Source organism: Aplidium turbinatum, chromosome 9, assembly GCF_918807975.1.
Source record: "Aplidium turbinatum chromosome 9, kaAplTurb1.1, whole genome shotgun sequence".
NCBI classification, from domain to species: domain Eukaryota; kingdom Metazoa; phylum Chordata; class Ascidiacea; order Aplousobranchia; family Polyclinidae; genus Aplidium; species Aplidium turbinatum.
The window spans coordinates 22,384,420-22,455,955 of NC_137480.1; the positions used below are offsets into that span (position 1 = coordinate 22,384,420).

The window sequence follows — 71,536 nt, forward strand, 5'->3', positions numbered from 1 at the left end:
TATCTTGCTATATTGACTCGGTCAATGCAGCACTTTTACTGATTTCCATCTCCAGGCCAAGTCAAGATGCACTATCCATAATTTTAGTTACTTATTTAGATAAAGTAGACAGTATCACACTAAATCGGCAAACTTAAGTGTTTCTTATGTTTTAAGTAATTTTAATTCTTGCGTATTGTATACTCAGCACTGCATTATCGACTATACAGGATCCAGAGCAGGAATTTTGGTGTTTTTGAAAAGCATGAACTATTGTTTGAAACACAAACCTAAGTCGGAAAGACTGTACAATGCGACCACATATCTGGCCCTACTTGTTCTCACTCTTTCACATATGAAAAGACATAATTGGTAATATTTCATAAACTATTTAGTTTTTGGCATGCTTTGATCCAGAATTGGACTAGACCAGTTAGCAGGCTACTAAAGTGGTGTTTCTCAAACCAACTTAACCCTACATACATAAGCTTTCCATTAAAAGAAGCCTCAATGTACAGTACTGTATGCATGTAAAAAATTGCTAGTTGTTTGTTTTCATTACCAGTTTGTGTGACAATGATCTAAAAAAACATAATAAACAATGCTCTTATTTGGCTCTGACACTGACGTGACAAGCTATGAATGAATGATAAGTCCCAGATAGTAACTGATAGGGATCAATGCGCAAAAATGATTGATGATAGGATACCGAAAGGTATGTTGACCGCAACACGTAAAAAGCATGACAATTCATGATGTCACACATGGCCTACCCAAAATAATCAAAGGCGTGAACAAAGCATATTGTTGCCTTGCTTTGTTTTTGAATTGTCTTTTCCTTAAACCAGATTGCTCAGTATCTTTCTTTATGCGTTTTCCATACGATTTAAATTCAAAGTGAAGGAAAAACGAAATTTAATGACGTCTAATGTGTCTTGTCTCTGTTTGATAAATAAGCAGAAACATCCAAATAGTGAGTTGAATAGCTCATAAATTTATATTGAATGCTGATGGACTTAAATAGGTTGAAAATTCATAAAGTTATTTATTAAAAAACTGCAAACTGGAAACGGAAACTTTTTCTAAGCGCTGCAAAACATCCAGGCACGTTTTTTTGATTGACAGAAATAAACTCTGTCTGGTCTTTTTAAAACTTTTGCTTCGTGCGTTGTAAATAATGAAATTCCAGGAGCTATTGCATACGAGAACAATAATAGCAATAAATTCGTAACTTGTAAAATAGGCCTCAGCAGTGGTATCCAGAGTTTCAGGATATTGCAGATATACTTCTTCGTAAAAAGCGGAAATAATTAGACCTAATACTGCTGGTAGCAAACTTATTGTAAATATTACCACCATTAAAATAAGTGTCCTGGTTAAACGAATTTCTTTTTTCATTTTTGGCATGGGACACTGTTTAGCGTTTCGATGAAAGTAAAAGGCTGTTAAAATTGTAAAAATCCACATCATTAAAACAGGAGTAAGCATAACCACAATGTAGGCGTACAATGACGCGTGCCCAAATACACAAATTAAAACCGATACAATTACACCAAATGCAAGGTCATCAACGTAAAGCGGTAAAGATGCAAAAAAAGCTGCGGCCACCCATAAACAAATGGTTGCTCGAATAGCTTGTATTTTTGCTCTGCAGGCATCGTATTTGAAAGGATTCCATACAACAGACAACCTATCTAAGCTGGCTAAAGTTAAATTATAAATCGATGCTACCAGAGCCAGTGTTGTAAGGTAACCAATAGTTTCAACATACTCGTCAGTCTCCAAGCCTGAAGAAATAGTTGCCGGTTTCCACTGCATTATGTCAGCACCTTCAATCAAATCAGACGTATTTTTATATATTTGTTCATTTGATGAGAAATAAACTTGTCTTGTAAAGTTTGAATAATTCTTACCAAAGTCAATCATAAACGTTTCATTGTACAAATTAGACTTTCCTAAGCTTCTGCGACTGAAAGCTCTACGCCCAATGTTGATTGCAAATGAAGGAAGTACAACAGCTCCAATGAGGAAATCCGCTATTGATAAGGACATTTTGTAGATTCCTTGACTGTTTCTCAGTTTTTTGTTTTTCAAAAACACAACAATAACCGTTCCACTTGAAATAACTATTAGAAGAGACAGAGATATGACCAGCAACATGCTGAATATTACTCCAGTTTGGCATCTGCAAGTGCATAAAATATACAGCCAATGAAATTTAAAAGCCCCGTAGCATTGAAGTATCATAGTCATAAACACTTCATTAATTCACTATTATCAATAAAATAATGATAGTTGTGACAAAATAGTCTGGACAATATTATATACTAGTGACAGGGATAAAACCTTATAAAGTTGGATAGTTTAGGATTTAAGTGAACAACTAATCAACGTTCTTTATAATTACCATAGTTAAAAATGATAATAGTTCTAGGTTTAGTTATCAATCTTAAAAAGATGGAATTATAATATTAAATGCGAATAAGGTGCCTCTCTTTTGCTACATGGCAAATAAATGTAACGCCTATTCGATGTTACTTGCATGGGATCAAACTGTTTGAAATAAAAAAAAGCTTTCCGGAAAGATAAATGCAAAATTATTATAGATTATAGGATAGGTGTTAAAACAATCAATTACCTTGAATTCAAGCATCCCCAGAGTGATATATAGCTCTCGTTGATACTATCAATATCCACACCACACCAAGTCAGCTTGCAAAATGGTAAAGAAACCGTCACAATTTCAAGAAAAGAACCAAAACGTTCACTTTTATCGTACAGCGCCACTTGTACACATGGTGGTATTGGAAGAGTTGTGCTTCCTAACATTAAACCACTGGTGACTTTTTTCCAATCTGTTGTAGTAACTGAAGTTGGTTGCGTAATGTTTATCGTTTTAATTCCTCTTTTTTTGAATTTAGGATCTGCTTTGATCATCTTGTGATACGTAAAATCTTGCACCTTGCTATAACATTCTTCTATAAACAATTGATAATCACAAGCTCGATTATACACAAGTTTAGTGAATTCTGTAAAATCAAATGTAGGATCTTTACATTCTTCTTCAAATTGTGGGCATTTCCAGCTTTTTAAGGTTTCCAATATTTCAGTAAGATAAATCTTATGTGAATGCCATCTCGCCAAGTATTCGGCATACGTAAAATTGCAGCACTGCAATTCTTCGATCCTTGATTCAATTCGCTTTCCTCGATTCAAAGTACAAAAAATCCGCTTTTTGTTGAAATCTAAACGTAAAACAAATGTACAATTAAAATAGAATTCAAAGGCATTGCGAACAGTGTGTTTGTAATCTTTTATTAAATTGCCAACCTTTTTTCTCTATTCTGTTCAGAATTTAAAGCCGTCAATATTTTTTATACGGTATTTTAAATAGCTTATAACACACAACAAAAGTTGTAAAAGAGTAGGCTATATTGTAGTGTGGAAAAGCAGTAGTAGCAAAACAGACATGGTGTTCAAAGCAATTGAGTGCACGTTTTCCCCTTGATAAACTATTAATCACAACTATTAATTGATGATGGTTATTAATAATTAATTTTAATCTTAATTAATATTAGTTAATATAAGTGTTAATGATTATTAATTGTGATATTTTACCGCACTAAGAAGCAACATTATTTCACATGGTTCAATATGCTTATGGTTATATTGCAAACATATTCATCACACGATCAATAATGATATGCAATATGAACTAAAGTATCGTTTTTCCGTTTTCTTCATATATCTGCATATTTAGAATTGCATGTAGAATGACCTATTTAATACGCACAAAATAAAAAGGTTAAAAAGTGAGGTTTTGTAAAAGCTTTTCTTTAAAAAGCAAAGCTTTCCGACTTTTTTTAGCTAACTGTCCACTTTTATTGAAAATTTTATTAGTGGCTTTTATAATATAGTCAGCAAAATATCTTTAATGCAATATGTTTTTTTTATATTATAGAATATATTGTGGGCCACGGTATTTACAGTTACACACATGACTTCAAGTACTTTTAGTGATACAAAGTGATATCAACCTTGCAAGGGTTTCTTTGTGGAAAATGTAGTGAGTTCATTTTGCTTGTCTTATTCTTTGCGTAAATTTATTTTAAACCATGATTAATTTCAGTCATTGATACATCATTATCTGTTTACATACTTATATAGTTATTCGATCAACTCTGCAGTTTTTGTAGAATATTTTTTTGTATAATTTATATATTTTAAAATACTTTGTAGTCCTCTTGTGCAACGGGTCACTGGTTGAGCTACATCAAAGTTGTCTTGCATTTTTCTTTTTTACTAACACCCAGTTTTTAGGATACTCTTTGGTGTAAAATTGTGCAATTGCATATTTTTGTTAAAAAAACATTAAACGTACATAATTGCACATAAAACAAACTACATCCAAGGGCGTAGTAAGGGGGGCAAAGGTTCAATTTCCTCCCTTTTGAAAATTCTTAAATAAAACTTTACGCTTGTTGCAACAACCTTTGACAAAGTTTTACCCTTGATTTAGGCTGAAAGTTCTCTCAGAATGCGCGGTTTTAATTTGCGGAAGCCCCGGCGGGAGCCCCCCAAGCTCCCCTATGGGTGCTCTGCCTTCGGTCACTCATTGCCGAGCTAACTCGCATGTGCAAGAATACATGTTTTCTCTCCCGGAAATTTTGTGCTGACTTCGCCCCTAACTACATCTACAAACGACCGAAAGAAGAAACCACCAAGTTTCCAAGTCGAAGCACAAGCTAAGAAAGTGGGACAAATGATTTTGCAAACAAAACTAGCAAAGTTGTATCACAGTCTTGCACGCCACCAATCTCAATTATACACTAGACATACCTGCTCTCGTTTTGTTTTCTAAGCTTATTATATTTCCGTATGATCGTAAAGTTGTGGTGGATTCATTTGCATATAAAGGTTCCGATTGCACATGGAAGTTGTGTAAGACAAGAAACATAACTATATGGCAAAGTACTATAAACATTGTTAGTGTGGTATGCACATCCAACGCAATGCACCTGAATATAAAGAACTTGAGCATGAAAATATGTTCGCACAACTTTAGCAAGCATATCAAAACAAATTACAAAAATTTTTACTCTACCAATTTTGTGTCACAAGATTGTTAAACCAAACCTTCATGCAACACATTTAGTTGTGATACTTCACCGCCAACTGCTGCCGTACGCAGAAAGTATAGGCTACAATAAACTTTAGGCTTGTTAGCCTACTTTTCTATTACACTAACTTTGGTCTGGGCCTACTACATAGCCTCTGTCAGTTAAGTATTGCTAAAGAAATCTAAAACCAAATATTTTAAGTAACAAAGGCAATTTGGGCTCTTTAAACATAGAAAAAAATAGCAGTTTAATTGGCACTCGTTAGAGAGCGATTAGTCGTTTGCCAAATAAAAGTTATTATTTCTTAAGTAATATGCAAACCTCGATGCTGTTTTTCAGTTCCTGGATTCTAGTGTGCAGTAGGCTTTTAAAATATTACAACTCTTGTATTTTTTCATACGTTTATATTCTGTTTAGATAATTTTATGGCAACATTTAAGAACTATGGTCAACTCAAAATCAAGATAATGTATTTGTAAAATAAGTTTCGGTGGCCTACAATTATCACAATAATTGTTGGAACGTAAAAACCCTTTAAACACACATGCAGAATGAATGTCTATGTATTAACGCCATCAATTACTGCTAACTGTGCTAACTCACTTCTATTGTGGTTACTTTAACAATCTTAGTGTAAGTAACTTCCATAGATGTAAATCAGAAACACTGGTACTCCCATGACTAATTGCAAGATTCGTCAAGATAATGAGCACTTTTTTCTACTTTTCGCTGTGGCAATGACAAAGCCACATATTTGTGTTTTTACGTTCGGACTAAAGGCTCAACGCATGATTACTGCAGACACTTCTCTTGATGATTATATTGTACACACTTATAGTTACTGCTGCCCTCAAACAAAATAGAATAAAATCTAAGAAAAATTTTGCTTTTATTTGTTCATTGTTTTAGCTTTTTCCAAATGGGAATGATCTCTTGCTAAGTCAATAACCTTCTTTCTCTCGCCGAGCTACATTAGGTAGCCTATGCAGCTAAAACCATACAAAATAGCAATACAGTGCGACTATTGAAACGATTTTCTAGGATATCTTTAGCTAATTTCTCAGGACTGGCTGAAAATGTTATTTATCTAGTGATATAATGATTTATCTATATCAAAGATGCCTATTGCCTACTATAGTTTATAAAAAGAGCAATTATTTTAAATAATACAGTTCTAGGACAGTCAAACCCATATTCAAATTCTGCTAAACGTGATCCGAAATAGACCGATAATCTATTTATATACATCATAAAATGTCTGAGTTAGACATTGTCTGATAATAATACCAATAAAGCAACATCGTCATTGTATTGTCTGTCTCAAACATCAGCGACTAGTGTTCCAATCAGTTTCCTTGTTGCATTTGACAATCGTTGGCAGCGTGCTAGACTACTCCTGTGAGTCACAGCCATAGCTCCATTCGGATATGTACCACTTGTCTTATATCGAGTATAATGAACGGTCTTCAAAGTTTTCCCGTTAAAGTTAAATGATATTTCATTTCTTAGAAATTGAAAAACAGCAGTGTCAACCATTGCACTACTGACCTTCACGTATATTCCCATAAGCAAAAGTCGTATTTAAAAGTTTTCTGAAAAGCAACTTGCAACTTTCTGTCCTCTAGAGTCTTGAAAACACAAGCACAGTTTAAAACTACCCTAAACTTGATTCTTCTGCAACCACAAACTTCTGACTTCACGATGCTTACTTTCTTCAGATTTTGTTCTACTTTTCAGTCTCAATCGTCCGAATTCAATTTTAAGACATGGTCAAGATGATTGAGCTAAACTTGAAATGCTGCAGAAATGACTATGACGTCTTTCGTGTGACGTCACCCTTTCAGTTTTTTACTTTCTACTACTATGATGGCGCGTGATGCCTTTGCCTTTTGAACTTAATCCACTGATTGGTTTCTTTCACACAGCCTTAAACATACCCACGTTTGTAATAAGATAATACAGCGCTTCATAGCGGTATTTTACCCATAGCTGAAACCCCGACAGATGGCGCCAGTTGAGTGATGAAATCCTCTGCACGACGTTCGAAAAGATGCCGCCTAGATACTGATCAAGAGCTCGGTCTATATCTTGGAAGGACACATACAACGATTGACTTCTTCATGAAGTTCATCCAGTGATGAACTTGGATTATGCAAAATTGCGCTAAATTATGTTAGTAGCCTATTCAGTCGAAGCATTGCAAGAACAAAAGAACAAATCGTTATTAATATTTCAAACTTTGATGTTTGTCTTTATCTGCATAGTGTTGTGAAGAGAGCAGCATGAGGTAATGATAAATACGACGCTACATCCAACAGACGTTTTGTTGGACATGGGATTCAGCGGTGGGCGTTCAGTTTTGTTAGCAAAGACTGCTGTTCGATTTCCCTGTCCTTCCCAGTTTAGAAAAGTTTTTAACGTTTTTATTTGATACAACAAAACAAACTAAACAGTTTTGATTTACTTTTACAAAAATGCATTTCTTACTTTACTTGTTTTTGTCAAACAAAGTACAAAATGTGTACAAGCCTACATCTACTCTCATGATATACCAAACAAAAAGACATAATAACTTTCGGCAGATAAAACGTCTCATTTGTCAACAGGTCTTATAATCAAGTCATAATATAATAATGACCAAACACATATTCGAAATATTTTCACAATACATTCCTTTCGGACAACAAAACACATTTCAACAGTTACCCATCTTCGTACACGTGAAATTATGCAATTTTACAAGTGGATGCCTAAACCTGCACTAAACACACAGAACGCCATATTTATATCTTACGATGGTCTCAAATATAAAGTTTTTTAATTTCTTGATCCCAAAACGAAGAAATTATTTACCATAGACTATATAGGCTACCATCTAAATTGAAGTTTACCTATTGTTATTCAGTAATAAATATTTGAAACGTAGGCTATGCCAGTTTTAAAGATTTTGGTAAAGAAGTTAAGACAGACAGGTATTTTCATTATTACTACCCTAAGTGTGCTAGAGTTCAATATTTGCCGTAGTTGTTAAACTTACTTCAAATCTTTGATGAAACATCTCCTAAGTGTAACAACAATTCACTGTTAATAGACATTAAAGCTATAAAAGCGCAGACGCACTATAACGGTACGAACCATACAGACTTGGATAACATTCTTGCTGCAGCCTACTCAATAAAGATTTTACTACCGACAAAGAATAAGTTGTTACTTGAAACTTTCTTCAACAGTTTAAAATCAAGGACCTTCAAGAACGGCTTACAAACAGAAACGCGTTTAGAAGACAATGTTCAGGATATGAGTTGTTGGTTAGGCAAAATACTAGATGATTTCATAATTGAAATGACTCGTTAATTGAAGCAAAAACAAATTGTCGTCTGCTGATTATATGCTGATCGAATGGTGTTTCAGAAGTTAAATGTTGTTTATTGTATTAATATAACAAACAGCTGATAAAGTTTTTAATGGTAGCTTCCTTGTCTGCAAATAATTTAATCGTGAATGCGTGTTTACAAAAGCTTCAGTATTTAACAAAGCGAGCACGCTGTTTTGAGTTGTTTTTGATTTTTAGTTTATTGCAAGGTACAGTATAGCTTACTAGTCAAAGACACTTTTTCCGTTGATGGATAAACAAAGAATACAATCATATATGAACATCACATGGAAGCAACTGAAAAATAAATCTAAAGCAGTTGTCAGCAATATTATTGAGCTCGGTTGGTTGCATGAAGCAAGAAAACGTTCATTAACATTTTCAAGAACTATCTTTGTAAACTTAATGCACAAAAGATTTTCTCAAAGCTGATGCGTTCTCTAGACCCTAACTACAGAAAAATATTTGGTTCGAAAAATTTAGAATAAAGTTGTAATCATTATTGTTTATTTATATAAAACAAGGTTGGTATTATACATCTGGATTTAGCGCAATTTTAAAGTTTTTTTTTTTTACACAAAACTTGACAAACAATTGCAGTGACAACAGAATTGCTTTTTGTGTCTTTTTACAAATATTTAAACCTTTTTTTCTGTATAAAGGTGTTAAAATTATTTCATCCGGTTGATAGAAATGCGTTGCGTCGTGTGGATTTCAGCTTTGTTTCTTCTGGCACTCCTGGCTACTCCTTCAGATGCCTGGTGGTAAGCACTTGTAAATAATTGCATAATTTACTGTATACACAGTAAAGCCATTTTACTAAAAACTGTTGTAACAGCTGAAGAATAATAAATTATTAATAAACCATCAAAAAAGTTGTATGAAAATGTGACTTTAATATGACTTTTATGTGCATTTTAATAATTGATAGCAACTACAATCAAGAAATAAAAAAGTGCAATATGTTTATTAATAATTATCGTTTCTGGGAGCAAGATTTTATTACATGTGCACTTTTTAATCAAACCAAGTTTTTCATTTAAATTATTAAAATTTAAGTAGATTCAAACTTATCTTGTTCAAGGCGACGACGGCGAAGAAGTTGTGACAGTACTCCTTGTTCTTGGGTTTGGGGTTCCTGCTCGCGCCCATGCGGAAGAGGAACCCAGAAGCCTGTGGTAACACGACGTCAGGGATCCTGCGGAAGTTGCAACTTACCCAATCAAAGATATTGCAACACTCACTGTTGTGCTGTTCACTGCCAATGGGGCTCTTGGGGAAATTTCGGAGAATGTTCAGCAAGTTGCGGCGGTGGCCGTCAAACAAAACACAGAAAGGTCGTTGTTGTACAAAATTGTGGAGGTAGAGTTTGTTCCGGATCATCTACCTTTACACAAGATTGTAACAAACAATGCTGTCCGTCCAATTGCGTGTGGGGTAAATGGGGAGGCTTTGGAGCATGTTCAAAAACGTGCGGGGGTGGCACTCAAGTCAGAACAAGAAAAGTTGAAACCAAAGAAGCGTGCGGGGGTCATTGTCCAGGTCTTCCGACCGAGTCACGTGAGTGTAATGAAGAATGCTGTCCAATGGATTGCCAGTGGGGTGTTTGGGGACCTTTTCACCCGTGTTCAAAAACATGTGGTGGGGGGTCTCAAAGCAGACAAAGAAAAATCGTGAAGAAAAGTTCTTGCGGAGGAAAAAGTTGCACCGGGCCTGATGTAGACACAGTAACTTGCAGCAATCATTGTTGCCCAGTTAATTGTAAATGGGGACCTTGGTCTGAATTTTTAGATTGTTCTGTGTCTTGTGGCGGAGGAGTACAGCATCGATCAAGGGTTCCTGTGGTTACGGCATCATGCGGTGGAGCTCATTGCACAGGAGAAAGTCTTGAAACACAAGACTGCATGAACACATGTTGTCCCAAAGACTGTAAATGGGGCCATTGGGGTGAGTTTGGATCGTGCTCTGCCACTTGTGGTAGTGGAACTCATGAAAGATCAAGAAAATTGATAGAAAAGGAAAGTTGCGGTGGGACTTGTTCAGGATCCAGTCAAGAAAGTCATCCGTGTAATTCAGCCTGCTGTTCAGTAGATTGTCGCTGGGGACCCTGGAGTGATTATGGAAGCTGCTCTGTTAGCTGCGGAAGCGGACAACAATCAAGAACTAGAGGTTTTGAAGTTGAGGATAGTTGTGGAGGTGAACCCTGTAAAGGAGAATCTGAGCAAATTCGTCGTTGCAAAAATAAATGTTGTCCTACTGATTGCAAATGGGGCTCATGGGGAGATTTTGGGCCTTGTTCTGCAAAGTGTGGTGTCGGCAATAAGAAACGAGTAAGAAAAATAGAAGTTAAACGTAACTGTGGCGGTGCTCCATGCATTGGATCAAGCATCGACAAGGTGGCATGCGACGCTGGCTGTTGCCCTGTTGACTGTCGTTGGGGGAAATGGGGAAGCTTCGGTAACTGTTCTGTACCTTGTGGAGGAGGAATTGAAACCAGAATGAGAGACGTTATAACGGAAGCAAGCTGCGGAGGCGAGAGTTGCTATGGTGATAGTACCGACACACGGCCCTGCAATAAAAAATGTTGTCCAGTGGATTGCTCATGGGGTGATTGGACAGAATACAGCACTTGCACAGCGACATGCAACGGCGGTAATGTATAACTTGATATACGAATTATTAACCTGAATTTAAATTTACGTTTGAACTTACTTAGAGCTATTTTGTGATAAACTTGTAAACTGCCAGACAATGTCTCAAAATCAAATATCAGCCGACTGTATTTTCGATGTTCATAACACAAAAAAGTGACTGCAGTATGTAGGCTTCAACTTAAATTAGCTACCGGCCGAAGAAAATCAATAAGTTATGTCAACCCAACATAGGACAAAATCGTCATTCGTCTGTCATAACATACCATCAACTTAATAAAAATCTTTTTAATATTATTAGCCTATTATTTAACATAGACAGTTTATTCAACTGACATTTTTCATGCTATTGTGCTATTTACTGTAGAGCCTCCTAAATCATAGTTTTATGGTAAAAGTGGTGCTGTATAAACATTACTATTGCAATATCATTTGACTTTTGTTAACCGCATTGATAAAAAATAAGCAAAAGAGGAAAATCCGAAATCAATGAAATTGGTATTTGATCAGGCAAACAAAAACGACACAGAATCAAGACCACGGAGCAGAAGTGCGGTGGAGAAGCTTGCATTGGAAAGGAAGAAGAAAAGAAAACATGCAACACCCATTGTTGCCCAGGTGAGATGTACATTTGCAAAGCTGGAAAATATCACTTTGTGAATTACCTATTTTCAGAATTTTGAAATTTCATATTTTTGAAGTGTCTTTTTACCTTTCGTTATATCAACAATATATATAGATCAAACAGCGTTTCCCCAAATTCTGTTTGCTACTGTTCAAATTATTCATGGTTTTCTGAAATATTTTTTGACGCCCAAATTTAATCTATTCCAGAAACTTATTTGACCACGATCAATGTAGTTTTAAACGAGTGATTACATGCAAAGAACAGATCTAGATTTGTTTAGCACAATGACGATGTTTAATCATTATAGTGGACTGTGAGCTGCATAACTGGGGAGATTGGAGTAGGTGTTCAACGTCGTGTGGACCCAACGGTTCGTCTGTTCGTACCAGAAAAATTAAAAAATATCCAAAGTGTGGCGGAAAAACGTGTGACAAGAAGTTGAAGCAAATGATGCCATGCAATCAAAATTGCTTGAACGAAGGGAAACTCTTGAATGGAGAGTGTTCTTGCCAGTCCGGATGGACTGGTGTCTGCTGCGAGAAAGGTGAAATTTATTACTTGCATGGCTAGTTTGACATGCGGCCTGATTTATCTCATTTGGTAGATGTTGATTACCCACACTGCTACGGTCTGACCGAAATTTTCTAATTTTTTTTTTTACTTTTTGCTGACCCGTAATGATATAAAGCTTTTGTTGCCTTGAAGAGACAATATAAAGGTGAAAAAGCACGGTGAAGTTAACAAAAAAGTTCAATCAGACTATTAGCGAGTGGTTAACAGTCTGACTGAAATTTTTATGAATCGAATTGTCTTTGTTTTTCAACCTATTTTGTCACCTGAGAAACAGTGAAAAAGAGTAAAAAATACTTTTTTGAAAAATTTTATTCAGACGGTTATCAAAAGTTGGAGAAATCTTGAAAACTATGCAGAATGTGACAAATCAGGCCGCATCTCTAGGTAGCCATAGGCTTCTTGTAGCTACCACTATAAACGTTCTAACAATGCATAAGAAAAACTATTTTAGATAGTGAAATACCCAATTCTAAGAACTTCCAAATTACCCATTTTCCACACAACGTCATCAAATCATAAAAATTGAAATTTTTAATATATTTTATGACAAAAGAAAAAGATTTGTAAAAATTCCACCGAATTTAAAGAGTGCATGCAATCCGCCTAGATTGCAAACAAGATTATATCTTTCTTTTGTTAATCTGTAAATCATTGAGCAATGTTACATAGAGAATAAAAATTTCCAGCTGCTTAAAGAAAAGCGAGTTTTACCAATAAAACTTTATAGTAAATTTAATACACTACTGTATCTTTTCATTAAGCTTTTGAAAGCACAGTATCTATTTAATTTTGAACTTTTCTGCAAATGACAGTAAACTTTTGTGCCAAAGACAATGAACTTTAATCGCAAGATTTTGTTACAATTACAACTCTTTCACTTTTAAAATGCAAATTATTTAATCCTATCCGGTTCCGCTTGATCTCAAAGAAAGTTATAAAGACAATTAAACGGTACCTTTATGATACGTTTAGATTCCAAGTAATATTTTGTTTTAAACAAACAAGTTAGCATCCATCTTTTACACTTACAGTTGATCCAGAGAACATTGATGCCTTACCATGGTAAAAATCCGATTGAAAGTAGGTATGTCGGCCATGAGCCTATCACAAATAAAATATTCTTTTTATTCAAGACGCACCAGTGTTTGTTGAATACTCTCCAGTTACGGTAATCAGTGGTTCTCAAACTTTTTTATCCCGTGGACCTTTTAATAAATATTCAAATCTAAATTATCTTCCTGCAAATTTAGTTTACAAAGGCTTAGTTAATGAGTGAAAATATATTAATTCAAACATGATTTGAACACGCTCCAAAGCTCCAGTCTAAGTCAACTTGCAAGGCTTAAAAAACTTGACAATTCTAAAACCAAATTAATCTTTCAAATTTCAAAGTTCTCCCCTAATGGGGAATTCCGCCACCCCCCTGTTGGGAACCACTGCTCTAATGTTGAACTTTTTTGTAAAAACACGTATTTTTTTAGTTTTTTACTTTATGATAAACTGTTTTGCTAGGTATTGTATTGTATTGGCTGTATAAGAATAAAACACAAGCACAAGATTGGGTCATAACATCAACAACAAATGTTTTATCACAAATTTATACTAAATACGAAATAATTTATTTCAGCGATTTATACATGCGTTATTTTTAGTTCAAAACTTCTTCATAAAAATAATATAAAAAAACAATTTAATTTTTATTATTTTCAGACTTGAAAGATTGAATTCTGAACAACATCACAATTTCAAACCCACAACCGCATAATGCATGCATATTTAATTCATTGTTGCGTCACGTGATACATATCACGTGATACATCAAATTATACATCACGTTAGTGAAAATATTCCTTAATTCTTATTGAATGGTAGCCACTTTAACAAGGAAAATTTCTGCCACTGGAATTGACTAGAATGCACCGCCAACCAATCATAAGCTACGTTTTCTATGACGCGAAAAAGAGCGAAAAGATGATGATACAAAGCAAATCAAGTGATGGATTTTCTGTCAGCTTGTTGGCTTAGGGGTTAGGGTTAGGGGGCTAGAAAGTAGTCATTTCATTGACGCGGGTTCGATTCCCATCACTGCTATTGCCCTTTTTTCTTCTGTAATTACCAAATAAAGTTCAAAACAAGCATTAACTCTATGGCTGAGTGCTAGAAAGGTCACAATTGGACGGTAGCCTCTTATAACATGTTCTGATTGGTTGGCGGTTGCATTCTAGTCAATTGCAGTGGCAGAATTTCTACTTGTTAAAGTGGCTACCTTATTGAATTGTAGTATCATTTGTAGGACTTTTCATTTGAGATTATTTTATTCAAAGAAAAAGTTGAACTAAACAAAATCTCTCAGTTCAAGCAAGGCCATTGCCTTTATGAACAGCTTTTAATGCTGAATGAATATTCTCTAGTGGAATTTATTCCTTTATTGTAATTGTTTGTTTGTTTGTCGATTAGTTTTACTTAGAGTTGCCAAAAGAGATTATTTTGTAGATGCATACTTGTACTCCTAATTTTGTATTTTGTGACAGTCATTCTTAGCTTCAATATTAAATCAACGTCGTCTTTTTCGTAACAATGTTGTAGGCCTATCGGCTTGTACGATTAAACTCAAAGTAAGAAGCCATGTAAAGGTGGGATAAGATGTCTGATGTTAGTATAGCAGCTTGTACAGAAACAAAAAACGCATTGGAATTAGATCAATGCGCTTTTCTGAGAGAGTTTATTTTTTATTACAAAGAATAGAGCTTTGTATATTCAACATAAATTTTCTCATAAAGTTGCCAAGAATGTTAAACTTTATAATTATAGTTCTACTACGTTTTATGACTGAGGAAGTAGGCTTGTTTAAAAATAAAATCCCTTTGTTCAAAACCGCAAAGGATACTTTAGGGCCGGACATATTTTTCGTATGTTGTTTATCAATGTCACTTGTAAAGTAGCTTAACGTAGAGTAGATTGTAGAAAAAGTTTTAGTCAACTTGCACATACAGTACATTATTTTCGATTCAATAAATTTGCACGTCATTTCGAAGTACACTTCTGCTGGTTGTTGTATTGAGTATCATATTTAAATATGAAACGAAATTTTAGCTGTTAGGAAACGTTCAAATATTACGTAACGCCTTCGAGGGGGAGGGGGGGGGTTTATGCAAAGCGTTACGTTAGCGTCACATCGGGGGGAGGGGGTTCAAGCAAAACGTTACGTAACGCTTTCGAGTACGGAATGGTAGTTTTTTGTGCTGAATTCGTAGTGAAAAAGCGTTACATGGGGGAGGGGGGGATTGAAAAAAGCGTTACGTTGGCGTTACATGGGGGAGGGGGGGTCAAAAATTCGGAAAAAAAGCGTTACGTAATATTTGAACGTTCCCTTAGGAAAGAAATCGTAATCAAATAAAACTTTAATCATAAATAGCTCCAGTCCATTATCTTTGTGTAGTAATTTGGAAAATTCTTGCAGATATAGGCTTGGAGCTTTAGCCTATCTGCATTCAACTAGGTTGAACAAGATCGATTGACGAATTGTTATTCTTGTAATGAGGAAGCTTCTTCTAGAGCTTAATCGTGGAAGTTTCGCATACTTGCAGAAGCTTTGAATCACCGACGCAGGCCTGGTCACCGGGATTGACAGAGTAAAGTTTCCGATTGTTGAAGTATTGTTGTCTTTGAATTATTCGGTGTCTGACGTTTTCTTCGTAAACAGTTCTTTGTAAAACAATTCTTCGTAAGCAATTCTTCGTAAACAATTCTTCGTAAAATTAATTCTTTGTAAAACAATTCTTCTCAAAGCATTTCTTCGTGCATGCAATTGAGATTTGATGTATACGAAAACATGCTTTACGGAAAATTGTTTTACGGATTTCATTTTACCAACAACTGTTTACGAGCAATTGTTTTACGAACAACTGTTTACGAAGAATTGTTTTACGAACAACTGTTTACGAACGATTTGCCTATAACCGAATTATTCAATCCACCAGGTGCCATTAAATGAAGAGCAAACTAAACTATCGGAACAGACTAAAATATTGGTATAGGGGATAGTGTCAGGACTTTGGTAAACGTTAAGCTTTTTCAATTGTAGTAGTTTACTACAATCATACTATCAATGGCTTCAACTAAAGCACAGAACCTCAGACAAGTAGGCTATTTCTTAAGTTTTAACGACTTTGGCAGGTAAAGTAGCGGTCTACGTCAAAAAGTATAGGCCCACAGACCAGTTTATAATATTTGTACAGATAGTTGAAAGTTTCGAAAGCGTTGTTGGTAAGCCTACAAAAATCATCAAATCAGACTAAAGAAATAAATTGCAAAACAATAGACGAACTTAAAATGAAAGCTTTACACAAACTTAACATAATAATAATGTTATGGTTATTATTTATTTTCGCTTTACAACAGCTAAGGTCTTTTAACGACAGGGATAATTTTTAATTTTATATCGGATTTACGATGTCATCACATACACTCATACAGTAATTATCCGATTTATTCTTACTGCGTTGTACAAAAAAGAACACAATCGGTACCGTTTTTAAAGTCTTTGATCTGGTGGTTGGTTTGAATCTTTATCCTCGGGTTGAAAAAGCCTTGATAGGTCATTCTTGGTTGTTTTGCATACTTGCAGAGGCATTTTGACGCAGGGTTGGTTACCGGGACCGACAGAGTGAAGTTTCCAAGTGTTAAAAGGCTGTGGTTGGGAAATTATTCCATCCGCTAGGTGCCGCTGAATGGAAAGCAATCCAGGATTGCGTTGCTTCAGCGCACACCCTGAGACTCGAACCAACGTCGCTGGATCTTGAGTCGACTGCTTAACACTAGAAGCCCTGACCGGTCATTTTTGACCGGTTTTGAGTTTTGGCGCTTCATATTTTTGACGTTCTTGTGATTTGCTTGGTCATGCTCCTTGAGTTTAAAGTGTAGCTGTAACAAATTTTCACTAGAAATTTCGCAAACAGAGCATTTCATACATCTACCTGTAAGCCCTGACCGGTCAAAAATGACCGGTGCGTAGCCTAATAAGAAGATTTCTAATGTTCGAACAATGTTTGTTTGTATATCTTGTACATCTTTGTATATCTTTGCACGAATATCAATGTTTGAACTAAAATATAAAAAAAAAAAAACGGTAAAAAAACGCGTTTCATACAACCGGTCAAAAATGACCGCAATCGTTCTTATAGGTAGGGAAATATTTCAGGGCTTCTAGTGTTAACTACTGAGCTTACGGGGTGGACCGGTTTGACTCGACCTGAAATCCATCTCAGATCTGCCAGAGCCGAAAATGAAACAAATCGATCACTGAGCTGGTGAATTCAACATAAATGCTTTACACAAACTCAACATCGCCCAAATATAATATCTCTGCCCAGAAAGACCTGTGAGGGGACTGAATCTACGCAACAGCGTCAGATTATTTCGTTTATCTGCGCAAAGCAAAATGACGCCTTGTGTGATCAGCGAGTGAGGCATAGAAAAACAAATCTGCGAATACAACCAGGAGCAAATTTAACAAGTAGCCTTGGGGAGGTAAGCAATTTTAGCAAACACAATGAAGTGTAAGTCTACATTAATCTTACCTTTCACATAGGCTACACTTTATTTTAGGTCAGAGGAAGGCGATCGTCCGAATCGCTCTTTCCCACTTGGATCCGCCACTAAATGCATCAGCAATAGCACTATGTACAAAAGCTTTATACGAAGCTGGTAGTCTGCTTAAATTTTATGACGTAATAATACAATGCCTGTTCGATTCTTATCCTGATGTCGCGTTCAGGTCACCTTCTCATGGGCGGTGCAGAGTCCTTCGGGCAGGCGAGAAAAAAGCAACTGATGATGGCTGTGATGTTAAACGTGGTAGAAATGTCATCGTTCACTAACACATTAAGCTAAGCGGTTTTTGTAGTTTGGAATGGACAAAGAATCATTGTAATTGAATAGTAAAAGAATCATTGTGATATTCTACGCAAACGTTTTTATGTAAAGTTCAATGCATACTGGTAACAGAATAATTTGGTATGTATGGTAAGCAAGTGTTTATTCACATACCCGATAAGTATGAACAATATGCATTCTAACAAGAACTGAAATGTAATAAAACACACACAAAGTTCAAGCATTGCTCTGCACAGCGATGTTTTTGCATAGGCTACTTGTGATTTTGAAGTTAAGTAAGAACGGAAATCCTTCACCGCTGAAGCAAAATCACTTCATATTTTCGTGGGCTATGAACCAAAGCTATTTCACCATTATCCAGGGTTGGAAGCGGTTTTGTTGGACTTTTAATGGTGTAGTTTTGTAATAAAGCTGCTATAAACAAGAACTCTTCAACATGGGCAATGTACTTCCCAACGCAAAACCTTGGCCCGACAGAGCAAGGAATGACTTTTGTTGAATGAACAAATTCTCCATTGCCATCGAGATGCCGCAGTGGATTGAATTCATTTGGTTCTGACCATACTTTGGGATCGCGATGCGCAGCATATAAGTTCGGAACAACCTAAAATGCGTACATGTCAGCTCCGTTTTATCTCGAATGATTTTGCGTTGCAAATCACAATAAAAAATGTTATGTTATTTTTAATCTATTATCTTCTTGGTGAGGTGCAGTCTTCTGCTAAGTTAAAAGTAAAGATTTTTTACATAATTTATGCTTTCCATTTGCAGGTAAGCCATCCTAAGCATTCCTTCACAGTTAATAAAATTTGATAAAAAATATTCTCAGCATTGTTGCTTGTCATCTCAGCTAAAAGAAACTGCACTTTTACATTGATTCAACGTTTTCAAATGACTTAGACTTACGTGAGTTCCTTTGGGTAGATAGAATTCGTTAATTGTTGTATCTTGAGTTGTTCTATGAACCACAGCGTTAGGCACTATGGTACAATACCGCCAAATTTCGTGCAAAAACGCTGAAGTTATTGGCATGGCATTTTTGTGCGACATTTTCGGTGTTTCTGTAGGTCCTACAAGAAAAATTCAATAAACCCAAACGAGATAAACATTAATAAAATTATGCACTGTATGTTGGCTACAGAGAAATTTCAGACCTACGGTATCTTGTCAAAACGCCTTAAGAACATTTCGACTTGCTAGTGAAGTGCACACTGTTTGCATATTTAACTTACTGCTTTGTTCATGCTTAATATTTTTACTAAAAAACAAAAACAAGTTAAATTTAGCAACGTTTTTAAACCTTGTAAGAACATTGCTTATTTACCAATTACTGAATCAATTTCCTTTATGATTTTTTCACAATAGTCAGGGTAATTGAGAAGACCAAGGATATCCCAAAGCAGTAAAATTATCATGTCATTGGTTCCAGAATGAACTAAATCTCTGATACAACTATTAAGTTGCTTTTCCTAGTGTAAGAAAAGAAAGTAATTATTTTTGATGTAGTGAAAATAGACACATTCAGAACATTCTTATCGATGCCACTGCAGCTTTCCCAGACAGTAAAATCCGTCAATTTGACATTGTTCAACGTTTGCAGAAGTTGAATTAATGTAAAAATGACAGATTTTTCTGTCTGGGCTTTACTATATTTATAGAGTTCGCAGAAAAATAATTGCCCTGACAAACTCACTCAGCAACCTATCCTGTGATGAATCTTACTGTAGCCTATAGGCTATACAGGTAAGTTATAGAGCGACGTCAAAGTAAGTATGGTTTCAACGAGCATTTATATCTTACGGTACAGTAGACTACATTTAAACCAATTTATGAAAAAATAAAAGCCTAAGCTTACCGAAAAGAGGTGCTTGCGATTTTGTCCAGATTTTTGTTCAGCCAAATACGCATCCACAAAGTTATTGATATTGTTGCAATCAAATCTTCTTTTATGATCAACAATGAATGTCTGTCTTGCTTCTATATACGGCACAATAAGAAATAGCAAAAACATGTGTTCTGTGAATTGCTTATTTTACAATTGCTTTTAATCATGAAGTAAACCTTTGTTTGTACCGTAGGCGTATTTGCAATCTGCAAGTTTCTGTAGCAGATGGGGTGTTTTGACTGGTAGACACTTTAACATAGGACAATTTTCTCTGCGAACCAACTGACTGCAAAATTGTGACACTTCTAGCACTCAGCCAGAGAGTTGATTCGTACGTTGAACTATGTTTGGTAATTCCAGAAGAAAAAAGAGTAATGTCAGGGGTGGAATCGAATCCTTGTCATAGAAATGACTAGTTTCCTAACCTTAAAACCGCCAAGCCACGCTGCCCACGGCGAAACGTTATCTTAATTTACTTTCCAACGTGCATGAGTCACATGATAGCAAGCAGCTGACTTAAATCTTTCCTTCTGATTGGTTAATAAACCTCATTTGCTGCAGCGACCTGCTGATAACAAATACGCGTACCGCAGCCTACACACTTCTTTAGTTATCCGGTAAGCCAAAGAAAACAAAGCCGTCGATAAAAAAAATGATGATCTTGCTCTGTTACGTTACAAAATGTTTCTGAATGCTCGTTATACGGAATACAGAACATATTGGCCCACTGACGCATAAATTTAACAACCAAAGGTTTGTTACTAGATTGTTTTACCTTAAAGTCTTACCTCTGGCCAAGACCTCTCCCTTGACAAACCGTTCATTAGCACCTTTGTATGGTGGAAAAAATCTTAGATATTTATAGAAATACAGCAAAGCCTGTTTGCATTTCGAATCGTGTGGTTGACTAGTTCTGACAAAATAAAAAAGTTTCTTTATCAATGATTGCGTTTAGTTTAAAGACAGTATAGTGATGTTGCAATACATATCAATGCATAAAACTAGTTATCGAAATGAACTACAGTACGATTTCACAACTTTATTTCAATGAAATACAGTTTGGCGCTGAAATGATCAAGCAGTGTAGGCTACCATTAGATATAAAAAGTTTTTGTTAACCATTTTGCATCGGTATTGCGCTATCCACATGGTGACGCACCAACAGCATTTTTTCTTGGAAAAATTTTTGTCGGCTTTTTGGCCTTGCTATGGGCTTGCATAAATATATAACAAAAAACGGTAAAAGAAATATAGGCAGATCAAGAATGATTTGGATAACAAACATCACAAAATGGACAGATTTAAATTATGAAAGTGCAGTACGCACAGCTCATGGTCGAGAACAATGGCGCATTGTAGCCTATCCAACCCTCAATACGAAGAAGGAACAAAATGATGATGATGATGATGATGATGGGCTTGCAAACTCAAGTGAAACTACTTCAAATAGCAGATCTTGCACTTCAAACAGTAAATCAGCCTCTTTTGCATAGCAACTTCTTTAAAAACTAGTAAACAAACAGTTTTTGCCCGCTTTCAGGCGTGTGAACTGATGTGAAACGAATTCAGCTCGGCAATTCAGTCGACATCGAGTAATCAGCTTCTTTTTCATGGACTCAACGTGTCCAGGCTGTGTCTTTGGCAGGACACTTAAAGGCATGCCTGAAGGTGGACACGAAGATTGGCTTCCTTGCCTTCCCGTCCACTTAATCTAAATCTTCAACCACCAGGTGTAACCCTGGATACGACAAACAAAACGTGTCCAGGCCTTGAATCAATGTGAAAACACTCATCGAATAGCCAGTTTGCACAGACTTTTCTCAAAACTGCATGCAAACAGACCCACTTTTCGCTGAGAAAGCAGCACCATAAGGATGATTTATTAAAGCCAAACTTTTTCTGATAAATAACAGAAGCTTAAGGGAAATCATCCAAGCAATACAAGCTGTATGCAATCATAAACGCTGTTCCGACGTTAAGCAACAAAAGTTGCACTATTCACGCTTGCCGACACTGGGCACGCAAACACGCAGCGTCCATCAATGCTTGCTGTAGCAAGCTGGTTCCATCAACACAAGCAAACTCCTTTTGCATAGCTGGCTCATGCAAAAGAGCTTGATTAAAATAATGTAATGTGATGATGTGAAAGTATTAAAGTAACTCCGTGTAAAATAAATCTAAACACTATACAGACCTCTCGGCAATAACCAGGGGCTCTTGAGAGGACAATTTGGGCACGGTACCAACGAGATGCTCAACTTTCGAAAAAGCACTTTTAAATAAATAAAACTTATCAGTTAAAGCGCAAAATTTATACTTTTTGTCATTTTAACCAATATTTTTTGGTATTGTTGATGTTTCCTGGCTAGGCTTATGTTCGTACAATTCTATACCATATTGTAATTCTGTATCTAATATACAACTAATTGCTGTAAATTTTATAAGTTTTTGTGCAATTTTGTAGTGCACATTTTGTCGTACACATTTTTAGTGCACATTTTGAGTGCACATTTTGTAGTGCACATTTTGTAGTGCACATTTTGTCGTGCAAATTTTGTCGTAGTGACTTTTGTTCGGTCGTTTGTCGTTTAAGTTAAATGAACGAACAAGCTAAGAGGCCAGTCCTACCCCACTTTCATGGTTTGTTTGAGCAAAGGATCATTATAATCAAATCTTCTTCCAAGAACGAATTTTGAAATGATGTTGTATAGTACTCCAAGCAACTCGTTCTGCAAGAAAAATGTTTTTATAAAGCAAGACTTCAATTAACATAAGCTACTTGAAAGCGTCGGCTTTATCACAATACCTCATTTATGGTGTAGGGTTGATTTTGTATTGTTTTTTGAGGTGGAATTTCATGTCGAGTACGTGTGGTATTGTCAAACAAGGACAAGCAACAATTTTAAGCTGTAACAAATTTTTAAACTAATCTTTGCTTTCAAACGGGTTAGAAAAACACTTGTCGTAAGCAAGTTGTCCAAATTCTTTGCATTACTTTCTCTTAACTGTACCATAGACATAAAAAACTTGAAACAACAATGGCTTAACATAATTATTTCATTTCCGCGAAACTAATTATATATGTACGAAAATATACTAGAATTTTTTTAAAACGGGCAATTGTTTTCCTGTGACTTATCGCTTCTTTTTTCCATGTCTAATCATTTGCTTAACTGCTTATCTATTGCTCATTGTGTAAGTGTCCTTCGCCGAATTGTTTGCTTTTTATTTTTGTGCCAATTATTGAGTTTCTGCAAATCGGTTCAGAACCATTGTTTGTAGTCAGTGAATAGTGAAAATAGTCAAAATTGCATTTCTTAAAATCATTTTCTTATTCATTGCAGATGTGAATATTATTAGGTTATTCATGTTGAGACCACACTATCGTGTTAAAAACGTTTGAAAGCAAAAAATATTACACGTTTATTTATGTAGGCTACGTTGGCTTATCTTCGTCGCGTGAATAAGGCAAGTTAAAACCATGTTAGGGTTAGCCTACTAAGTTTTATGTGTCTGTGGTAGGCTACAACAAAGTAGACTCTCAACCAAAGCTATTATCATTTATTTAAACTTACATCAAAAGACAAGCATTCCTTCTGCTTTGAGCTTATATACTTTATGAAGAGTGACGTTTCTTCATTAATAATATCTTCCATTTTATCTCTTCCAAACCCAAATCTGAATATAAGATCAAAATGAGTTTATCGGTCACAATTATTTCCAATTAAAAAATTGAGAAATAGGCCAGTTGTTTGTTTTTTTGTACATATGTTTTTTAAACAAAATTTTGCTCACTGCAGGTAGTAACAATCCTTACTTCCTCAAAGATTGTAAAGCGAATTTTTTAGATGTAATGTGTTGTTCCGTGTAATCCATGAAGATAATCCCATTGTGACCAAGCACTTGGTTGTATAAATCGATCGGTGGTCGCCCGGAAAATACATCACTTTGTTTAACTAACGCCTGTAATATTTCGTTTAAAAGATTACTTCTCATTTATCCACAAAAACAGCAAAGCAATAGGCTTACGTTTCTTTCTTCTTATTCTCTGTTAAAGCCTAAGACAAGACTCCATTATTCAACACAACGATTGTCAATCTTGCTAGTAGCCTACTACACTGAAAGACTTCTACAATGACATGTACAAAACATCAAGTGTAGAACATAGAATAAACATTTTATGCCAAACTCACTTACTTGAGTGATTACGTCACAAGTGTTAAGAAAAACCACATCTCTTCCTCCCATCCGCACAGACATGATGGGACCGTACCGGAAACCCCACTCCCTGAACACTCTTTGTGGGTATTTCCTTAAATAAGGCAGAACACCTACAATGGGAAATCCCCTGGGACCAGGCGGGAATCGAGAACTGGGTTTCCTCCACCAAAACAACCCAAGTCCCACAATAGCCACCAAAATGGTAAAAATGTTGATCAAAGAATAAGCTTGCTGCAAAGGTAGGAATTGTTCAATCATCACGATTTAAGTTATTGCGGCAACGTCCAAAACCTATGGTACAAAATATATCGTTTAGAATAGATCTTTGCAAAGAAAAGTTTATAGATCTACCGTGCTTCTTTTCCTTTCTGACCATCATAGCGAAAACAATACATGTCGGCATAACAAAGGTACATGTCTAGAAAATGGTGGAAACAACAAAAGTGTAGCCTACGTTATACTAACCTGTAACAAAATAGCCTACGCTTTCTCTGTCTGACAGGTTTCAAAACCACAACACTGCACAAGGAAAAAATACCAATTGAATAATGGAGTGCGAGGTTTTCTTATGGGGGTACAGAGAAACTGAATCATTAGGGTTAGTTATAACATGGCGCTAGAAACTGTTTTTAATCCATATTCTAGTTTGTGGGTGAAAGTTGCTTTTTAGCCATTTTGGAATAAGAGGGTGCGAGAAATGATTGTTGACTTCAAGATAGGGCCAACAAAGAAGCATTGAACTAAGCAATCAACATTAGTCGAATTTTTCAAAGTGCATTATATATTTTTAACTGTTGTAGGCTAACTATAAAAATGTTTTTGGACGTTATTCTACAGTTAAGTTACAATGCTTGCACTTATATTTCCAAGCATCATTCGCAAACATAACGTATAACTTCTAAAAACAAGTTTATTTTTTTCCTTGCTATTCGAAAATATACGTGATGATGGCGTTATATACTGTTATATTACTTTTTGGTTTGCGGTTTAGTTACTCATTTAAAATGTTGTGGTGCCCCTGTGGTGATGCCTCTGATGATCTCTTTTGGCAAGCACAAGAAAACAAAGTGCAGTTGTTGAACGGTAGTGCAGGACTTGAAAGCGGCGAGGCGGCAAGCTCATGCAGTAACTCAACAGCTGGATCCAATGTTAGTACCACTGCAGCTGTGATCGGAAACAGAAGCGAATTTGTCTGGTTTTTGCTTCAAAACGGTAACTGACTGATACAATACAGCAAGTAAAAAAAGTTTGATTATTATTACTCATTGGGGAATTCACGCTATTGCGGCAAACTACTCATTCAACTATTTTCACTTTGAATAAAGTTCATTAATTTTAATTTCATTTTTCTCCAATTGTGGTGAAGCGACCACGAGTCTCTCCAAACATGTTTTCTGTACAGCGATCGTCCGGTTGGCTGGATGTCAAAGTTAAGAGCAAAATAATGGGATCGCCTGGTCAATCTAATCAAAGAATAAAATGCCCAAAATGTTTATACTAAATTCAGATTCAGCAAACATTTTGAAAATTCGACTGTTAGATAAACACTTGTAAAGCAATAAATTTTTATGCCAAAGTTCTTCCTTGAACTCAAATGACTTGAAACATTAAGTCTACAATACTTTCTGCTTTTCGATTTATTAAGTGACCTAGGTTATCACTGTTTCTGCATGTGAACTAATCTATTGAGTCAAACCATGTCAAACACAGTTTGAACGTGTTGAACTAACCTCGCGATGTAACTTACATTTTACAGCAGAGCGGTCAAAAACTTGCTGCAATGCACGGTCTTTGCAGTAATTCAAACCTGCTTTGCTATCAGACAGCAATTTCCTTAAATCAATCTCACATTACGACGTTAACTTGACATACAAACATGTATTTTTTATGTTGCATTTATCACTTTTGACTTCTACGCAAACCGCTGTGCGACAATGCCTACGTCACTCGTCTGGCTTATATATTAACTAACAAAACGCTAACTAAACACCGCTATGTCAGAAAAGCTTAACCAGTGGCGTAGCCAAGGGTGGAAATTGGGGGTTTCAACCCCCAAAACAAAACCAGACCCTCTGCCGCTGGGTGTCGCCTTAGGTGAACACACGGTCGGACTTCGCCCGCCGGCCGTCAAACCCCCACCCCTTTCAAAATTCCTGGCTACACCACTGAGCTTAACACCGTAATTACCAGTATTTCTAATATCGCAGATAGACAAGAAGATTAATGATGCTGACTTGCTTCATACGAATAATGATTGAACTTAACTGGATTGATAAGATCACTAACGAACAAATGTGGAGACGTTCTTGGTGTACCCCATGGTGTCTTCGTTAGAACTGTTATAAAAAGACAAATGACACTTGTCTGGCACGTCTATCGTGAGCACGGAATTGAGCACTCGGCAATAATGGGGCGGCTTCCTGGTCAGAGGCATCGGGGGCGTTCACGTTTAGAAAGCTTTAAGAATTTTAACATGGACAAACCAGGATTTTATAAATTTAATAAGAACAATTGACGATCGATCGTTGTGGAAGATCACGGTAGCCGACGCCTTATTCAGACATGGCAGATAATGATGATGATGATGATTTACCAGGTGTGAAAATAGTCTTTTAATAACTTTTCCAATCGAAAATGGTTTGAATTGGTTTGGTATTGAATTTTTATTGTCGGACTGACAAAGCCTTGATAGGTTAATCCTGTTAGTTTCGCATACTTGTAGAGGCTCTTGACGCAGAGCCTGTTAACGAGATTGGCAAACTGAAGTTTTTCTGATTGTTGAAGTGTTGTTGCCGGGGAATTATTTCATTCACTAGGTGCCGCTGAATGGAGAGCAGTCCTGAAATACGTTGCTCAAGCCCACACCCCGAGAGTTGAACCAGTGCCGTTTGATCTTGAGTCGGGTGGGTAACCACCAGAGGCGTATATTCAGGGTGTTCAAGGTGTGCACTGAACACCCCAAGAAATCCAGAAAAAAGAAAATTTCCTTCGGTTGTCGATGTTCTTTACTTTCATGATATTCTAACATCTTGCTGCATGCTGATTGCTTTCTTTTCAATTGCAAAACTCGTTCCCTTCTAATTTTAATACTAGGGTTGGGCACACATAGACTTTTTCTCTGTTGTCCCATTGAAAGGAGTGTTTTTTATGGCCATTTTTCACGCTGATCACGAATCCGTTGAAGTTTTTGATCTATGATGATGTTTTAGGTTGGTAAAATGCAAAAATTCAAAATGGCCGCCAAATTCACACATTTTTTCAGATAAAATTTGATAAGTATGTCTTAAGGTCATGTAATATGTCATTTCTTCTGTTTTCAGGGTCACTGATAGCGATAATCATGTTTTTAAACTTGCTCAGGTCAACTGGACCGCTCCAGATACATATTGCAATAAAATCTGCACAGAAACGTGAGCAGAATTAAGATATAAATTTCCATAAGCTACTTTAATTTTCACTTCAACATCTGGGTACCAGCATCTCAACAACTTTGTTTCTACAAGAGTCCTTTGAATTTCAAAGAACTTTTTTCAGCAAGATATCGACATCAACAGAAACATTGTCTTCTGGCTTGATAGCATTTCTGATGAATGTTTTCAGTTCGTCTCCACTGAACTTCTCAAACGTGAATGTTTTTATACCGTCGGCACATTTAACTCTACGCTTTTGGCGTATATCGGGCGCCACTGTCGATCTAAGGTAACCAATTTCCTTGAGCAGTTGCAGTTGTGATTCATTAAGTCTAGAGTCAAGGGTATTTGGAGTCGCCGAACCTCCATGCATGGACTTCTAAATAGTAGCATCTGGACTGGAAACTCAGTGGGCAACATGAGGCCAAACAGTTGGTACAACAGTTGGCCAACAGTGGGCCAACAGGGTTAGTTACTTGACTGTTGGCCCACTGTTGGCCAACTGTTGTACCAACTGTTTGGCCTCATGTTGCCCACTGAGTTTCCAGTCCAGATGCTACTATTTAGAAGTCCATGCTCCATGCTTCTTACACTCCTCAAGTACCAGTAGCACTTTGGACATTTTCTTCTTCGCTTCTTGCTTCTTCAGAAGCGCAAGTTGTTAACTCGTTTTTCTTGTTCTTGTCTTGTTCAAAGTCTTGTTCAAGATTTTTCGCCTGGGTAACTTCTTTTGAGCACCTTGCCCATTTCCATTTCTTCAACTTCTCATCTTCACTGAGATCTGTAAACGACGAATCCATGAGAAATTTATCCGTTGAAACTACATTCTTCCTTGAATGAGTTCTCACTGTCGTCGATCCACCATTGAAAGTTATACGGTTATCAAGTTTGGCAAATTCGGATTCGCATCCTAAATTTGTCAACGCTGCATGTTTCAATTTGACGTCGTCACTACTTTGACCTGCAAAAAAAGTTCATCTCGGACAACTGTCTCTCCATTGCATCTAGAACTTCATTCAGTACAGCACCATACAATCGGACTTGACCCCTCTCCGCGTTCATGCACTCTTCTTGCTTGGCTCTAATTTCTGGTATTTTCTTATCGAAAAACGACCTGACACCTTCCCAAGTTCTCTCACCACCCGTGTCATCTTCACTTTTATCAATACCAAGCAGTCCCATCAGAAGCATAATCAGCTCATCACCAAGCATTCGGTAAATTTCAGCACAACACAAGAACCAATCGTTTTGGATGTACGTGGAAACTGCGAGTACTAGTTTGTTGGCATTAGGATCAACAATAGCGTCGAAGAAATCTAATATTGACTGACAGCGACTCAAGTATTCCCTGGCTATTTTCGCGATACACCCAAAATGATTTCCAGTAAAGCCTTTGAAACCGTCGTGTTTAATCCCCTGAGCATCCATTCAATTTTTATAATCATTATAAAGTGATATTGAATGTGCAGCATGGCTAGGCGACAACAATTTGGTAATTGCTATCTGTGCCAAAGTATGGACGCTGGTGCTGGGAGATGTGAATACTTTCTCACCAGCAGATACGTGAGCAATTTCTGAACACCAATCTTTTGCTTTATATTACGAAAAACCTTATCGCAAGCATGGTCAATTCCCAAAATTACATGGACACAGCATTTTATCATCTTCTCCGCTTCAATACCTAGATGTTGCAAGAGCGTGATACAGTCACCTGCCCTGTCGGACATCCAAAAATCAATGGCACCCTTGATTTCATCAACGGTTGAATTTGACAATGCTGCCAAGCATTTCAGCTTGTACTCGTATGCTGCGGCGCCATCTGCTCCTGCGTGACTTAGATTCTCTGTGTAACCAGTAGTCATGTTGCATCTGTCTCGACTGGGTCCCGATATTGTAATGTGGTCGGCCTTTACATCATACAACCGATGACCGGCCGCTTTAGTAGTGTCATCGAGGCCGACAGTACAACACTATCTCCTTTCTCTAGAAGTATATTAGCGACCATCTCCAAATTCATATGTGAGGCATCCTCCAAATACCTGTTGAGAGTTCTCCTACTCGGGAAAACGAAGGTCATATCTTTGGTACATTTTCATCGTTTTTGTGCAGGTGTCTCGGCTTCGGAGCTTCCGCTTGGAAGCGAAGAGATTAGTTCTTGGCTTTCAGAATCCGATTCATCATCACCTTCTTCATTTTCTTCAGTGCTCAACTCCCAGTTTTGATCAAATATCAAGTTAGCAGTTTGTACTATTATACCACCTAAATCTGCAGCACTCACTTTATAATCGGAGAAACATTGCACTATACATCGCACTATTTTTTCTGGCTTCATTCTGGTTGAGTATTGCGACTTTCTCTGACCTCGACTTTTGGGAAACGATCACTGTAGAAGTCATTGACACTGTCCAGAGTATCATCAGGTAAACTGGACGATTTCTTACTACATGCAGTGATGGAAGAATATGAAGACGTACGAAAGTTCAGATTATCTTTGCAAAGTTCAGTTGCAACTATTTTACTGCTATCTACTAGTGTCAGTTGTTTTTGTCTTTTCTTTGTTTTGCATAACATTTAACATGCGACCGAGGATGTATCTTCCATCAGGTAATTTACTTGGCAGTGAAAGTGTTTTAATCAACTCAAAAATGATTCTGAAATTAAAAAGTAAGTATTTTTCAATAAAAAATACACAGTTTTAGCTATAACTGTATAAAGCCATTATGTATCACTGTTTTGACCTCATATTCGATATCAGTGACGCTGAAAACATAAAAATTGACATATTACATGACCTAGTAAGACATAATTATCAAATTTTATCTGAAAAATGCGTGAATTTGGCGGCCATTTTGAATTTTTGCATTTTACCAACCTAAGACATCATCATAGATCAAAAATTTCAACGGATTCGTGATCAGCGTGAAAAATGGCCATAAAAAACACTCCTTTTGAAAAAAGTAATGTGGTTTGCCCAACCCTATTAATACTCCAACGTTTGAGGTCATTGCCTTTCTGTTTATTTCGGTCATTACCTTTAAGCTGGGTGTGCACGGACAGCTTGGCGAGTGCTATTTAAAATAAACAATTAAGAAAAATGACGTCACAAGGCAGCGAAAACAGCAATGGTTTTAGGTCAGCCAGGCTGTGCACTCGCTGATCTGAACACCTTGTCGCGTCATTGGGGGAATCCCAGGCAATAGCAAGTTTTAGCTTGTTGGATTAGAGTTTGAGGTGATCAGAGTTGGAAACAAGATAAGATAAAATGTTTTTTATGCACCAAGTGCCAGTAAATTAGGACTAGCTTGTCTGAATCTGCAACAAAGCTTATGGCAACAGCCAATATCATTGATGCACCATTCTAAAACAACACATCTAATAGTTTTGTAATTTCCACACAAGGACAAGAAAGACTGAGCTGGCTCAGCTTGCTTTCAATAGAGAAGGAACTTTTGCTAGAACTGAAGCAAAAGCAAGCCTTCTACGACGATGTAATTCAAAAATTTATTGCACAAACAAGATGAATCGAATTATGCTATAGATGAATTTCCTTCTGTAGTCGAGGTGTTAAACATTTTCGTTTTTACTAAGTAGTACGGCGGATAAAAGTACAGACGACCAACATAGCAATTGACTTTCTTTTCTTGTTTATTATCGAGTTGCTTTGCTATTGTTTTTTGTTTTAACTTTCACCTGTTTGGTTTTAATTCGCTTGTACATTTCTCAAGGTGTTGCGACCGTGCCTAATCCTTGCATGAAGTAAATCATTTCCATCTCGAGCACGCTTTAACTTTCGCGTTTTTTCAGACTCCTGCTGTGTTATGGCAAGTAATATTGTTCGTTTTGATGGTCGGAAATAAAAACTGAACTGAAGTATATGACTTTAGAAATGCAACTTAATGTTTGATATTATTAAGTTTTTCATTCAATAGGCGCTGTCAAATAAACATCTATTTTGTATTCTTCTCCATTCCGACAACATTATTTTTGTCAGTTCTGTTCATGTTCAGAATTTGTGCTGAAAATGCTCTCAGAACGCACCAAATTCAATGTTAATTTTAAAAATTTTCTGGGGGGGGGCCTCCAGACCCCCCGCTGTTGCTTTGCCGTCACTATGAACACCCTGTCAAAGTGGTCACGGTACGCCACTGGTAAACACTGAGATAAAGGAGCTAAATATGGCCACAAATCATATGCCCACGAACAGAAGTCTTTCACCAAGAAGTGGGTAGAGCAAAAACTAAATCCACACAAAGAAATTTTGTGCCGTAGCCCACCAAACGTTCGTGTCGTTATAATAAACTATATCATTTATTTGAAGAATGTGGTGCAAAGCCGCTCATTTGCAATTTAAAATTCGTTTGTTCGTCCTTTTTCAAGACATAATGAAACCAAATTGCTTTATTTCATAATAATGTTATGGTTTATCTATTGTTGCTCTACAACTAGTGCAAAGTCTTTTAGCGACAAGGCTCATAACAAATTATCATCTTTCTTAATTTCACTGTGTGTTATACAAGAAAGAATACAATCGGTAGCCTATACGGTTTTTAAAGTCTTTAAGTATGACCCGACTTGGAATCGCACACGAATCTACCAGCGCTTAAACGAAAGGCGATAACCACTTGGCTACTGAGCTGGTAATGAATTGCTTCATTTGGAATTGAAATGAAATCAAGTCTATAAAAGTTACGTCGTAGTCACACCTGAATATATAATTATACAAGTTGTTATTTTTTATTTTTGTAAAACAACAATTGCAAAGGGGACTTATGAACTTATTTTTAAATTTATCACTGAGCCCAAAAATTGTTTCAGGACCAAACTAAGCCAAAAATTAAATTTTCTAAACGATTTATTAAAGCTTAGTACGTATTCTACGTAGCGCACTTTTATCATAAAGTTTCTTCTCCCACATGAAAACGTGCTGCATATGTCTGTAAAGAAACTGCGGTCGTGACGCGCAAATAAGGCGGAGTTGGAATGTGAACTTAAGTTGAAAACTAATTTCGCTATGCTCTACAACAAATTGCAAGTCATTGTAGCTTACTAGTCTTTAACGCAAACCATTTCACAAATTCTAGATAGGAAACAAATTCTTTTTTGCTTCAACAAAAATTTCTTTATCATAACTTAGTGGTGATTTTTTTGCAAAAAGTTTTATTTTTGTTTTTTAACCTGAACACAATTGTTTCAGATAGCCTGAGTTACAATACAACTCTAGCCCTAATGTTTTTGGTGCAAAAAGATGAGTCGTTGAACCTATCCGTGTTTGAACTTTTTTTCTCTAGCACAAGCCTCAAGTTAGGCTACTCCACTGTCCGTACCCAATTGCTTTGTCTTCAGCTGAATTTACAAAGCTTAGCAAACACTGATAAGACAGCGATAGTTTTGTTCAACTAATCTAATATTTGCAAAGCAATCAATACCAATAGTAATGCTTTAAGTTTAGCTAAACGTTTCTTTTACTTTTCCACATACTTTATACATTGATTTTGGACTTGTTTACTTTGTACACTTATTATAAATGCAGACCATAAACTTCTGAAAAAGTTTAAAACTTGTTATGAAGTTGAGATTATATTGAATCAATTGAATAAATAAAATGCACACAATTTTCAATCGCCTTCGCTTTGGAGATAATGCTTCAGGCAACAAAATTAGGCTACTTTAGGGGTCGTAAGCTGTTAATCCAGAAACTTAGAAAGCGGGATTAAAAAAATTAATTGACTCAGAAAGAAAACGATTGTCATTTTTAAGAAATCACTTGTGCATATTTATACAAATTGATATCGCCTAACATTGATGTTAAGTTTTCTCACCATGGTGATCGTTCATTAGGCAACTGTTAAAGCCACTTTATTGTTTTCTGGTAAAATTTAGAGCTAGTGGGAAGAAATACTGACGATTAAAAGTGACTGTAGCATAAAAGCTGCAATTACATGTGAAAAGTGCTACGTTGAAGCGAGAAATAATAAACAACTAAGCAGCTAAAAGCGTAAAGGTTTGTAATCTTTATGTTTTGCTATAAAGATTTTATATGATTCACTCACACTTCGCAACCACAGCTTAACTTTATGTTTAGAGGAACAAAACAATGCATTCCAGAAAATATCAAACCACTGTCTAAGCTTCATGACGTAATGTCGTTCTAATGGTTCTTACGTTCCTTGATTACAATCCGATTAAAAGATCATATTGACGTCAAATATTGTAATATGTGCTATATACAGAACAGTAAGCGTGACTTTTTAAGGTTGGGTTTACTGCTTAATATTGCGATAAATTTTCTTCAGCGTAAAGTGGCATTTTTCTAACAAATCTGGGTGTGTTTCTTTGATATTTCTGTCCGAGTACTAAAACTGTATTGATAAAATAGCAAACAGACCGAACGTCGCCTTCAATGCTATATAGGAAAATGACAGCTGGTTATATTTTCTGCACCGAAATATGTGCGCCTACGTCTTGTAGAGGTGATAGTTTACCACATCCGGCAATTGGGTGTACGTAACAGCGATGTCAACGCAGTCTAAGCAACCCAGCCCGGCCAACAAAACATCGGCCCGTATTTACATCACTTTAACGTCTCCCGACGTAAAATATCGCGCAAACAACATTCGCTAAATAGACTGTGGCCGTGCGTTAAAGATTACGCTTTTACGTTATAGCATAAAGATTACGCTTGAACTGTCCTTGCCGCATTTGCTTTACATGCCAGTCGATACTCCAACGAATAGTGGCAATATATTAAAACTCACCATGTATTAATAATAACAAGTTGTTTTTCGTTTTTTTATGTTGCAATTTCGTTTTTAATTAAATGATTGAAATTTATTTGTTCTTTAAATTTTTAAGTTTTTCTCAAACAAAAAAATCAAAGCAGTCGTTTAATATTAAGCACTAGCAACAATGCAATAGCCAACAAAACAGTGACGTCTTTTAAATTAATCATGTTTCTGCAAAATACATTTTGAAAAAATGCTTTGTAGTTGACCGCGCTTTTGCTTTATTACTTGTAGACAACACATCAACATCTTAGAGTCAAGCTACGAGTCAAAAAAAATGAGAGAAAATTTGTTTACAACACTGCAATCAAATAATTTAATATGCAAAACTAATGAAATCCGGCTTGAGTTGATAGTCAGAAACACACATCTACATCTTAAAGTAAGAAACAAATACGTGCTATGGGTGAGCGTCAAACAGATGTCATTCATCAAGTCGATGACACCGATGGGTCACATAGTGAACAATCTTGATTATCTTTCCAACCAACAGCAATGGCCTATTTTTTTCAATCATAGAAACAGCTAAAAATTTATATTAATTAACATATTGCAATTAACTTTAATTAAAAATTACAAGTTATAAATATAACTAACTTTGACTGCATATTAAATAAACCCAAGTCAGACTGAAGAGGGGTGCTGACCTTCACAATTTAAACTTTCATACCCAAATAACACATGTTCATGCTTTAGAAAGGCTAATTTTGTTGAGACTACACGTATAGTGTGATTTTTATCACGATTGTATTAAACTTTTTTCAGCTTTTGGACCAAAATTGGACACACGTTGGAAATGCTTTCATCTTTATCTTTGACTCAACGTCTCAAAATATGCGTATTAATAAAAACAAGATTTTTGAGGTTTATTTTTTATTTATAAACTTTATAAAGTTGATGTAATTGTAAACTCATGTTATCCTGATCTATAGATGCGGCAAGGCGAAGTAAACCTTATGACGTGATAACAATGCAGTCACTGTAAACAAAGTATGTGGTCAGAATAGCTTTGCCAACGTGACGTCAATCCAACTTTTTTCGGCCATTCTTCAACATGATTCCACAGATCACGTGATTAAAACGTAGTATAAATTGCGATACCTTTGTCGTTACCAAACCAAGTTGATTTGACAAGTTGAAAAGTTGTGTTGAGAACATTTAGTTAAAACTTTCAAGTTGGGAATTGCCAATTCATTGATCAAAAGATGAAGATTGAAATTAAGATTTTGATTTCGTTTATTGTAATCGCAATTGCAACTCAAACTGAAGGTGGGCATTTGTTCTTCGACGTTTTCACAAACACTAAGTCTGAAAAATGGTTTAATCAATTGTGTTAATATTTTGCAACAAATAAAGCTTGAATATTTTTTGAAAAGGCGTAAAAAGTGCAAAAAATGCAAGAGATTTTAAACGAATATTGCTATTTTGTCATTTTAAAAAAGCACTGAATATAGTGCACAGTACATGATTAGGTTACTTCAACAACAGCTTTAAAAAACAATACAAGCAACAAGTAAACACTAATGTACATATTACTTGTTATGAAAATCATGAACACGTTGATTTAAAAGTAAAAATGATATTTCAATATTTTCAGCAATGCGGTGTTCGGTTTGCACTCACAGTTATAGCTTGGAAAAGTGTATTTCACAAGGAGTGATATATTGCGGCGAAAATGAGGTGAGAGATAATCTAATACACATAGCCTACTTTGTAAAGTTAATAATTTTAAACAAACTCTATCGAAGTTCAATTAACAATTTTAGCCTCATAAAACTTAAATTATATTGTTACCACTACTATAGCACTGTTAGCGCATAGTACTGCACTGATCAGTTCGAAATCTTAAAGTCGAAACAGTGATGTCCTGTCTGCAGTACTATATAGATATGTATTTGATTCTATTTGCATAAGGACCTTCTGATGATCCCCTTTTAGGGTGGAACAAGCGGTAGAGGTTTTAGAAAGTAATAACTATATTCTATATATTCTGTATATAATATATATTGTATAGAATATTATATTGTTGCCAAGAATATGGGCCTTTGACATCGATATTTGTTTGCCATTTACATCAATATTAATACTTGTTGTTTATTGTTATTAACAAACTTACTCTATTAATTTTCTTATACAAAATAATTTAAGTATAAATCTGTTTTGTCAATTTTCAATAATGCTTCAAAATGTGATAGCTATTTTTTTTTAAATCGTATTTTGTTGATATGAAAGCACAATAATTCACATAAACAAACGACACGTGCAATAGTGTTTTAAATTCGATTTCTATTCCAACACAGGACATGTGTGAGAGTGTCCGCCGTCCTGAAGCTGATGGAAGGATGGTTTACATCAAGCAGTGCAAAAGTTCTATGGCTTGCAAAAACAATGTAAGTTTTCAAAAACGGTATCAGAAAGGAAAATATAATTTCAATCAAATTTTTAAACTTTAAAAGTAAATATCAATGCTAAATTAAAACAGTTTTTGCACTTTTTGATTGGGAATTGAATCCAGAGAGTTTCCCCATTTGGTCTAATGTCAATCATGTCAGGAGAGCTTTACTGAGACACAGTCACATATTCCCATTGAGCGTCGAACCGATGTATTTACGAGTGGCAGAAAAATAGTTTAAACTTTGGCCACAATAAAAGTCATTTTGTTAAAAATCTAAATTATTTCCACAATTTTATACTTTACGACTTAAAGTAAAGAATTGCTGCATATTTGCAGTAGGAAATATAAATATGTGAGCTAACTAAGACACTAGTTTGATTTTCGAAATAAAAAAATCAAAAGGGTAGGCTAACCTGTTATGAAACATTAGGCTACCATCTTTCACAGAGAAACATATCATACCATAAAGAAACCAACCATTTAGCTATAATCAGAATATATTAACTTGCAGCCAAAAGATCACAACAAAGAAGTTTGTTGCTGTAAAGGAGATTTGTGCAACTTTGATCATGATGAATGCAATGGAGGTAAATTACTGGTGTAAGCAAAAAACTTAACAATTTCAACAGCTTTCCATGTCTTATTGTTAAAACGAATGGCAGAGCCTATATCGTTGAGTTTGAGCTAGTCAGAAGTACTGTGCAGTTTTTGTTTTTTCCTGTTAGTTATAATAACCATTGTATTTTATTCAGATGTAGTAAAATTGTGTACGGTATATGTTATTCCTGAAGAGGACATCGTGTGACTGTGATGTCGAAAACGTTCGTTATTTAATTTGTTGCGTAGTTCTTTGTTTCTGTAAATATAATAAACTTTAATATGTTAAACTTGATAACGTTGCTCGGCTTCGTATGCCTATGGTTCAACAAGACAAACTCTCTACCGAAGCTCTATTAAAACGAATATATTGAGAAATATTTTTACAAAATTATGCCTTATTTAAAAACTACACAGTCATGAAAAGACATTCTCATTGCTTTGGTAATGTTCTCAAGTATTTCTTGTTCTTTTCCTTTTAGCTCCTCCACCCACATGTAACATAACAACAGGCTTTCCTGAAAATGGCAAAATCCAATGCGAGTCCACAGATAAGGAAGGCGGAGCCAAAATAGGATCAAATTGCCAGATTACATGTGATAGAGGTAAAGTATGCATTTTGTTTACTTTATTAGTCATAATTGATATCATACTAAGCAGATTCAAGCGAAGCTCACCTATTGATCTGAGGGAAGTTCTTCAAAGAAGATTTACCTAGAAAATCCTAGTTTGTCTGGCAAAGCCATCCGGGCATTAAAATTTTGTTTGTCAGAAATGCTGCATGTTCTCATTTAATGTGAAAAGGGCTGTCATATCGCTGAAACAAACACTTCTTGTGATTTTAAGCAAGCATTTTTACCCACATCCAATGATAACCAAGGCAACAAAATAAACGATGTTCTGAATATATTGTTACTTTTTTATTTATGATTCAACAAAGAGGTGTTTTGTATAAAGTTACTTTAAATCCGCTAAATGAGATTGTTTACTAAAGCTGTGAGGAAATCTTCAATAATGTTTACATAAACACAAAGCAAAAATTTAATTCCACAAACAATATGCTAAGATTAGTGACTCACTATGTGGACAAGCAGTATGAACGAAAAGCTTATTACCAAATCCACAACATAACTTCAATGATTTAATATGCTTTGCATTAATATTTAGCGTTTGACTATAAGATAGGCTATAACAAAGTACATTGCTCTTGTGTTTAATCAATTACAATGAAACCTTAGGCTATGATAGCATAACAAGTTTTATTTCAACATAAATGAATGCTTCTTATGATAGGCTTCCGACGACGCGGTCCAAGAGTTATCAAATGCATTCGGAAAGATACAGGAGAAGTGAAATTTAATCTTGATGTCGGCAAGTTTTCTCGATGTGTTTCGGGTAAGAAGAAACAACTTAAGTATAGGCTATGACGTGAAGGACAATTGTAAGTAGCCTAAGTACTTTTCATGTAGTCAGACCTGTTGAAAGGATAACTTAGCCCTGTATCAATGAGATCCTCTTACTCGGAATCGTATGGGTTGGATATGGTATGGCCTTGCCCATTCTGATACTCTACAAAACTTTGAGAGGACACTTTAAGTCCGGGTACAATGAAATCCTTAGGTCCCAAATCAAGACATGTAGATAAGAACACACTTTGTCCAAAGAATATATTGTGGTTTCTTCATGTTTTCGGGCCCCTAAAATTATGTTTCCCGGCCCCTTACATTGACTTTACATCCAGTCTCCATAAAAAAGTTACGGGCCCCTAAAATCATCTCGGTTTCGAGCCCCAAAGTAGGTTACCTTCTGAACCCCCTGTCAATGCTACTGCATGAAGGCCCAGTCTATCTTTCATGAGAACGTGCAAGAGCAAGTCAAAGCAAAATTGAGATAAAATCATATCAAAAATCGTAATTTGGCTATGCTTTTTTCTTAATTTATGAAAGTGTTGTATGGATGCTTTGCTAATTTATTTTGAATACAAAGAATGGGATGATTTTTTTGTTGTGGTAAATAAACTACTTAAAGTAGGCCATAAGTAATATCTTTTGTAATCCACACGAATTTGATGCTTACCATTTGTAGTTCTAACCAAAATTACAAGCCTAATTGAGTTACAAATCAGTTCCAGCACATTTCCCTAAAATTGCATTTCATATGAGTGGGATTCAGCTTGATTACCAAAGAGGCTCTTCTCACAATTTGTTTCCTAAAACGATTCTGTCTATTAAACTATTGTTTGAAGAATTGCCTGAAGCAATTTTACTTTATGGCCAATATTTAATTTTTAGAAGATGAGCCTGAACTTCCTTTCCATGACGACCCGATAGAGAAGCCACCTTCAGATCAACCAACTACATGCAAGCGACAGTTCATGCCGTTTGGAATAACTTTGTGCATGACTCCAAAAGCTGAAATACTTAAAGGAAATGGAGAAGTACCTATAGAAACAAAATGCGTGTACAGATGCTGCAGAGGTAAGAAATTATTGTAAAACTTTTTTTTGTAAAATCTTCAATGTAGCTTAGCCTACTAATTCAAGCTCATTGTAGGCCTACGCTTTTTAATATCCACACTGAATAGTTTTTGTTTTCATATTGTTGCGTCGTGTATTGAAATCTACATAATACAATAGCCTATAATTACAAAAATTTACTCAAGTTTAGAACTAGCTCTCTAGTGACAATTAACGGATTTTTTTTTTTTCTTGTTGTGTCTCAAGAATAGAAAATAACCATGCTGCATATGTTTACAACCAGGTTTCGGTCTTGTTGGGGCTGATGAAGCAACTTGTCTTCATGGAAAAGGTGGTGCAGCCTTTGACTACCCAGCTCCTAAATGCGTTAAGCGGAAAGGATTTAGAATAAACAAGCAGAGAGTGTTTTGAGATTTTACGTCAACGAAACAAAAACTCAACAATTGTTATTGTTGTCAAAAAGCGTCACAATCAAAACTAACTGCAATAGCATGCGAGCAGTAGGCTACGCCTGCGCCCAATAAGCGCTAAGCAGGAGTTCATTTTATTTGTTTGGTGTTGCTGAAAATAATTATGTATGAACCAATGACTTTGTGTGTCGTTTGTACATCTGTCGCTTTCACAACTTACTTTCCAAGTGAGAAAAATTATATTGTTTTGCTTTAAACTATGTTTGCAGCGTTCATCGTTTATTTACTGTTACATTTTCGAACTTTACACAATGCTATGTTGATACAAGTCTCTTTGATTGGCTACAACGATAATAATAAATGAGATGATCGGGACCAGATTTCCAAACACGATGATTTACATAAAAGCAGACAAATTACCATCGGTGATAGGCCTAATGCAATTCTAACTTGCCAATGCAATATTAGCCTAATTCTGTACAAAACTGTTTTGATGTTTAGATTGTTTACTTGAGTACAGAGCTGTGTGTTTTCGATGAAATAGTTTCATACATCCTACCATACCGCACTCTTTCAAAGTTTTTAATTGCAATTTTACGTGTTTTTTTATAATCAGTGTTTGATGAAATAAATGTGTATCATTTGAATCTTTGCATTGCTTCTACAAAAAAAGTTGATAGGCCTACTCTGTAAACTACCAAAAGACTTTCAACAAACACACCGCGGTGTTTTCATCTATGAAGATGTAGAGCAAAAATTTGAGAGAAGTTTTTATAATTTTAAGGGTCGTCAGACCTCTCGGCATGCGAATCTCAGCAAGTAGCCTACATTTCAGCTACTGCCAAGTCAGCAAATGAGATTTGCGTGCTCATGTCGGACTCGTTTAGTCATCGCTTGTCAAACTCATTTTAGTGACTCGTGACATTATAAGTTCCCTTTTGCTCAGTTTCATCCTTTACCAACTTCAGCCACTCTCAAATGTTGCTAGCTCAGTTAGCCTATGGCTTGCTCAGTTCGCAACTGCTGACCAGGCATGGAGGAACCATTTTAAAAGTAGGTGGGCCCAGTAGCGCAGCAGTCAAAGTCAAGGCCCACCCAGAAAATAAAGTAGGTGGGCCCAGGCCCACGTGGTTTCCCCATGCCTGCTGCTGACTTGTGGGAGACTCTTGTAAGAATTATAGCCATCAAACTTGGGAAGCATCTTTGAAAGTTTAGCCTAATTTGGGCAGCTTGCGCCGAACTTAGCGCCGAGTGATCGTGAGCCGGGCGTGTAACCACTGAGCCAACGGGCGGACTTTGTAACCCACAGAAAACTCCGGCTAAATTTTGAATGTGGATTGCATTCAAGATTTACATTAACCAACAAATTTTTAACAAAAAAAAAAAAAACATAGGCTGTGCTAATGTTCTTCAACCTTGCAGCCATAATCATCAGCACAATGACCAGTGTAGGCTACGTTTAGTGACCTGTCATAGGCCCATTTTCGTTTCAGCCGTGAACTAAATGTTGGTTACGATTAAAATGGTCTCATGAACTTTTTTTTAAAACCTACCCCATAAAAAATTCCTGCGTAGCCTACGCCACTGAAGTTTAAACTTATTTTAGGCCACTGTCAGATGCCGTTGAGTGAAAAGCGGTCCTTACAGTTAGTTGCTCAAGCACACTCACCGAGTGTTAGACCAGTGCTGCTTGATTTTGCCATTGTCTCTTACAAAATCAAGCGCTTATTCAACCGGTGCTGTGCAGCTACACAGTCACCTGAGTTCATGGTGTTCCAGATTCAATGTAGCCTACCGATTAAAGTGCAACTGCACGATGACTTTGACCGCACTTTATCTGAAAGAGCATGTTTCAATCTATAAATACAGACCTCGCCCTTACTTTTTAAGGCTATATTTATCTCAATAAAAATTATCAAAACTATGGTTTTCCACGCGCTTGCATTTTTGGCCACGTTCCTGTAATGGCGGATTGCATTGCGCAACACGCGGATTATGACGTCAGTTGGAGTCAGACAGAAGCGACAATCGCTTTTGCAAGTCCTTTAGTTGTGTAATTTGTGTTTGTTCTAGAACAGTGGTCGGCAACCTTTTTTAACAAAAGAGCGATTCTGTTACATACATGTATTTTGGCAGAAATGACCAGCTGAGAGTCACGAAAGGTAATAAAAAAGGGTATGCTGTTCAGTGTTCACGCCAAAAGCTGTAAACTGACCTGATAAAGTCAAAACTTGAATAACAAAAATTGTAAAAAAAAGTAGGCTATATTATTTTCTGACAGAGTATCACTCGATCAGAGTTGGCTCATTGCTGCATCATCTTGCACAACTAGTAAACAACGTTGTTTTTTCATTATCACAGTCGAACCCATAGGCTATACCAAATCAAGTCAAATCTGGAGGGACCGCTTCAGAGGAGCTAAAGAGCAACAAGTTGCCGACCACTGTTCTGGAGGAAGGAGGTTTTTTTTTCGCTGCTTCGATCTTGTTGCACGTGCTTTTTATGTGAAAGCAAGTAGTTATAGGCTCTTTGCAATCTCAAGTTTGAAAAAAATAAGCCAGGTCTGTTGACTTATCCATTGAAGTTGTTGGTTAAGGGACAGACCAAAGCTGTCATAGGCCCACGCGAGGTAGTACGGTACGTCTTAACCAATGTTATGTGACATTCGAACCACGTACGGCGGAGAGCACCTCTTGCATCACTGTGTTGGACGAATCCCATGCAATGGTCAATCCAGCAGTCCTACAAACCTTCTTCAGGGTTGATAGGAAGAATTGGAAAAAAGATGGCAAACCCAGAGGACGCGATGGAAAGTTGTCAAATGAGTGAGTCTACTTGAGCTTGTTTACTGTTCAACAACCTTTCAAGAGCTGGTTGCGTAATTGTTCCATTTATTATTAAACGAAGCTGTTATATCTCTCAGGCAATTCAGGCTGGTCGCTTATAGGCACGTGCTGGAGTGGCTGTTGGATGGAGAAGTTCTGGGCAAGTCGAACAGAGTCGTGCTGCCATCCTGCATTGTCTCTTTCATCCGCAGAAAGTACCCCAGCGACGATGGAGATTATGCTGGGTTCTGAAGACCAGTGTTACCATTTTAGTCTTTTTAAAACCTAATCTGGTTTAGTTGCAACCGTTTGGTTTATTTTTTTTTCGATTTGGTGTGTTTTTTTTGGTTTGGTTTGTTTTCGATTTGTGTGTCGTGATGCGATTTATCATCAGTATTGTACAGTAGAATTCGCCTATAACGGCACCTCTAGGGGATTTGCAAAAACTGACGTTATAGCCGAATTGACGTTATAGACGAACTACCGCAAACTATTCCACAACTGTCTTTTCATTAAAGAAAGAGGTGTATAATCCAATCAGGGTTACGGTGTACCACCAAACTGACAAAAGGCACGCAGAAAATACAGTAAACAAAGAAATTGTTTTAAAAAAATAACCTACAGCTAAAGGTACAGGAAATTTGCGCAATACAGCTCGTTACATACAGTACCGTAGTAGAGAAGTTCATTGCTTATTAGCAAAAAAGGCATTGATCTTGAGCTGTTTCGGATTTGACACAGCTGTAGAGCTGCTTTTTACACGTGATAGTTTTTCACGCGGGAAAAAATTTAGTTCAGTTAAAGCACTATGGTTAAAGTCCCTGCTGAGAACGACGTAGCGAAATAAAGGGAAGACATTTTGCAAGCAGCAGCGCTAACTGGATTAAAAGACTGACCGTTCGTGGTGAAGGTGATGGCTTAAAGTGACGTTATAAACGAACAAAAGACGTCTGGAGACCAATAAAGGGTGCTGTTACATGCGAATTGACGTTATAGGCGATGCTGTTGTAGCCGAACTACAATGTACGTAAAAGATAGGAATTCTGCCGGGACCGAGCGAAATGTGACGTAATAGGCGAATTGACGTTATAAACGAAGCCGTTATAGGCGAATTCTACTGTATGTTGGTTTATTTTTTAGTTTATTTCTGCTTCAATTTGGTTTATTCTGGTCTTTTTTTAGCTTCATCTAGATTATTTTAAAAAAACCTAGATGCCAACACTGCCGAAGAGAGTCCCAATGAATGCTAAAGCGTTATCGCATGATAGTCGACTGTAATATGTCCTACAATACAATACAAAATGTTTTCGATATAACCAAGTTTGGCTGTTGTAATCTACGAAACTAGCCTTCGGCGATGGGCTTCGCAAACCACTCCTGGCACACAGGCATGAACAACTACATTTGTATAATGCTGGCTGAAAGATGCGTCTTCATTATGGAATGGATGCCTTATATATTTGCGCATTCACCAGCAACCAAGCCTATCTCGGCTAGTTTGGTCTCCACTAAGCTCGACTCCAACTGACGTCATATCACTAGGTGGCGTTAACGAGTTTGCCACTTCCAGGTAGCGTGAGAGAGAAGCGATAGAGAGCGTGGGAAAAGGGTCGGTTTCTCGGCTGTGGGCCTCAATTGTAAGGAAGTGAGTTTTTCAACAGGTACCGGATGTCTTGGCAATGGATTCTAGCCAATGTTAATTCGATCGTGCAGTTGCACTTTAAGCTACAAGTTTCCCAAGGAAAAGCTGCTCGTGCGCACACCTTCAAATTGGAAGTACAGTAGAACTCGGTTAATCCGGATGAAGCTGGAAGTACAAATGAGTCAGGTTTGATAGAACCGTCATCCGTTAATCCGGATCTTCGCCTAATCCGGATGGAATCGCCAGTCAAATCGAATCCGGATTAACCGAGTTCTACTGTAGAAGATTCAGTGGACTTGTCATTTGGAGCTCACAAATTTTAACTGTAAAGTTAGAAAACTAAATGCTAAGTGATTTTTGTCTGTATTAAAGGAAAAGTGATACCTTTAGACGTTTTTTTTTTGTATCTGCGCCTTTTCTTAATTACAATACCCTGGGTAGAGGTGGACAGTGATTTTCAACATCATAGGTCAGTTGAGCAGCAAACCATGATGAGATCTAGCGTATAATTTACTCATGTAGTCGACCTAAAAAGCTCCGGGTTGGGAAACGAAAAAAGGTGAAATCATATTGTTTGAGGCTATTTCAATGAACCCCTTTGCACGACGTTTGTCACCAACCGATGCGATATTATTGGCTGCGTATGAAATGTAAAAACTAGTTGCTGAAGCGATATGCGGACAATTCAAGCTACCAACGGTTAGTAACAAAAAGAGCTTTTTTAAATCTCCAGAGTGGAAAGACGACAGATTACAGTTTAGAAAGCTTTCACCTACACTGCATTTGAACAATTCTAAAAACTAAACTTGAAGGTAATCTAGCCACCCTCGGTAACATCACCACATTAAAACTGGACTACTACTAAACTCTTCTTGCCAAAGGGTTTGGCTTTCCAATGCAGTGAGCTTAACACACTCATCACTTTGATATATATTACACAATTTTAAACTCACAGCTATACACTGTACAGTAACTTCGAGATAACTTACCTATCCCACAATGACGTTTTTTTAACACACGCAAGTTAATGTAATAATACAATTTTATTAATGTGGAAGCAAAAGAAATCATTGTTTCTTTGACGCTTCATCCTCCTTGGCCAGCGCTGACAACATTTCCTTTCTCTTCAGAGCAAGTCGTTCTTCCCTACGCTTTCGAACCTCCTTGTTCTTCAATCGTCGAGCGTTCGCTTGATCGCTGAAACGAGATAAGTTGTTCAAACACCACAATACCAGCTAGATGACCTCGTGGTTAGTGCGTCGCTGAAACGAGATAAGTTGTTCAAACACCACAATACCAGCTAGATGACCTCGTGGTTAGTGCGTCCGCCTCTGAATCGGTAGGCATGGGTTCGAAACCCTGTCGGCTCAGATTTTTTAAAAGTAGTACTGAGTCTTCCTTGGCATTCAGCAAAGGAATGGATTCGGGTAATAATGCACAGTTCAGTTGCGCTTTTATACAACCGTATTGTCACTGTTTGCTTTGTAAAGCGCTGATGAGCAATGCATTATCAAAACAAGTATTTTAGTAATGACGCCCTATTTTCGGCCACACACTGATAGTTGCAGCGGCCACACACTGATAGTTGACACACTTTCGGCCACACACTGATAGTTGACCATTCATGCAGTTAACATATTAATCCATAGGATTTGTTTATATTATTAAAGAAACACTAGATTACTAGACCAAATTGGTTAAAAATCTATTAAGATCAAGGCAATCTTCCTAAAATCATAAAAAATAGCACAAAACAGTGGCGGCTCGTCCTAACAGGTTGAAGACTACCCTCGTGAAATAAGTGATTGTAAATGTAATGTAAAACATTTTTGCAGCCACAAGCCATCATTGCCATCGAAACTTCAACAATTTAATACACGAAGTACATACCTGAACATTTTGGCTCTTGATTGCTTAGCCTTTTGTTTGTGAATATGTTCCATTAAGTTTCGCTTATTTTTGAAACCATTACCCTTTGCTTTAAGATACAAAGTGTGATGCCTGTAAAATAATGTTGAAAATAATTGGATGTGAAAAGTCGTACCTGCTAAGAAATTGGACTTAGAGAACACAGGTATAAACTGTAGAAATAATTGTTTGCACAAAGACTACATGAAGCAAGAGTTTGAATTATACACGTTATACAACACCTTTAGGATTCTATTTGAAAAAGCTGAAGATCCTAGTTACAGCAAAACCAAATTAGTAATACTAATAAATAAGAAAATATTTTGTTTAAGATTTCTATAGGTATTGATATCATAGCACTGACATATGCTTATCGATTTTCTTGGCTTCTCTGTATTTTCGAAGAAGTCTTCTCAAAACACGCATTCTTCGAATCCAAATAACCTTTTGGGGCATACGGGCATTGGCTGTACCCTTTCGTTTACCTGGTAAGCAACAACATAGTCAAGCGGTTGCATCACAAAACTTAAAATTACCAAGTATTGCACACACAATTTCTAAACATTAATTTAAAACAACCAAATTGCTGGTTGTCAATAAAACAAACGTGTTTTTTTTAAATTCAAACACAAAAACTGACATAAAATTAGATAATAATTTGTTTTACACCAATTCGGTGCAAAATAGCATCAATAAAAATCTCTACAATGGGTGATTTTAAGTTAACTGCCGCAGCTCTTCAGAGATGATAAATCAACGTATTACTTTTCTCAGGGTTGGAAGTAACGACTAGTTGTCACTATTCAATAGCGTTATTTGTTGCTTTCTGAATATCGAATGCTTATACCCATTCCTTTCAAAAAATAAATATCGAATGCGCCTTATTCACTGCTTTTTTATGCGAGCAACGAAATCATTATTCATTTTTCGTTAATCGATATTTAGGAGAACTGCTGAATCATTTTTTGTTGTTCACTTACCTCGTCGTCAAAACGAATTTACAAGATTTAGTTTTCGGATTACTATCCAAACTAGTCCCCTTCCAGTTTTCGAACTTTAAAAGATTAAAGAAAATTTTGCGGCAATACAGTTCAGAAAAAAACATGCCAGTGAGAGTCGTTAACAGCGTTGTCAACTTTTCTATTTTTCCGCAAGTTTGGGCTTGTTTTTTTCGAGTTTGCGTATTTTTTTGAGTGTGCGGTTGCTTGTTTTTGGGCTTGTTTTTGGCCAGTCAAACTTTTTTTGACTTGTTTTTGACACTGAAATTGCAAGGTTATTATTGTAGTCAACATTGTATCCCTTCTTTTCAAGATAATTATTGCTTGGAATTAGTGTTGGGCGATATTGAAAAAAACAAAACGATACGATATTTGAAAAAATACTCGATATTTCGATACTTTTCGATATTTTTGTTCTAATTAAGAAAAGAGTTTCCCAGTCTTCGAAATTAGTATCGGCAATTGCCGAGATGATTGCCGACGCAGATGCATGAATGGCGCATTAGCGTCGGCAATAAAAATACCGAGGCCACACGAGCGCTTGTAAGGTTAGGGTTATGAATTCCTCCCAGTCAGGCCCGTAGCCAGCCGGAGGCCAGGGGGCTTTGCCCCCCGAAAAACCTTTCGCCCCCCCTGCCAAAATCCCAACATTCTCGAGCAACAGCTACAATTATAATGATTCAATTTTTTGGCCCCCCTAAAAAAATTTGGCCCCCCCCCTTGCTCTGCGGTCTGGCTACGGCCCTGCTTCTAGTCGTTATGCCACAGATTTGCTCTTTATAGTCAACACCCGATGGAGCTCTGCGAAAGAGGCGTGTGGGTGGGTATCAAAGCACGAAAGCTGCAAAACGTGGACCCTTCATTGCGAACGGCAAAGACGGTGTAGATTTACAGCCAAGCGATGAGCCTCTTGATGTGTCCGATTTCAGTGATGACGCGACAACCTCATCCTCCGGTACAACATCTGATGATTCCGATTTTGACATCTAGTTCTTCATCAAACAGACTTTGTGTTGCTCGCAGTATCCCAATTGTGCCGAAATTATGTTAGTGCATACGTAAATCGAGGCAATCTTCTCGCAGGGAGCTATTAATTTGTTACCGGTACTTAGTTGAGCAATTCACGTTATTTTATGATAATTCAACGTCGCTAGATGTCGAATTAATGTAAAACAAACGTAAAATTCTTATTGGGCATTGTTGTTACGCAATACACCCGCCGGGAAAATTAAATCGATTTGTGCTGACTCTAACATTAAATCAACCCAAAATTAATGTACTTTTCCTCCCCGTGAGTTTTTCAACGTGAATTACCGCAACAGCGTGCGTATCGTGTTCGCTTTATTGCTACTTTCACAGCAATTGCCAAGGCAATTTCAACTTTTGCCGTTTGGCCTCGGCAACATTTTTGTAGGGGTTTGCAGTTACGAGTTATGGCTGTAATAGTTAAAATATCGAACGATATTGAAATAAATATCGATATTGAAAAGATATCGTATCGTATCGAAAATTCGATATATCGCCCAACACTACTTGGAATGGCGTAAACAAATGTCATTCTTGAAATAAACGTGATATGTATGGACTGCAAAGGTTGAAAATTTTGAACTGCTAAACTTTGTGGTTTATGCTAATTGGTATTAGTTGCAAATTATTGGGCTTGTTTTTGTATTGATTTGCTTATTTTGGGCTTGTTTTTTAGATTCAATTGCTTGTTTTCAAAAAACAACCTGGCATCAATGGTCTTTAAATAAGCAAATATATACAATATTTTTAGCAATTGCTATCATTGCTTTTTTAAGTATCGATAGCGGAAAGTCATTGCTTTTTTGGACACTATCGAATAGTGAAATTGTCATTGCTTTTTGACTAACGACTTCCAACCCTGACTTTACTAAGTCATTTACCTCTGCCCATGTGACGACCCTTTCTTCTGGCTATGGTGGCTTTTCGAACACGGGCTCGAGAGTGAACAGCTACTGGCTTGCGAATGATCAAACCATCTTTAATGAGCTTTCGAACATTTTGCCCTGTACCAAAACTAAGCATTAATAATAAGTTGTACCATAACTTAACAAAACTAGATGCACTGTTTCTCACATTTAAATATCAAACATCAGTTAAACTGCAATTATGATATATATATACTGTAACAGTGAAGTGTATCTATAGTCAAGTATACATTACCACATACTAGAATTGGCATTCGAGATCATAGAAGTCTCATTAGGATCAAGCCATATTTTGTTCTGGCCACATTTCATTACAGCAGCAGCGAGCCGCTTCTGCAGTCGAAGAGTACTGAAACAAAAGCAGAAATGTTACAAATCGTTGTAGTCTACATGCTGAAAATGGACAAATCTACAGCTTACACAATTTTTAGCAAACGGAGTTCTTCTAAAGATGTGGTTTGAAAACCAAGAAATAAGTCACATAGTTAGCATAAAAAAATACATTTACCTTATATTGTGAATATAGCCTCTGAGGCTATATTCTCAGGACTGTTAACCCAAACACGACAATGGCCTCAATTATGCACTCAAACATGTTGTTACATAGGCTCCGTATCGTTTTGCATAACCATAGCGCCAAGTATGAAAGGTCAAGTCATACATGCTTTAATAGACGTATGAAAGTGGCAGCATTAAGAATATGACAAAACTAAAACTCTTACATAATACATGTAATAAAACTACTTATTTGAAAAGAAATATTTTGCAGCCAGCAAACTTAGTCGTTGACAGTAAAAGTAGAATGAGTAAAATTAGTTATTTTTGTAAACTTGACTAGCAAATTACATTAAAAAAATTTTGCTACGTGTCCCGTAGCAAACAGTTGTGCAGTAAAGATCACGTGCAAGTTTGTTCGCCAAACAGGGTCAACCCTCTTTTGGCGAAAGAACGTTTACTGGGAGAAACTTTTTAACTCCAGCAAAATTAAAAAAATTCCAACAACTAAACTTGGGTTTTGTGGCCATGCTAACTACAGACATAACTACAGGATTTTCAATCCTGGCATGTTTTAAATCTTGCAAGGTTTTTGCCACGTTTTCCTGTTCATTGACGTGCTGGTAGGTCTATATCGATTTTTGTAGTTAGTAGTATCTTTCTCATCCCGGACGCGTTAATGACAAAAAATAAAATGATTCATGATTATTCATACTGTTATTGCTGGAAGCAGCAAAAAACACTCTTATCAAACAAGTTATAAAAAAATAACACTTCTGAGCTGTGTCAAACCGATGCCCTTCGGAATCTAAGATCGAAGCAGTTAGTGTGAGCCATGTATAAACGCAGTTTTTTTTTGTGAAGAGAAAACAACAAAAGCGTGTAATGCTTGGTCGAACAGGTGGAATTTGTTTTAATACAGGTAGGAAAAATTTGTGAAGTGGACATAATTTTGTTGATGGTTACAAATACGCACATGGACTCTCATGAAATTATTATATTTAACAAAAAATTAAGATGCACTCACAGTGGTGCCCACAGCAAGAACAATGTAAAATAACTATTTTCAAGTTAAGCAACCTAGTCTTGCATGTCTTAAAGTTGCTTGTTAAGAACAAGGTGTAGTGCAATTCTAAGATTTTTATTTTGTTGGGTCGACAAGCGTATTTGTGACCATCATGGCAATTGCATCCACTTCACAAATTTGTAAATATTTTGCAATTGAAAATAGGCAGTGGCTATTTGACCGGCGCCGGTCTTTGAATCTGAAACACTATTTGACCGGTCATGACGTCACTATACAGTCACTTTTTTTCTTTTTCTCTTTCAAAGCAAAAGACGAGAAGCACGCAGCATATAAATTCTAAATCCAACCATCTCATTCAACTGGTTACGTGGCGCGTGCGATACATCGCCGCCTCCGACTCTAGAGGGACTGAGTTCGATACTACCAGGAAGCGTTCTTTCTTTTTATTTATTTTTTTTTTAACTAAATTTTGACACGAAGTGCATTTTTGTAGTCAGTTTTTAATTATTTTTTATGTCTTTTCAAATGTGAGTAATAAAGTTAGAGTTTTTTTAATTTGCTGGAATTTGAGAATTTCTCTGGGTAATTTTCCGATTGTGGCCGTGCTAACTACTGATACGGTATATAGCCTACATAATTTTTCAATTCAGGCACGTTTTAAACTTTTCAAGGTTTTGCCACCTTTTCCCGTTCATTAACGTGTTGGTAGGTCTATATCGATTTTTGTAGAGTATCTTTTTCGTCCCAGACGCGTTAATGACAAAAAATAAAATGATTAATTGATGTGACCGTGTTTGCCGAACGAAGCAATAGGCTACATTTTTGCTCTCAACAAGTTAGTTATATACAATGCTTCTTTTAAAAAAATGGTAATGGTATGTAAATGTAATGCAACTCAAATTAAAAATTGACTACAAAAATGCACTTTGGGTCAAAATTTAGTTAAAAAAAAAAAAGAATGCTCCTGGGTAGTATCGAACTCAGTTCCTCTAGAATAGGAAGCGGCGACGTACCACACGCACCACGTGACCAGTTGAATAAAATGGTTGGATTCAGAACTTATATGGGCGCTTCTCATCTTTTGCTTTGAAAGAGAAAAAGAAAAAAAGTGACTGGACAATGACGTAATGACAGTCAAATAGTGTTTCAGATTTAAAGACCGGCGCCGGTCAAATAGCCACTGCCTTGAAAATAACTTGACAGAAAAAAATTTAGGCAGTGGCTATTTGGCCGGCTCTGGTCTTTGAATCTGAAACACTATTTGACCGGTCATGACATCACTATATATGCACTTTTTTCTCCTATATAAGCCCACATCTACTGATTCAAGATGATCATGCAACAGTACAACACTCTTGGAATATTTGTTAAACTATACTTTCAATATCACTGAGATGTCCAAATTGCTAGAGTAGATGCTACGGTAAAAGCAATTCCTGATAACTTCAAGGGAATGCACAAGTTTCAGATTCTATTGAACGCAAGATTTTATGGTGTCTGGACGTTGTAGGATTCAGGTTAGGTAGAAACATTATCACAGTTGCTTTCCTAAAGCAACTCAATGTGCGATTGGAGCTGCCAAGATTAACTAAACTCGATAGATATTAATTTCAGTATGACTGCTATGATGGGCAAATTAACTTGGCAGAAAGAAATATTTGATACATCTACTTTCGACAGTGAATAAGTAACATATCAGAAGAAAAGAATACTTCCAATAACTAACAGAAATTAACTGGCATAAGTGCAAAAAATACAGAAAAAGTTGCAAAAATATTCGAAAATTACCTCATGACTGCTTCAAATTGGTTACTCAACGCAAAAAGGCCCGGATGTTCTACACAACATGACTCTTACTTTTATTCACACTGGTTCAATCGTACAATTCAACACGTTGTGTCGAATGTTTCATTGAGTGCAATAAATGTGATTGCGGTGATAGTTTATGTAAATCATTGTGTTTATTATACGTATGCAGTATATAAACACATCAACTGCCTTTCAGTAATTAATTAATATGTATATGTGCAGAAGACCTGTGTTCAACTGAGTTTTATTTTACTCTAATTTTAATTGTCTAAATCATTTTATTTTTTTAGTTTTCAAGGACGACTTAACAAATTTTAAGTTTAGTAGGCCTGCTGTACTTGCAAGGTAGGCTACAATTTTGTTATTTGCCATTGAATTCAATTTTGTTTATCAAAGCCATAAAGTTTCAAATTTAATAAAATAAAATTGTGAAAAAAACAAAACATTGAATTTTTTCTTCAATTTACTCTAGTAGCCTATTTGCCGCTATGTTAAAAATATATCCGTTTAACAATGCTCTCATAAATAGTTGGTGCGAATCTTTGTCCAATTGACAGGCCCGTAGCCTAAAAGGTTATTCTTGGCAGTTTCGCACTTCGCATTGTTGAGGAGGCTTTGAACCACTCATGACGCAGGCCTGTTAGCTAGATTGACAAAATGAATTTCCATAGCTAGATTGACAGAATGAAGTTCCATGATGTTGTTGAAGTGATGTTGTCTGTGAATTAATTCATCCACAAAAAAGTGCGGCCGACTTCTGAAATGTGTTGCTCAAGCACCTATCCCTAGAGTCCAACTAGAGCTGCTTGATCTTCAGATTACTTAATGTACAAAATCAAGCGCTTAACCATTGAGCTAACTAGGCAAAAACATGAAACTATAGGCTACTGTAGCCGAGGCTAGCCTACTTGAAAAAAACACTAAGCATAAAGTTAAGGATTAGGCCTATATCAACATATCCCGTAGATGGAGCTGAAAGTAGCCTGATTACTGAAGAGTGACTTGAGTTAATAATAATTTGCAGGAAAGCTAGGCTACTATTCAGATATTGGTCAAAAGATAAACCATTAGGCTACAATAGTTTCCTCGTCACAATGCCAATGATCTTCAGATTTCTTAGTGTAGGCTACAAAATCAGACGCTTAACCATTGAGCTAACTAGGCAAAAGCATGAAACTATTGCTCAGATATTGGTCATTATATAAACATCTAGAAACAAAAGATTGAAATAGTTCATTTGAAACATTCTCATTTAGGCCTATAGGCTACTGGGAAGTTTTTGGCTAACAATAGCGTACAATCAAACGATATTAAGCCTCTGGTTATCAAGACTGTTGAAAGAGTGTAAAAGTATTTTCTTCTAGAACTGGACATTACCAATTCAGATTGAATCCAAAACCCATTTGCAATGCAAAAACAAAGTAGACTACCGAGCACCTCTCTTTCAAATCTCAGGAAAATTCTGCAGATCTATCTTTTGACTCTAAGTTGTGGCTTGAATTTTCTGGAAAAAGTTTCATGCTTTTTGGCTTAGCCAAACGTTAGAGCGGAATATTCACCATTATAGGCCTATGGCTTAGCAGTAACCGCGCTGCTGTGGTTTCGACGTAGCCTATATGTGCTTGTCAGTGTTTTCAACGTTGATAAAATACCGTTCAAGCGTAGGCTAAGTAACATTGAAACCGCCTATTGACAAACATCAAGCGACGGCTAGGCTTGCTTTATAGCAGAGAGCAGTCGCACCCACACTGAATAAACAGGTTTACTTTTTTGGTTTTGTTTTCAGCAGGCTACAAGTAGTACGGATAGCTTGATTTTAGTTTTCGTTTAAATTAAACCTTTCAATAAATAGGCTATCACAAACGTATATTTCCCATTGTTTATCCTTTTACTGGTGAAGAGTGGCGGAAAATTTTAAGAGATTAAAAGGGGTCGCGAGCAAAAAAGTTTGGGAAGCCCTGGACTCTAATAGACCAATATGTTAAAGGTCTAAGTTAATATGTTAAAGAAATAGTTTCAGCTTGTCTTGCTAATGAATAGATGAAGCATTTCCAAATAAATCACAATTATTGTAATAAGGATCGATAGACTACTATCTCGTATAAACTATGAGTAGGCTATTGCCTATGTTTTTTTCAATGTTAGACTATAGCCTAAGTCAGGGGTGTGTAAACCGTTACCCGCGGGCTTAATTTTTTTTTACTCGTGTAGCAGACGTCGAATTGTCTGGAGCATCTGCCCATACCTAGCTGTAGGCTAATTGCTAAAGCAACATCCCGAAACATAACAAAAGCTGCAGACGCTACAGCGCGCAAAAAAGTCCAAAGTGCAATAAGTGGCCTGCTAATCGATTTTCATTTAGGCTATGCCTCAAGTTTGCAACGTGTAATAGTTAGTAAACATTATTTTTTGTTTGGCAACCCGACAAGTTCAACCAATATGAAATCAAATCAAGCAAACAAATCTTTACCTAAATATTTGCACCTCTTCCATTTAAGCATAGGCTAACTTACATTTTGATTGTCCGCCCCGTTAGCTCAGTGGATACGCCGCGCTCAAAGATCACGCAGCCTATTTGGGCTGTCGAGGTTTGCGCGTGAACAACGAATTTCAGGACTGTTCTCCATTCTAATGGATAGAATAATTTCCCGGTAACAACATTTCGACAACAATCAGAAACTTTATTCTGCCAATCTCGGTAACCGGCATGCGTCAAAAACCTCTACAAGTATTCGAAACTACCAGGAATACCCTATCCAGGCTTTGGCAGTCCGAAGATAAAGATTCAAAACCAAACCAGTGGCATTTTAACCTATCCGTGGTAGCCTAATTCTCAGGGGCTCTATCCACTTTTAGAATTTGGGGGGGGGTGATTTTTGGACAGTGGGCTAAAAACGTCTTAGTCATTTAAACTTCTGGGGGGACCCCCATTGCAGCATCAGCTTCATTGATCATCCATGTGCATAGGGTTTCCAATTCGTTTCAAAAAGTATGTTTCGGAAGGCAGTGATGCCGAAGTTGGGGGGAGGGGGATATACCCCCCAATATTTTGGCAGGATCCCCTCCCAATAATTCATAAAAAATTATTTGCTATGAAGTTGTAGGCTACTTCGATCTAGTTGTTTGCAAGCATCTTGCATTGCTGTTGTTCTTCTTTTATTGATGTTTGATCACAGTTCTAAATTGTCTTGGATTTGACGCTAGACAATGCAGGACCTTCATTGAAGGTATTAAGGACGAGTTGGACCAGGCCACTGGCCACGGCACTGCAGTAATGAAGAAACTGCACAAACATATTTGGGACTTGTGCTGATTTTGAAGCTTTTGGCACTTATAGAGCAATTTAGTATCACGTTGCAAGAAAAGCTTGACATTGACTCTTGTGAAGAGCTGTTTCAAACCTTGAAAATCACTCGAGAGAAATATCGTGATTTAGAGTTTGAGAACAATAACAAAAATGCAGTTTCACTTCCGGAAAAATTTGCTGCTAATTTTATCACGCCTTTGCAAGCACCACGGCAAAGAAGAGTCCCTGAAAGATTGGGTGGAGGCTCGGTGGCAACTAGCCTACTGCAAACACTCAACTGCATTATAAAATACTTTACAATCAGTTCATGGACAGAGTTATCTCTAAACTGACCGAACGGTTTAAAAGTAGCCTGAATTCCGATTCGGCAAAGCATAAAGAACTTATACGAATTTTCAAGACCGGCTTAGTTCCTGAAATGGTCAAAAATTATCCAGAGCTGAATAGACAATCGATGAGTTATCAAATTTATTCATTCAGCAAGGCAACAGGAGCAAAATCTCTGTACGATGCTAAAAGAGCTTACCAGGCATTGTCGGAGTTGGAAAAATCTCTCTATACTCAACTACTCCAGCTGATTAAGATCTTCTTAGTTTGCCTGTAAGCTCTGCTGCTTGTGAGAGGTCGTTTTCTAATCTTCGTAGATTGGAAACCTGGCTGAAAAATACTTTGGGACAGGAAAGGTTGAATGCTAGCATTGTTTGCAACATTCACCAAAATATTCTTAATGACATCAGCATAAATGACAGTGCTAATGAGTTTTCAATGCGCACTACCGTAAAACGCAATATGTTCGGTTGTAACAAGTTCTTGTGATGTGCTTGAAAGTTATTATTTTTGTCATAAATTTGCAGATGTTCTTCTGTAGCTTCGATTGTTTTCAGTCTCCTGACTAGTGACTTTGTCCTATAGTGCACTAAGTGTAGTGATTCTAGTGAAGGAGAGGGCAAGAAGAAAAGTATCTTCCGTTTTTTTTTTTGGGAAAAACTAAGTATTCATTGGAAAGTCATAGGTTCGAATCCCGCTGGAGGTACCAATTTTTCTTTGCTTGTTTCTTAATCTTTGCAGCATTCATTCACAAGGGCACTGGTAGCGCTTTTATCTCTATGATTTCTTGTCTGTATATTATGCTGTTAGCAGCTAATTCACCGAGGTCCGGTGATTGTTTAATAAATCTAATAGTAAATAGGCTACCAGTAGTCTACCACTAAAATTGTGTACAAAAGTATGCATCCCCCCCAATGTTCATAATTCAATCGTCTAAAATTTGATAAAATCGTGATTTATCCCCTCCCCCCCCAATTCTCAACTAACTTCGGCATCACTGTCGGAAGGGCATTTTTGGGTAAGCAAACTAAGTTAAAACTCCACAGTGTAAACGCCTGGCTCGTAGTTCAGGGTTGTCAAATCAAAAATTCAAAAAAGTGGTAACAGCCGAAATATTTTTTTTCAAAATTCGATCAATAAAATATCACAATCCTTTTCAAAGCCAAATGAGTAACAACAGCCGAATAGTAGCAGCCAAAATTTTTTTTTTAAATTTGATCAATAAAATATCACGCAACCTTTTCAAAGTCAAATGAGTGGGGGGGTGATTTTGCATTGCTCACCCCCCTCACCTCCCTCACCCTCCCCCCTTGGATAGAGCCCATGCTAATTCTATTCGCTCGCAGACAGCGCAAAACTTAAACTACAGTAATTTTAAGTCGTCCTCACTGGCTGAAAAGTAATAGACGACTACAGTTCTAAATTTTTGTTGAAACCTGGTAAAACAACTTTGCTTATTACGTCATATTATAACAAACCTTGATAATTCAGCATCCCCCCACAACCTAGGCACAGGTCTCGCACCCCTGATTAAGAACCTTTGGTCTAGGTCTACACAGAGCAAGTTGTTTAACTCTTGTTTTGGGGTTATTTGTTCGTTGTTCCAGTTCCTCTGCTATGAAAACTAAAAAAAAAAATGAGATTTTTACCAAACCAAAATCTTTTAACTGTTGCCCATAAAAACGAATTTTAATCCACTTGAATTTAATAGCATATTTGATAAGAAAACATTAAATATAGGCTACGCACTTAGAAACTGACCTTACTCCAGGATAATATGGCTTAATTAGAAGCAGCTGGCTTTTAAACTTACATTTTTGTCATAAATTTCAAAGTTGTTTTTAACAGGCAAAAGACCACACGCTTAATAGTCAAGCAACAAATACAATTAAGGCTTTGTCTGGCAGAAAGCTTTTGCTTTAGAAGTTTTCTCTTTTTCTTGTTTTGTTACACAACAATTTAAAGCTATCCGAAAACAAGTGGCTTTGTTATATTACACACATTTGCGTGTACAGTATGTAACCTAAAATGACCAAGGTTAAAAACGTGTTTTGTTTGCTGCAAAATACAGGCTTTATGTGAGGCTTCATGCTGAACATTAACCTACTCATTTAAATAAAATAAACATTAAAACAATTAACTTTGCATCTCACTATCGAGCAGTGGCGCCGCCAGACCTTCAACAATGGGGGGGCAAAATATTGACAGTACAAGACAGTAGCATAGTCAAAAATTTTGAAAGGGGGTGTTGACAGCAGGCGGGCGAAGCCCGATGGCGTGTTCGCCGAAAGCGACAATTAGCGGCGGGGGTCTGGGGGGCCTCCCCCAGAAAATTTTGAAAAATTACTTTCAGTTTGGTGCATTCTGAGAGCATTTTCAACAAAATTGTGGGTATGAATATTTCTGTAAAATGGTGATGTCCGCTGGCATAGCAAAAGGATAAGATCATGTTTTCTTCGGCATTTTTCGGAAATAAAGCTAAGTCTCTATGTTTTCTTTTTGCTAATTCCAGACTGAGATACTTGAATGTTTGGTATTGGCAAAACTCCCTCTTTTAATGCAGTTCGTTTAAAATTAGGCAAACTTTGTTTTAGAGACATAGGTTGATTGCTTTTTTTTGCGAGATTATTGCAGTTTTATTATTTATCAATTTTCTCCTTGGTTGATTCAAAAAACGATCTTATTCCGGTAAGTCACTAACTTTTATGCTCTGAAGTCAACCCAAAGTTTAGAAAATGTAACGTCATAGAGGTCATACATCTTGATGAGTGTCAAACAAAAAGCTTTGAGACAATGAAGTTACTTTAGGCTATTTCTGATATATTCAAGTTTTGTATAACGAATAGCTGTTTAGATGTTAATCTAGATCGAACAAGCGATCTCAGCAGTTGCAGATGGCTTGCATCCTTGCACAGTTTGACGAGAAATTACATCATAGGCTAAAACTTTTCTTGTAAACAATGTATTAACATCCGTAAATTCAATTTGAAAGGTTGAAACCCCCGAACTCCCCTCCCTTGGCTACGCCACTGGTGCAAGACAGTGGTATATTATTTAAATTCTCTTGTTTTCTACCAGGGCTGGAAAAAATGTTTAGCTTCCCGGAAATCTGTTTTTTAAAGAAAAAATTTTCCGCGGCTTACAATCACGATAATGAGAAGCTTATATTTTACTGATCTCCGGAGCTGACGTAAACCTTAAAAGTCATGTCGACATATTCTTGATGCCCCTCTTATCGAAAATTGTTCTTTGTAATACTGCTTTGAAGGAGGATTACGACTATGAACAAAAGAATAAATTTTAAACTTCATTTTGAATTGAAAAGACATGGCGTAATGTCTTCCAACCTTAGTTATATATTTTTTCATTACGTAACGTCTTGTAAGAATAAATTGAAAATCAGTATGATCACTCAAAATGAAAGCAATGGGTCTACGAATCCTTATTAAACCAATCAATCAATGGTCTTGCTGCACTGAAGATGACAACCTTATATTTTACTGATCTCCGGAGCTGACGTAAACCTTAAGGCATAGATCTGTTGACTCAATGCAAACCCTTTGAAGGTTGGGGGGGGGGCTGTCAATTCAACTTTTTTGTATCAACAGTTGTATCTCTAAAACTACTGAGGCTGCGACTACGAGATTTCTTGACTTTTCCTAACTTTTATTCACCTCTATTGAGCTGAAATTTTGAGCGAATAAAGGTTATAAATTGAAAGATATAAGGCATTTCTCAGCACATCCTCTGAAATATTTCATATTCTATTGTGAAACATTTTCCTACCAGCTGGATGAAAGTAATTAATTTGGCCCATGTCTCATTAATCCTAACTGTTTCACAGCGTGAAGGGCATTGGCTGTATGTAAAATAATAATAAAAAAATTAATCACAACATTACTATGCACGTTCTTCATTACTCTACCAAAAAATAATGTGTAAACTCACGCTACAAATTACACTCATAGGCAGTGATGTACGCGCATACAAAAAATATTGACGCCGTCAGCGCAAACGCAAACGTTCGAAAAACTATACGCCGCATGCGTCAACGCAACTTGTAAAAAAAGTTGGCGGCGTCAGCGTTAGCGCATACTCTAGCGCATACTCATTTTGTTTGCTAGGTGCCAAACATTCACACGGTATAAACCACTCGAAACAACACACTTTTCAAGCCACTTCGCGATTTCTCGTTACAAGAAATTATCTTTTTGGCCGGAAGGCACATCTGGCATTGAAAATATAAGTTTTTGCCTTTCGAAGAAGAGCTTAAAATACTTTTCCATGTAGGGCCATGGATTTGTATTATCATGCTCCATTTCACTTGGAGATTAGTATTACCGTAAGTTATTCCCTGAATACAATAGTGTAGTGTAAGAAACTGTAGCATATGCCTATCAAGAAAATTCTAGTATTATAGCCTACTAACTGTCGCTCCTAGTATAATATACTAACTGTCGCTCCCTAAAAATCCATTATAAAAAACACTCTTTTTAAAATAATTCCGTTTGAATAAGACTAATATTGCTTTTAATGCCATAATTCTCTCAGTAAGCTCTATGCTTTTTTCTGATAAGATTTTTAAAAAGTGGGTTAATGGAAGACAAAACTGCCAGACACAAGCAAGTTTAGATTCTGAACTGCACAACTCTTTGTTATTAGCATTCAGGGATAGTTAGCATTACTAGTGTTATTAGCAGTAGGCTACTCAAAAGCCTCTCACAATTGGCCCCTGGATGCATGTTTTGCTAAACTGCTCATCAAGTTACAAAACATATATAATTACATACTTACGCAACAGAATGTATAAATTGTCAAGTAAAAATTACCTTAGCTTGATAGCCTACTGTATGTAGGCCTACACATTACTACGCAGTCTACGCTACATAGCCTAGCCTACAACAAGAATAATCGGCAAAGTAATGTACTACATATAACATACAGAGTACAACATCATGCAAGCAATCACGGTCGGAGACCAAATATTTGAGTTTGTTTAGATACATAGACTGCACTGCTCATTGCCTGAGAAGTTTCTGATTTTCCCCAAAATGCAAGACTTAACTAATATAAATTAAAGTGCTCACAATTGCTTACAAACGCCTTCAACACTGCTTGCCTAAAAAAACTTCACACTACGAAGCCAAGTCATTGTTTACATTTTACATGGAGCGGCATTACCAACCTACCTACTTGCTTGCTTACATTACATTCCTGTTTTGACCCGTAATTTCTCAGTAGGCCTAAGTTGTTTTAACTAATTCTTTCTTTTTTTCTGCAAGACTTCAGTCTCCACGTGGGACTCTAGCGTCAAAGGCAGTAGTGCGATATACAAACAAACTCCAGCTGACTGAACAATAGATGACACTGTGACACAACACTAGAACAATGGGCAATTGCAAGACGTTAACATTTTGCAGTTTGACAAAAAAAATTGCAAACAACAACTAAGACATTAAAAAGTATGCGTTGACGCTATGCGCTAAAAAACCGCGAAAACTTTACGGCGCATCCTCAAGCGCAAACTATCCAAAAAAATGTGGCCGCAAGCGTTAGCGCAAACAAAAAGTCTACGCCGCATGTATGCGGCGTAGAATTTGCGGCGCATACGTACATCTCTGTCATAGGTGACCTCAACATTTCAACGTATATGAGCAGTTCTAAAATTCACATAGTTTTAATTTTCGGTTATGCTCAGAGTGAATAATTTTACAAAGTGAATCCCAAATTTTGAAACCGTGCCAAAATAACAGAGATATCACTCCTAAAGCATAAGAAGAATTGACAGCCCCCCCCCCCTCAAAGTGAGTAAGACTCCAGGAGCCCAACATTCTAAGGGTTAAAAGTCATGTCGACTTATTCTTGATGCCCCCCTTATGGAAAATTGTTCTTTGTAGTACCGCTTTGAAGGTGGATTACGACTATGAACAAAAGAATAAATTTTAAACTTCATATTTGTACATGACGTAATGTCTTCCAACCTTATCACATTTCTTTCATTACGTAATATTTACCACCACCAAACCACTTTTGACGATCGAATTTGTTAATGTAGTATTCAGTAAAATGTTTAGATGATGTCACGTCATTACGCCGATTTGAGATATAATTCCATTCATGAAGTCGTATGGATGAAAAACTTTTACAAGTTTTATACTCTGCTGAGATAAAAGAAGAAACATAAATGATAAATATTGGAGAAATTGAGTCTCCTTTACAACTTAAGAATCGAACAACTCAAAACTGCTGAAACAAAACGTTTTGTTTAAGTGACAGAATCACTGCAAGCAACCAATGCCAAAATGCGCGGAAGAAGTCATGGGAGTGTGAGGTATCAAAAATTTAACAGGTTGTTATTTTTCTACATCAATGTGACGTTAGTTAAAACTTTAAAAAATTTTTTATCTACTGTACAATTTAGTCATCAAGGTTTTCCATACTTTTTTTTAAAGAGAGAGCTTTTACCCCCCCCCCCCCCCCCCCCCCCTTGCAACTTGAGTTGACTTACTTGAGGTTGAGATCCAAATATTAAAAAATATATATTAATATGTATTAATAATAAAATTAAAAAGATGTTGCCCAAAACATTGGGGGGCAGCTGCCCCGCCTGCCCCCCCCCCTGCCGGCGCCACTGCTATCGAGATAATCACAAGTAATTTAAATTTTGGAAATATTTTTGGTTATTTTAATATATGCTTGTGTCTACAATAACTTCAGATTCTGGTATCTACGGTTGCAAAAGTATGGTGGGGTTTTATCGCTAATACAGTCAAACCTGCTGAATTAACGTGAATTTAATTAGAGCACCTGCTTATTCAGATCAACTTATATACATATATATTATATACAACACCTACTTGCTACTTTATACAAAACTCTGAAGGTAGCCTATTGTAGAAACAAGTATAAATAATTGTAGGCTAAGAGAGAAAGTAAGCTAAAAATGTTTTTCAAATATTATACTGTGAATTGCTTGTGAGTTTCTCCTTCGAATGAGGTAAAATGTGTGTAAAAGTTGTTTCAAGGTATGGGCTACTTAATTTGAATGAGCGGTCTGGCGTTCTACATGCAAAGTCACATTACGCCTGTGTTAAGCAGCAAACCCTACGTCCTTTCAAAGTTCGAACCTTCTTTATATAGGATTGACGTAAGCAAATGCGAGTTACGAAACAAAACCACTTGTTTCCTGGAATTTGTCGTTTGTGATGTAACAAAACAAGAAACATAGCAAAATTTTGAAGCAAAAACTCTCCGTCTAAAAAACATTGAACTTGAAATATATCCATCAAGTAGGATATGGAACTAATCTAGTTTCATAGATACAGTAGCATGAAGAAAAGGGTTTATTTCCGCCCCGATAGCTCAATTGGTTAGCGCGTCACTTCTGGAACGAAGAAGCTTTAAGATCAAGCGGCGCTGGTTCGACTCTCGGGGTGTGCGCTTGAGCAACGCACATTAAGGACTGCTCTCCATTCAGCGGCATCTAATGGATGGAATAGTTCCCCGGCAACAAGACTTCAACAATCGAAAACTTCACTCTGTCAATCTCGGTGACGGGCCTGCGTCAGTGATTTAAAGCCTCTACAAGTATGCGAAACTGACTGGATTAAGCTCTGCAAGAAGCTTTCCCAGTCCGAGGATAAAAATTCAATCAATTAATCAATCAATTTCGAGCATCAGAAACTGATAAATTGATCTTTGCGCAATCTTCCTGGGTAAACAAAAATTTAAAAAATGGCCACCCAGCATGCTAGTTATTGTAAACATTTAGCTAGGTCATGTTTTATTCTTATTTGAAGCCTATGCATGCAACGTTCTGGTAAACGTTGTACTATTTGTTTAATTGACAACCGCAAACAAATAAATAACAAAACATCCAGTAATGAAAGTATTTTGATTTAAATAAACAATTACAAACTCGCACAAAAACGTTTTTTTAAATTTGTTAAGAATGATCATTATCATAATTATTATTATAATTAATTCTAATTATTCTGTTACATCACTACCATTCGCAAACAGGCACCTTGAACGTGTAACTCATAAGGTAGACAAAATTTACCTAAAAAAGACTCAAAGTAATAATAGATGTAACATAATAATAATTTAAATGAATTAAAATGATGAAATTGAGAAAAGACATTCCCTATTTAGGAACTGGCTACAATCAAGGAAGTGAGACACATCGAATTATCACAAGCTTAAAAACAAACAATACCAAGTATTTGACTGGCGACCTGTTCTTCAAACGTTTGTTATCCTGTGGACCTTTAATTACAAAAACATTTTGAATCAAAACAACACTTTGCTTGAATACAAAGTCCTTCGCTTTTGTTTCGTTTTATTGTAATTTAAACATCTTAATAAGATATTATGGCCTACACTTTTCTCCCAAGTGAATTTTATTGGATAAGACAAGTCAGCAATGTCAGATCCAAGGGAGGCGATCACTCCTCCAAATCACAAAAAAAAATTACTTTATTTATGGTGTACTTGCAAAGTAGGATCAATTTAGACTTAAAGATTACTTTTTGTTGAAATCTCCTTGTTACGGACAATTTTCACCAAATCAAACGTCATATAAAAACCGTTATGGTCTACTTAAGCTAGCTGGCATCTTACGTCATGAAAATTGCTAGAAAATGTCCAAATATTGCACCATCGTTCGTAAGACCTGATGAAACATTGCATCACCACTTTTGAACACCTGTTTGAATTGCGTGACAATGTCTTTCATTATTGCGTCACAGTTACTGTTTACGTGAGTTTGAGATATCGCAAATTATTCTAGTCATTTGTAAAATTGTTACTTGGAAGTTGGTCGCAAATTTAACTGTTTGCTTATTGCTTGCTAGCTGGACAAAGTTTCCGTCTTTTATCCAAGTAATCTGTTCTGTAGTGACAAGTTTTTAGTGGTGTATCGCGTTGCACCCCATTTTCGACAGCCAGGTGGCTAATTTTACAGAAATACAATTTTGAATAGACGTTTCAAAGGAGTGTTTCTTTCGGTCATTACATACAGACGAACGGATTCGGGAATCTTATGTTACAATTTTCCCACGAAGAGATTATGGTTTACCGCTGTGACCATAAATAATAAAAGACGTTACTCTGTCTAGTGTTTGGTACAGAAGCAATATAATAAAAGACGTTACTCTGTCTAGTGTTTGGTACAGAAGCAGAAATAATAAAAGACGAAGTTGTTGGTTGGTAGGCTACAAAAGCAAAGAAATAATAAAAGAAGATCTTGCTGGTCGGTAGTCTACAGAAGCACAAAATTATAGACGTTTCTTCTCAGTTGGTATACTGAAGAATTTCAAGCTGAAAATTAAAGGCGTTTCTTTGTTGGTTCTGAAGGAAAACAACTTTGACATTCATTGGCAAGAAAGAAGATTAAAGACAATCCATCTGTGCTTGAAGATTCAAGTGGACGAATCCAAGCAAGTTTTGTGGAACTTTAGGACTTCATATACCCGTACAACTACGGTATTGCGCATTTAAATTCTTTTTGTATTTTTACGGTCTTTGGAGTTAAGTTTTTTATAACTTAATTTTGTGTGTTTGTGTAACGTAATTTTTTAATTGTTAAATTTAGCCCCAACATTTAATATGTCTACACTCGGTGGCGACAGGGACTCGACCGCCGTCGACTCGACTGAGTTTAAGCCTAATGATGTTCTTTGCGGTCGGGCAGGCCATTCTGGGGAGGGACCCAGTAACGATGAGGCTAAGTCAGTTCGAGAGGCCCGGCATCTTAGAAGGGATATTTTGACTCAAATTGGGAAACTTTCTGTAGCCCTAGGTTCTTTGAGTGATAAGCAGGAACTGTTAATTTTTAGATCTAAGTTGTCTACTTTGGAAGAGGATTTACTGCATTTCCATGCTTTTTTGACTAAAATTTTTAATTCTGCAATCTTGGCAGAACTTGGTGATAGGGTAGATCCCGAATTTAACTCGTTAAAAAATAACTTCGAACAAAAAGAAAGTGAGTTCTCAGATACGTTGGATGCTGACATACATCCTGAGGATAGCGCCTCAAATGTAAGTAGGATGTCTAGGAGTTCGTCTCGGATAGTGGCACAAATTAACCTACAGCTAAGACGAGAGGAGCTCCAGATACAAGCCGAAGCCGAAGCGAGAGCTGCTGAGGCTGCCATGAGAGCGGAGGCCATACGAGCTGAGGCCGCCGCGAGAGCTGAGGCCATACGAGCTGAGGCTGCCGCGAGAGCTGAAGCCGCCGCGAGAGCTGAGGCCTACGAGCTGAGGCCATACGAGCTGAGGCCATACGAGCTGAGGCTGCCGCGAGAGCTGAGGCCGAAGCGAGAGCTGCTGAGGCCGCCGCGAGAGCTGAGGCCGTACGAACTGAGGCTGCCGCGAAAGCCGAAGCGAGAGCTGCTGAGTTCGCACTCAAAGACGCACAGTTGAGAGCTGAACAACGTAAGGAGGTAGCTTTAGCTGAATATCGATCAGAGGTGGGCTCCCGGCGTAGCTCTAAGAAGGGATCTTCTAGGCATTCCAGAAGTGAACATCAATCACAGTTTAATTTACATAACCTTTTCCAGACGCCTGTTCAATCTGTAAGTCAGTGGTTCTCAAACTTTTTGTCATGGTGGACCCCTTTTGGTGTCTTCGAAGCGGTCGCGGACCCTTAAAAATTTCAATTTGAAATTTTGGTATATCGCGTTTCCTTATGGAATCATATGTTACATAAGTTTCAAAGCAACACACTTAAAAGAATTTGCTGAATTCGCAACGCACTTGGCGATTGATGAGCTTGACGAAATTATGTTATGACTTATGAGCTATATGTTGGCACACAGGATCAAACATCGGTAAGCTATATGATCATTTGATGTTTTTCTATAACTTTTATCAAAAGTTAATAGAATACTTGCGACTGTTACAAAGAATTTCTCCCTTTTTTCATTTGAAATCAATATTAATTCGTTATAATCTTTGTCATTGCAAAACTGTGAGTGGTGATAGACTGCTGACTAACGTTTGTATTTCTAAATTAATCATTGATCAACAATCTGTTGTCTTAAAAGAATTTAGTTGAACATAGCCAACATAGCCTTATTAAAAGGTTTAAGTAATTTATATGATATTTTAGTTAAGAAACCAAACCTTTGTGCAATGTCCTTTGCAATTTCAAACGACGCACCAGTGCGTTGTGACTTACAGTTTAAGAATCACTGTAGGCTAATACATAAACATTAAACAAAGCACAAACAATTTTTAAATTTCTTAATTTATCCGTCATGATGAAAACTCGGAAACTTTCGCGGACCCCCGGTTGAGAACCACTGCTGTAAGTGGACCAGTGCAATCCACACGTTTTCCAGGTGTTTCAGGAGGTCTCGGGGCCGCGGCTAAGGGTCTTCCGAAGGACCTAGAGCCAAGGCCTGCGAATTATAGCCGAACTCCTGCCCCAGAGCGTACAGGTCACGGGGCCGCTATCAGAAGTAATGTTTTGCCCCCTTCACAGTTTTCTGCGCCGCTAGTTTTTGATCGCCCGGCTACACGTAATTTGCGTAATTGTGAGAGGTGTAACGTGTCTACTGATTTTAACGTTTGTGAGGATCGTGATCGGGCTGTGCATGTGAATGAGCCCACTCAGCCCCTTAAGGGATATAGCTTGTCTTCTCCCGCTAAATCGAGTTCTCAACAACAAGATTGCTTTTTTGAATACCAACATAGTAGGACGTTCTTTGATAAGGCGGCCTTGATTGGTTACGATGGTAATAATATGCCATTTATCGTCTTTAAAAATCGTGTCACGGCCTTAATGGCAGCTTCGACCTTTAAAGGAACTCGTTTGACTTTGTTACAAGCAGCTTGTGTTAGAACAGCTGCGCAAACGATTGCTAATTTGGTTTCTGACACTCCTGGCTTGTCAGAGGAAGACAGGATAGAAATGTCGTTAGCTTGCTTGTCCCAGCGTTTTGGAGTTCGTGGAGGTCTTTTCGCAGAACCGGAAATTAGAAAGTATCGCTATGGTAGCAAATTGACTTCGATCTTTTCCAGTGACTTGAAAGAGTTTAAAGATGAATTGTCGCAGTGTCTGCTTTACGCGCAAGCTTATGGTCAGCGTGACAAATTGGAAAGACGTTTTGTTTGGATTTGGCTAAGCGACTCCCGTTTGACGCTAAGCAGCGTTATCTTGACTTTTTAGGTGATCAGTATGGTGGTACTGATGAGCCTACTTTTCAGAGTTTGTTTGATTTTGTAGTACGGGAGGAAACGCGCAAGTCGACTGATTTTAGCATTATGCTAATGGGCGATTCTGGTGAGTCGCAGCATTTTAAAAAGTTTGGCAAAGGAAAATTGCCTTCATGTCCGGTTAGGCAGACGTCGGTAAAACCCCATGATAATGTGATTTCAGGGAGTTCGCAGTACTCGACTGCTGTTGGCGCACCGCGCGGTGGTGTGGCCAGACGTAGAGACATACCGGCATGTTTTTATTGTTCGTCACGTGGTCAAGTTGAATATCATTTTTTGTCTAATTGTAAAGAATTTTTGCGCTTAACAACTAAAGATCGGACAGATGTCATTGTGAAAGCTGGCAAATGCTTGAATTGTTTGCGCCAGCATATGATTAGGGATTGCGTTCATGCAAACAACTGTCGTAAGTGTGGCCCTAACAACGATAGGAAACACTATTTTCATTTGCATGATTTTTATGTGATGTCACGTGATTCTCTGAATTCGATTGGCAAAGATGATGCTGGTGTCAGAGTTCCTGTGCGTAATGTTAAGATTGGAAATGTTAAAGCAGCTTTTAACCGCGTTACTGCTGCTCGTGTTTTGAATCCAATGACTGGCAAATCGAAGTTGGTGTATTGTCAGCATGATCCTGGTTCGCAGTTGACTTTTGTTTCGAGTGATTTGGTCTGCGAACTTGACGTTAAACCGTATGACAAAGCGTCGTTTAAAATGGATACTCTGGCTGGTCAGAAACCTACTTGTGCTGACCTTGTTAAACTCAACATTCAGTCGTTAGAGACGAATGAACTGTTTTGTGATATAACTTCGGTGGTTAACCCAGCTTGGGCTGACGATGTTAAAACTTTACCGCATAAGCAGGATTTAAATGGTTTCCGTCATTTTCATGACGTGAATATGTTTCATTGGAATGATTGTAGTAGCCTACTGTAGATGTAGGCTACTGATTGGCAACGACAACGCTTATTTGATGTGGGCTAAAGAAGAGCGTGTTGGTGAGAATCGTAGTGAACCGCATGCTTTACTCACTCCTCTCGGCTGGTTGGCTTGTGGTGGTAAGTCACCCTTAGATGAAAGCGTTGCTATCGTGTGCAGAGTGCAGACGTCTTTAGATTCGGATGTCATCTCTGGCTGTCAGCGTAAAATTGAGTCTCGTGACATGGAAATAGCAGACCTGAATAAAGTCATTCAGGATTTGACCTTGCAAAATGAAACCTGTGAATTGTCTCGCAATGACATTTTGGCTAGAGAACTTGTTGAACCGAATATTGAGTTGAAAGATGGTCGATTTGAGATACCTGTACCGTTGAAGGAAGATATTGATCTACCTAACATTTTTGTGTTGGCGTCAGATAGAGCTGCTGCTTTAAGAAAGAAGGCTTTAAAACAACCTGAACTTCGTGATTTCCTTACTGACACCATGAAGGATCTTAAATCTAATGGCTATATTGAGCGTGCTGGTGAAGCAGAAAATGTAAAGGGATTTGAATGGTATCTACCATACTTTGTGACGTCACAATTAAAAAAGCGTATTGTTTACGATGGCAAGTCTGAATTTCGAGGAACTTGTGTTAATGATGTAATGTTTTCGTGTCCTGATTTGTTAAACCCTCTGGTAGATTTCTTGGCCAGATTTCGGCTTGGTAGATTTGGTTTTGTGGCCGATATGACCAAGTACTTTTTTCACATTTTGGACTCTTCAATACGTAAGCCCAATTTTATTGAACTGCTTACGTACACAGGCAGTGCCGTTCGGATCGTGAACGAACGCCCTTTGGTACCTTTGAGTGACGACCCTAGGGATTTTACTGTCATCACCCCTGCCTCACTTTAGACCCCATACTTAGACCCATACTGTGCTGTTGGGAAACAATTAAGAAGGGATTATCGGTTCAATTTGTCACTTTCTCAGCAGTTTTGGAGTAAATGGATCGATTTTTACTTGCCAGGTCTTCAGGGCCGGAAAAAATGGCTAAAAATGGCCGAGAATTTGGAGCCTGGTCAACTTGTAGTGGTAGGTTCTCTCCAAGACATTGGTAAACGTGGGAAGTATCAACTTGGGAGGGTGCATGAGGTGGTCCAACAAATTAGGAAAGGGAAGCCTGTGGTTCGTAGAGCTAAAGTTGCCGTCTGCAAGTATGATGAGAGTACGGGGAAAGTGAAAGTAGACTACGTGTTGAGGGATATTTCGTGCCTCGCCCCCGTAAAGAACACCTAAGTGTTAGGGTTTGAGCCTGGTTTTGTCTGCGGTGGCCGACATTTGTCTGAGCCCAGAACAGTCGGTTATTATTGCAACCATTGTATATAGCGTCATTTTAGCGTGTACCTATGGTACCAATTTCATGTATCGTCGTGTATTATTCGTATTGTTGTTCATTCTTTGCATGCCCTTTGTATTTACGTATTAACTTAAACGTGAGTGGTTCAAACAATTTGTGTATATATCGTGTGTTTTTATTCATTGGCTCACAATTGTCGTCAATTCTTTTTTAGTTATGCCATGTTAGACTGTCATAACTAGGGGCCGCTATGTTACGGACAATTTTCACCAAATCAAAAGTCATATAAAAACCGTTGTGGTCCACTTAACCTAGCTGGCATCTTACGTCATGGAAATTGCTAGAAA

The 71,536-nt window shown here is 37.0% G+C and overlaps 5 protein-coding genes across 5 annotated transcripts; 2 read left to right on the forward strand and 3 right to left on the reverse strand.

Annotated features, from left to right (window-relative positions):
• Positions 1-845: 845 nt before the first annotated feature.
• LOC145776808 (uncharacterized) lies at positions 846-4,936 on the reverse strand. The gene is made up of 4 exons (XM_082588029.1): positions 4,819-4,936; positions 2,618-3,224; positions 1,507-2,164; positions 846-920 (listed from the first exon to the last, which is right to left on the reverse strand). The coding sequence occupies exons 1-4, from the start codon at positions 4,934-4,936 to the stop codon at positions 846-848; spliced, it is 1,458 nt and encodes a 485-aa protein (XP_082444155.1).
• A 4,195-nt stretch (positions 4,937-9,131) lies between these two features.
• On the forward strand, positions 9,132-15,358 carry LOC145777623 (properdin-like). The gene is made up of 6 exons (XM_082589057.1): positions 9,132-9,236; positions 9,557-11,124; positions 11,634-11,741; positions 12,059-12,295; positions 13,356-13,408; positions 14,035-15,358. The coding sequence occupies exons 1-5, from the start codon at positions 9,166-9,168 to the stop codon at positions 13,388-13,390; spliced, it is 2,019 nt and encodes a 672-aa protein (XP_082445183.1). The 5' UTR covers positions 9,132-9,165; the 3' UTR covers positions 13,391-13,408; positions 14,035-15,358.
• Positions 15,359-17,621: 2,263 nt separating this feature from the next.
• LOC145777183 (vitamin D 25-hydroxylase-like) lies at positions 17,622-24,946 on the reverse strand. The gene is made up of 9 exons (XM_082588502.1): positions 24,302-24,946; positions 23,922-24,067; positions 23,680-23,782; positions 22,733-22,833; positions 20,893-21,017; positions 20,075-20,196; positions 19,544-19,688; positions 19,126-19,289; positions 17,622-18,823 (listed from the first exon to the last, which is right to left on the reverse strand). The coding sequence occupies exons 1-9, from the start codon at positions 24,581-24,583 to the stop codon at positions 18,512-18,514; spliced, it is 1,500 nt and encodes a 499-aa protein (XP_082444628.1). The 5' UTR covers positions 24,584-24,946; the 3' UTR covers positions 17,622-18,511.
• Positions 24,947-35,643: 10,697 nt separating this feature from the next.
• LOC145777531 (E-selectin-like) lies at positions 35,644-41,036 on the forward strand. The gene is made up of 8 exons (XM_082588934.1): positions 35,644-35,786; positions 36,115-36,197; positions 36,818-36,907; positions 37,424-37,499; positions 37,992-38,114; positions 38,803-38,904; positions 39,801-39,986; positions 40,269-41,036. Exons 1-8 carry the CDS (start codon positions 35,723-35,725, stop codon positions 40,394-40,396), a joined length of 852 nt encoding a protein of 283 aa, XP_082445060.1. The 5' UTR covers positions 35,644-35,722; the 3' UTR covers positions 40,397-41,036.
• A 4,740-nt stretch (positions 41,037-45,776) lies between these two features.
• On the reverse strand, positions 45,777-53,090 carry LOC145777207 (large ribosomal subunit protein eL19-like). The gene is made up of 6 exons (XM_082588529.1): positions 53,031-53,090; positions 49,963-50,069; positions 49,676-49,798; positions 47,135-47,255; positions 46,753-46,863; positions 45,777-46,059 (listed from the first exon to the last, which is right to left on the reverse strand). The coding sequence occupies exons 1-6, from the start codon at positions 53,033-53,035 to the stop codon at positions 45,930-45,932; spliced, it is 597 nt and encodes a 198-aa protein (XP_082444655.1). The 5' UTR covers positions 53,036-53,090; the 3' UTR covers positions 45,777-45,929.
• Positions 53,091-71,536: the final 18,446 nt, after the last annotated feature.

What these genes read in the sequence shown, in the direction of transcription:
- LOC145777623 (XM_082589057.1), top strand. Translation starts at nt 9,166, where the DNA reads ATGCGTTGCGTCGTGTGGATTTCAGCTTTGTTTCTTCTGGCACTCCTG. An exon ending in CACAGCGACATGCAACGGCG is followed by an intron (nt 11,125 to 11,633) that starts GTAATGTATAAC and finishes GTATTTGATCAG; the next exon opens with GCAAACAAAAACGACACAGA. An exon ending in CAACACCCATTGTTGCCCAG is followed by an intron (nt 11,742 to 12,058) that starts GTGAGATGTACA and finishes TAATCATTATAG; the next exon opens with TGGACTGTGAGCTGCATAAC.
- LOC145777183 (XM_082588502.1), bottom strand. Translation starts at nt 24,583, where the DNA reads ATGATTGAACAATTCCTACCTTTGCAGCAAGCTTATTCTTTGATCAAC. An exon ending in GCTTTACAATCTTTGAGGAA is followed by an intron (nt 23,783 to 23,921) that starts GTAAGGATTGTT and finishes TCTTATATTCAG; the next exon opens with ATTTGGGTTTGGAAGAGATA. An exon ending in GGAAATTGATTCAGTAATTG is followed by an intron (nt 19,290 to 19,543) that starts GTAAATAAGCAA and finishes TTTTTCTTGTAG; the next exon opens with GACCTACAGAAACACCGAAA.
- LOC145777531 (XM_082588934.1), top strand. Translation starts at nt 35,723, where the DNA reads ATGAAGATTGAAATTAAGATTTTGATTTCGTTTATTGTAATCGCAATT. An exon ending in TCATGATGAATGCAATGGAG is followed by an intron (nt 37,500 to 37,991) that starts GTAAATTACTGG and finishes TTTTCCTTTTAG; the next exon opens with CTCCTCCACCCACATGTAAC. An exon ending in GTTTTCTCGATGTGTTTCGG is followed by an intron (nt 38,905 to 39,800) that starts GTAAGAAGAAAC and finishes TTTAATTTTTAG; the next exon opens with AAGATGAGCCTGAACTTCCT.
- LOC145777207 (XM_082588529.1), bottom strand. An exon ending in GGGTCGTCACATGGGCAGAG is followed by an intron (nt 47,256 to 49,675) that starts GTAAATGACTTA and finishes GTTGCTTACCAG; the next exon opens with GTAAACGAAAGGGTACAGCC. An exon ending in AAGAAAATCGATAAGCATAT is followed by an intron (nt 46,864 to 47,134) that starts GTCAGTGCTATG and finishes ATTATTTTACAG; the next exon opens with GCATCACACTTTGTATCTTA.
- LOC145776808 (XM_082588029.1), bottom strand. Translation starts at nt 4,936, where the DNA reads ATGTTTCTTGTCTTACACAACTTCCATGTGCAATCGGAACCTTTATAT. An exon ending in TGGGGATGCTTGAATTCAAG is followed by an intron (nt 2,165 to 2,617) that starts GTAATTGATTGT and finishes ATGCACTTGCAG; the next exon opens with ATGCCAAACTGGAGTAATAT. An exon ending in TTGTATCGGTTTTAATTTGT is followed by an intron (nt 921 to 1,506) that starts GTATTTGGGCAC and finishes TTTATCAAACAG; the next exon opens with AGACAAGACACATTAGACGT.